At 38.3% G+C, this 64107-nt stretch overlaps 1 protein-coding gene and 3 long non-coding RNA genes across 5 annotated transcripts; 3 read left to right on the top strand and 1 right to left on the bottom strand.

Moving 5' to 3' along the window:
- Positions 1-8940: 8940 nt before the first annotated feature.
- Positions 8941-17113, top strand: LOC144639597 (uncharacterized). The gene is made up of 2 exons (XR_013568182.1): positions 8941-9102; positions 16712-17113. It is a non-coding gene; the product is annotated as an uncharacterized LOC144639597 (long non-coding RNA).
- A 2941-nt stretch (positions 17114-20054) lies between these two features.
- Positions 20055-27958, top strand: LOC144639596 (uncharacterized). The gene is made up of 3 exons (XR_013568181.1): positions 20055-21202; positions 24563-24625; positions 27780-27958. It is a non-coding gene; the product is annotated as an uncharacterized LOC144639596 (long non-coding RNA).
- Positions 27959-40819: 12861 nt separating this feature from the next.
- Positions 40820-41290, bottom strand: LOC144639602 (uncharacterized). The gene is made up of 3 exons (XR_013568185.1): positions 41230-41290; positions 41077-41114; positions 40820-40970 (listed from the first exon to the last, which is right to left on the bottom strand). It is a non-coding gene; the product is annotated as an uncharacterized LOC144639602 (long non-coding RNA).
- Positions 41291-52079: 10789 nt separating this feature from the next.
- Positions 52080-54918, top strand: LOC144639595 (caspase-3-like). 2 transcript variants are annotated; one of them, XM_078498882.1, is made up of 3 exons: positions 52080-52188; positions 52471-53060; positions 54027-54918. In XM_078498882.1, the coding sequence occupies exons 2-3, from the start codon at positions 52518-52520 to the stop codon at positions 54186-54188; spliced, it is 705 nt and encodes a 234-aa protein (XP_078355008.1). In that variant the 5' UTR covers positions 52080-52188; positions 52471-52517; the 3' UTR covers positions 54189-54918. The 2 variants fall into 2 exon arrangements, with proteins under 2 accessions (XP_078355008.1, XP_078355006.1); XM_078498880.1 differs by lacking the exon at positions 52080-52188 and having other exon boundaries at positions 52269-53060.
- Positions 54919-64107: the final 9189 nt, after the last annotated feature.

Genomic DNA, 64107 nt, shown 5'->3' with positions numbered 1-64107 from the left:
AACCAACTAACCAACCAACCAATTAACCAACCAACCAACCAATCAAGCAACCAACCAACCAACCAACCAACCAATCAATCAACCAAACAACCAACCAACCGGCCAACCCAACCAACTCATTAACCAATTAACCAACCATTTCGTATAAAATTAATTTCCCGAGTTCAATGGTTCACAGACACTTTGATTTGGATGCCGATTCCATTTGTCCTGTTTCATCCTTTGTAAAGTGTCGATCGACAGACGAAAGCTGAAATGTTTACTCTTATATTGCCAAAAAGAGTTGTTTTTTAGACGTTTACACAGCAATAGTCATTTGATATTTTTAGCTACTGATTGTAGAATAATTTTGATAAAAATGGACAATGAAGCCAGTGCAGTTTTATTCGATCTTAACAGCAATTTAAGGTCGCGGGGGATACCAACTGCATGAATAAATTCATGAAGCGAAATTTTACCTGACCTGCATCTTTCAAAACGCTTATATTTCGGTTGCTATGGGTGCGATTAAGCTGAAATTTCACAGAGACCTACAGAAATGATGAAAAATTATGAATGTCATTAGTGCAGAATGCACTATTGTGATGGTTTGGTGGGTTGGCGTTTGCTAAACCCCTCAGGCGCTAAAGCACTATGGTGTAAACTTTTAATCACCAAATAATTAATTAATATCAATTAATTAATTATTCCTTGTGGAGGGGGTGGGGGTGGGGAGCACCTGACCGTACCCCTAGGTAAAACCTGGAGCACATCTACGTTACTTTCATATGAAGATCTCAAACGTATATATTTGTTTCAGAAAACCCTTTGCTCTCCTTGTGGTACTACTCAACGTAATTTACACCAAACGCATGCGCAGATTAGTCTACGTTGTTTTCTGGAACTATCATGAACATCGCTTGTATTGCGTGTTTGCGGTAGGCTTCCTGCAGACTTCTTGGCGCCAAGTAAAAACCGCAAATTAATTAAATTAGATTTTGAGACTTTCACGGCGCTTTCGTAATTAGGTATGCAAAAACTTGCACCGGGATTTTCGGCGTGAACACCTGATAACCAGGAAACAAATATCCTAGCTGTACTGCGTTTTAAAAAACCTGTCGAAAAATATGTTTTTTGATTAGATTTGTTTCTTTAGTTTTTGAGAATCGTCTTTCGTGCAGTCTAAACCGTAACTTAATTAAATTAAACAAATGTCATCGATGCCGCCGTAAAACAAACAAAAAACAAAAGTTTCATGTTATCGCATTTTCAAGGAAGACAAAAGTATTTTGTTACAAACGAACAAAAGTGTCGTGTTACGTTTGCAAAGATTAGCGTAAGGAACACCTGGGAAAGAATACAAGTAGCCTGTGAACAGTTTTTCCGAAAGTAAAATAAAGCAAATAAACACGAACATATATAAAACAACATACTTTCAATTGTTCCATATTGCATTCTGCACTTACCAAATCATCGAGATTTTTTTTTATTTGGTAGATTGGACTTAACGGCGGTGATATAGCCTCGTAAGTGACGAATTTGGAGATACATGATTTGGTGGCAGAGTTTACAGATTGACTATAAGACAGCACACTGTGATCTTGTTAAAATATGATCAGTAAATATCTGTAGTGTGTCATAACAGAAGCGGATTTTTTAGTTTTAAGTTTGCCAGGGAGTTATGATGGTTTAAATGCAAAAATTTACATGTAATCCTTTCTCTCTCTTTTTAAAATCGCTCTTTTAAAATTCCGCTTCTGTTATGACACACTACAGTATTCCTAGTTTGCCTCTCTGGAGTGGCAGCTCATGAAGTTCTGTATCCGCGCTGTATTCTCTGCCACCAAATTGTCGGAAAAGTCCAAACTTTGAGCTTTCCGAAGGTGTTCCGACCAAAACACGAATGAAAGGAGATGTAATTATGGTAATTATGGTAATTAAATTCCACGCTTCAATGTTGAGGTCAGAAAAGGACAATGCGTTTTCAAAACAATACATGACTGCTTATGAATTTAAATGCATTTTACTGTTTTACAAAATTTAATGGCTTTCTTATCATCATAACGCATAAAAAGAAAAAAGTAAATTGACAGTAATCTCTTACTCGCGGGGAAAAACGGTTTTCGTCTAAGCTATCGATGATACAACATCAAATGTTTTCTTGCCCTTTCAGGAGCAGAACTGACGTTCTCGTTTTTGAAGGAAAAAAATTAAAAACAAAACAAAATCTCTTAGAACAGATTTTAAATTACAAACAAATGTTTGTCTACGACTTGTATTTTTTGCTCTTTTGTTGGCTGGGACCACTGGCTTTTCTCTTGCCATCGCGTACTTCCACTGTGACAGGCTCTCTAATACTCAGCCCTTGAGGATGCCTCGGTGAAGCGATTTCTGGCAGGAGGCAGTTGAAGTAGAACCACTTCAGGTTTGGAAACATCTTTTCCTGCCAAAAATCATTGTCGAAGGCAATACGCTCGATGTGAATTCCAGACGGCGTCCACACTACATAATCACACCACTCATATCCTGTGATGAACATTTGCCCTTGCACTTGATAATAATGGTCGTGATTTTTTTTAAGGGCTAACTTCCCGTTTGGCTTGATCTCTAGAGGAAAGTTTTTGATGTTTTTAGCTGCCTCCATTGGGGTGTATTTTACTCCTTTCCTTGTGGCTGAATAGGGGCATTTGACTTCGATCAGGCCTTTAACGAGGCTACCTTTAAGCACGACTATACCGTCCGGAGAGGCGCCAAGATAGCCATACTTCTGAGAAATAAAAAGTCCAGCAGGGTGGACCGTATTTCCTGTTGCTTTGCAGTATTCCTGTATTGCGGTTTTTTCATGTTCATTTCCCCATTTTAAGGCATCGTTAGAGAAGGTCTTCGGATAAAGCATATCCTTCACGATCCTCGAGCAAGGGGTGGACTTGCGACGCTTACTAATTTCTCCAAATTTCGACGCCGTTAGACGATTTTTGCGCATATCGTACCAAAGTTGACATTTGCTTTGGTCTCTTGTTTTATGCTCTATGGATTTGATTTGTTCTTGAGACAATTGCATTCTCTCTGCGTTTTCTTCGCAAAGTTTTTTTAGCTCTTGACTCTCAATATCTGCCTGTTGGGCGTTAACGCCATAATCGTTTGACTTGCTAGTGTTGCATTGGCCAGCCTGAGTGCTCTTAGATTTCCTGCGTGTTTCCTTTGATTGGGTAGATGCCTGTCTTACTCGATCCGCTGTCCTTTTCTTGTCAATATCAGCGCAATGTGCTTCCAATACTGGACCGGCCTTCTCTCCTATGCACTGCTCCCACACTTTCGAATGGAATCCTGCGCCGTGCTGAAAGCAAAGACCAGCTCCTGCGCATCAAAATGTAACATCAAAATACCACATTACACGAGAAAGATAAAAAGCAACAAAGGAAGGACGCTGATAATACACATGCACATTATCAATGGCGTTTAATATATATGATCACCTTATTTCAAACGATCCCCGTTGAATTCTGTTCACTTGTTTGCCTCCGTTAAATTTTGCGTTAATAGACATGTATGTCTCGGCAGAATTACTTGTTTTGTTGCTCACAAGCTGTGGTGCAAGGCTAACAATGCGGTCTCCTTTTTTTAATATTTGGCTCATTAATCCAGCCGGGAGCTTGTCGATTAGATAATGTCCACCCAAACGAGAATTTTCTTCATCCTCTTCACTAATGTCCTCATTCACCAAGTCAGCAATCTGATTACTGATTTCACAAAACGTGGACAAGTCATCATTTAAATCCATCGTCGGACTGGAGCTTTCGACGCTGGTTTCACTTTCTTCAGAATTTATATTCACCGAGAAAACGTCACAATCACCAGTTACAACAGCCTGCTTAGCTTTGCAAAATGAAACACTGCACTTCCTGTGGTCTCCAAAGACATGGTACGGCCCGTTTCGCAAATCGCGACGCAACGCCTCCACATCGCCAGTCTTAGAATGCATTTTTATTGCAGCCCTGGCACCAGCCGCAATTTTTTTAATTTTCATTTTTGAAAGACCATTTCTTCCCTTCCACTCAGGGTGAGCTTCCACTAAATCGTGTAACGACTTTCTGTAGCACCGAACAGCATGATTAGCACATTCGATTTTTCTCACACGACTGCCGTATGCCAGAACAGAATCGACAACAGCTTTGTGGACACTGCTGTCGCCATCTCCAATGAGCCCGATGTAGCGAACACCGTGCGTCGTCTCACTCTGCTTAAATCCTTCCACAAGAATGTCTTTTTCCATTGAAGAGGATGACTCATCCCAGTTCTTGTAACATTTGTGCGACTGTGGCGGTTTTTTGTTGCTGGCTGCAATCGCACAAATGCTACAATATTTGTTTCTCACCCCCAGATACAACAATTTTTTGGTGCGTTCTCCAATAATTACAGCCACGCCCGACTTGGCAGTGTACCGGTGCTGGTGACTTCTCATAGACCATCCTCCATCCACTACAACGTTGATCGCTGGGATTCCTTGATCCAAATTATTTGAAGCCACTGCCAGCCGTTTCTCTTCTTTTCCTGCCTCTATCATGTCGGCTGTTAAGGCCTCTTTCCATACTGCTCCAACATGCTCCTCAATTTTTGTGAAGGTCTTCTTATCCGGGGACGGAATGTTGAGGAGGGAAAGGATCTCTTCCATGTTAGAGTGCCCACCACCAGTAGCCATAAAGCCCCACACTGCTGAGATATTTATGCTGTATCTTGGCTGACCTCTTGGTCCTTTGGACTTCGGTTGAGTTTCAACACCCAAGGTAATACCGCACTCATCGCAACGAAACTGAATCACACAGGCTAAACCCTTCCGTTCAATTTCCTGCTCCATGTGTGGATTTCCATTACAGGGACAAACTGATGAGTGGTTAATAACCTTTTGTAAAGATTTACTAAAGTGGGTTAAATCCACGATCCTGTTTCCTTTTAAGTTTAACCGCGGAGCTGTTTTCTTCTTGTTCTTCTTTTGCTTCTCTGCTTCGACAGGAACGCTGTTAGTACTACTTTCTGAAACCAATTTCTTTTGTATTCGTTTAAGATCTAAAGCAGCTCTTGCAACAGAAGTTTGAGTTACTTTTTTACGATCTCCAGTTGTGCGATAGTGTTTCGCTCTTGCCGTCCTTGCCATTTTCTCACAGAAAAACCACGTGTACGGATGTTTTTGAGATTTGAATTGTGATTACTGTCAGTTTCAGAATTATTAAAATTTTTATTTATATTACATGTAATCCAATGGACTATAATTTACATTGTTTCAGAAGATTTTTTTAGTGGTAAATAAACGTACAAAGGTTTGTTGTATGGTATATATATTGTTTTAAATTTTTTTAAGAGTTTCCACATATTTCGTTGATTTAGAAAACAAAGAAACGAGGACGTTTTTTCAGAGCCCAATTATCACGCTGCTTTTGAGTAAACATTTTAATATTCACACTCTGTGCCACACGTGAACACTTCAAATCACGCGCTCATATTTTTGTCAGAAACCTGTTTATGTCAAGTCATGAATATTTCGTAAAGTTACGATGCTAGTCGTTGCTCTTCGTGCATACGCTTTAAATAAATGCATAATGATGAGCTAAGGTGTCCCCCGCGACCTTAAGTTCATCCTTGTTTTCGGGGAAAAATTTAATGAAACTTTTGCCTCGTAGATTTAGAGTTATTACTTTGATAAGGTTAAAATGGGCACATTTTGTCGTGATAGAGACTCAACTTGTGTACTGGAAAAATATTTATACCTATTCGTACCTTTTCTGGTTTTCAACACCTTCACTTAGTTCCTCTTCTGCCTTTTTTTCCACTCGTTTTTTAAGAGTTTTTAGCGAAAAATTGGAAATTCCGACTCCATTTTATCAGTCTGAATGTCTCAGTACTCGTCGGCAAACATCGCGCAATTGGCGAATGCGCTCAAGTTTAGTTTTGGCGGGAAGGTTTTTCTCTTTTTACGACCGCTAAAAATCTCTAAATTTAGATTACGAGATTCTGTTCTATTGTTAAAACCTTCTTTCAATTCATCGTAGAGTAACACTACTTCTACTTCAAAGTGACCGTGATATCGTGGCATAACATGTCAGTGACTTGATATCTTGATATCATAGGATATCAGGACAGTAGATCGCGCTTCTGATTTGGCTACTTGAGTATTTGGGTACGGTAACGTACTTAACTAGTACTGCACTGTTAATTCAAAAGATCTGTTTTAGCCCCAAAGTGCCAATTTAGCCCTAATAGGCCAAGGGCTAATTTGGCCCCTTTGAGGGCTATTTTGAAAATTTGGCGCAAAATGGCCCCTGCGAAATCTAATTCGTCCCCATATAAAACCAATTTAGCCTTCACTGAAAAACAATTCAGCCCTCAAGTCCATTACAGCCCTAGCCATCATAGCTGTTTTGGCCCTAACTATAAGAGTCACTTCTCTTATAAATCTGAGCTGCCCAGTTAAAGGGTCAATTTGGCACTGGCCCGGTACTGATTTAGACCTTATCTTTTGGGTCGTTTTGAGCATTTTAATTATGGACAGAGAAAGTCGAATTTTCACATGCTAGGTAGCTGTGGACATCACAATCTTTTAACAATACATTGCATAACAGTGAAAATTACGAAAAAAGGCATTTTGTCTGTATCATGTTGTTGTGATATCCCGACACAATAAGGCGCGATTTAAACAAGCCCAGTTCCAGTCGACTTATAATGTGTACAGATATCAGGGATGGACTCATGATTTTTGAATCGATCCCCCTTTTCAGCCTTTTATTAAAATATGATTGTGTCGAGGAATGTTTTGTTTTCTAATGATTTTCTGTTGTTTGATAGATTCCGTTGTTACGATTATGTTTTTCTTTGCGCGCGTTGCGTGCCTTTTTGCGCTGGCCGAGAGGCTCTGGAAGGAACATGCGCAATATAAGTTCTTCCCGGCGTCCCCTTCGGTACTTTTGACGGTTGAAAAGCAACGGTTTCGAAGGTCGCTCCTCATCACTGGAGTTAATTTTTACGCACGGAAAAGAACGTTTTACTCTCGTAAAGCGCAGTTCTAAGAGCTAAGCAGCTGTATGGAGCCTTCTTGCATCGGCTCTCAGATTTGTACGCCTTTTTTGACCGTTCTTGTTGACCAGGGTAAGCTCGATTGTGTCCATGTGCTGCCTGAAACGAGTGATATGTCAACTGTGAAGGTAAGAATTCCTCAAGTTTTGAGATGCTAAATGATATAATAATTATGAAGACACATCTTCGTAAATGAACATGTTAGTGAAGTCGTGAAAAAATGGTTCATTGTTTCTAGGCTGAAATGAAATTTACATGTTTCACTAACTGATATTAAATGTACCAGGGTCACTAGGAAGAACAGTTTTACTGATTATGTTCCCTGTGTAAATAATAAACCCTAAAGACTAATTGAATATATAGCAGATATCGTATGATCTACATTGAATATGGCTGTTTTTGTTTGCTAAGACATTGCATTGGCTGATACTATAATTATTTGGCAGAACTTTTCATTGGGTGCAATGCTGCTCTATGGTTAACAAATGGTAAACGTCACAGCGTGCACTATTGAGTTACAGATGCACGCGGGAGGTTGCTAAGCACGAGAGATGCGTAAGAGTCGCCCGAGGCGATAGCCGAGGGCGACTCTAGCTTCTTGTGCTTCTAGCTTCTTCTCTAGCTTCTAGCTTCTTTCTCTAGCTTCTTCTATGTGGTATATTTGACTTGAGAGATAAGAGTAGAAAGTTTACTCGAGATGATAAGAGTAAAGATGTGATGTTAGTAGTTGCGTAGAGTTGAGAAAACCTTTTATCATGTGGTAGGGTTCAATCAAGATAATGAGAAGAGTTTTGATGGTCTAATAGACTTTATTGTGGTTGAGAGTGAATCGAGTATAGTTGAGTACTTACAGATCAACCGGAATGTTACTAAAAGAGGACTAATAACGTACAGAATAACTTAATGTAAAGGAAGTCGAGCTAGTCGAGATACAGAAAAAACTCCACCAAAATTTTCTATCCAATTTCGTGCCAGGTATAAACTGGGTTATCAAAACTGTCTGATGCGGCCACATATATATATTTGAAGAGTTGACCAACCCTCAACCAAGTTAGTGGTTCCCATGGAAATTAATTAAATAATATCATGGGTGACAAATTACTCTTTAATTTTGGCGCGAAATTTTAACGTTAATTTATAATTTCACATGTGAAATTATAAAATTGCCATGGCAACGTAGTTAGCGGCAAGATGGCGTCCGGGATAAAAGATGTCTTAAAGCTTAAACTTTGTACATTTTCGCTTGAATTTCATCTTAGCCAGCTAGCCTTGGCCGTGTAATAAAACTTTTGACGATATTTCATATTTCAAAACGACTTCAAGACTTAAGCCAATTACATAAACGGCATCGAGCGGATTTTTGAGGGTTTTTAATAAACGGGCGCCATTTTCAGTTCATTCAAGACGAACTATGGACGGTTGACTCATCTTTGAAACTTTTTGTCAACAGCAAAGATGAATCTCTCTAGGGATTTCTTCAAAGACTAAAAAACTTGCGAAGCAGAATGTATGCTTTCAACTTTTCAAAGCTTGGAGTTCACGATGCACTATACCAGTGAAAAACCTACGATTGCAAGCGTAATTTGTCACCTATGATATTAAAATGTAATCAAATGTTATACTCGTAAAATTAGGAAATAATTTCACGCGCATTTTGTCAAAATTATTAGAATTTTGTCAAAATTATTAGAATTTTGACAAAATTGCGCGTGAAATTATTTCCTAATTTCACTCGTAACCATTTGATTACCCATACGAACAATGGATTTTTTAACCCAGTTAGGTAAATTCTAAACTACCTTTCTGGGTAGTTTTAACCAGGTTAGCGGTTTCTTATTAGATTCAACTATTGTTTTTCTCATCAATCATCACCTTGTGAGATGAGATTTCGTTTTCTGTCACACGCAAACATGGCATCTGGACACAATTCATGGCTTAATTCTATAATTTCCCTCACTACTAGAGAACACGAGAACTGGGGCAACAATTATTTGGCTCAGTCAGGGCTATTGTGGTATCCTCAGCAAGCTTGGCCTGCAGCTTTGCTATAACAGGCAAGTTTGCACGGTTCATTCATGCCTTGAAACACCACATTCCCCTCACTCATCAGAGGGTGGAGAAAGTTCAACCTGTTCAACATTTACTTCTGAACACCCTGGACAAATTATTGTAGTGGAGGAAATTGAAATAAATCTCAAAAGCAGAAAAAGAATCGGGCATATAATAACTAACATGATTAAGATAGCCAGCCATTTCACTTATTTACAAGTAGCTAAATCATGACAACACTTCAGTCTTGTCTGATCTTAATGCTGCCTCTAAAAAAGTTTAACCGAGTTAGTTATCATAACCATACTTTAACCGAGTTAAGTTTTGTGGAAATTTTTAACCGGGTTTCTAAAAAATTAACCCAGTCAACTCTCTAAGTGCGGCTGCAGCCAATAATTTCAAAATAAGCTCAATTTGTAGATGTACAGTGTACAGGCTTTTAATTTTTTGGTATTTTTTTGATACAATGTATCTGCATTGCTAAAACTGAGACATTGCCAGTTATCTGGTAATGTCTATTTATTTGTGCACTTGGGGGGAGAGACCCTGGGAACAAGGTTGGCCCCCCTCTCAGCATTCTCGTACCTCGAGTCTTCGTCCCTTCTGCGCAGGCTTGAAGAAACGAGCGACTCTCGAAACTTCCGCTGGAGGGCCGATGTTGATTGGTTTTCGAAAGACAATGGAAACCACCGGAAGTAAACCAGATTTCCAATATGGCGGAAAGAACTCGAGAGAAGTGGTGAACTCCAAATCTTGTCTGTAGATGGTGCAACGATTTAAGAAAACATTCGATTGATCTTAACAAAACAAAAACCAGTAACGAATCAGTTTTAATTCTACTGGAGAGGCTTAGGAGAAGGTAGATGAATCATAAATTATATTTCGTGCTTTGGAGCCGACAGGCCCAGGATCGCAGACTGCACGCGTGAGAGTTTATGTAATCTCTTCGACGGCGAGGCCGTTATAACCTGCTTCATCGGTTGCTGCAACCGAGCTGCTAGAAGAAGGAGTGCCCAAATTACTTGTCCTACCATGGGGAATATTAATCAACTGTAGCCGCAACCCAAAACCGTGGACTGAGATTTTGATTTGATCTTCACAAATTTATTATATATCCAGCGGTAGGTTTCCGTACCTGGCCGTAGTATTTATTTAAAGTTTTATGGACGTAATTTTATTTACAGAGCGAATGGAATAGAATATTGTTCAATGTTATTTTTAGCATTTGCTGTGTGAACGTACATTTTTCTCTACTACCTTGCAAATCACAATGAAAACTGAGTTTACATAATCAGTTATATAAAATTACTGGATTGGTCAGCCAGCTCGACACTGCCAGTCAGTTAAGTGACCCTCTTGGTAACACCTTTCATAAGGAAACATTAATTCGTTATTTTACCTTTCTTTAAGTTTTGATATTTTGACAGTCATTGAAAATGAAAGGACACTATGCCTGACAATCAGTATTTTTGTTTGTGTTGAATCCAAGGGACTAACTGCAGAAAATGTTTAAAAAAAAATACCTTTGTACCCTGGTGCTTATGACAATGTGATGTTGAAATTACCAGTACCCTATTTATGATGTTTAATTACCGGTAGGTTAAAGAACTATACCCTATTTGGGTGACACCCCTTGTTAGCTTTATGTGGGGGTATCAAGTATACCCCTCCACTCTGGATCCCCATAGGAGAATGCCTTTTTACTAACACTTCCAGTTTAGTTTCAGAGACCTGAGATACCATTCTTAAGCTACTTATGACTGAGGTCACATAATTTTAGTTTACTCCAAGTTCATGTTCGAATCAGTGGTGAGAGTGCTCATCCTCCACCAATGTTACCCAGGTTCGATTTCCACACCAAGCCTAATATGTGGGTTTGTTGTTGGTTCTGGTCCTTGCTAGCCTGCGAATACAGCCGCCTCTCACCCTCTGATCTGCTTGCTGCGTGAGAGGTGGCTGTATACGCAGGCTAGGTCCTTGCTCCATGGATTTTTCTCTGGGTTCTTGAGTATTCGTCCCTCCACAAAAAAAACCCCAACTTTTGCTGCGCTCCGAACGCAGCAAGCGGATCGGCGCGTGAGAGTCGGCTGTATTCACAGGCTACAACACTGCTAAATTCCACTTCAATCTGGAATCAGTGGGATTGGAAGAGCCACTATGTAGAAGATTTTTCATTTTCATGTTTTCATATTTAATATTTATTAATTCCATTCCAAAATTACAAAGATAAATATAAAGCAAAACAAGTAGAAAAAGAAAAATGGAAAAGGGCAAAATATAGCTAGCTAATTTGATGCCCTGGTTAAAATAACAATAGTAATTTACGAAAAAAAAAATTAACTTAACATAGGAGAGGAAGAGGTATGAATTAATTAATACTGAGCAAAATAATACTGGTAGAGTGCTTTTTTAAAATGTTTTCTGGTTGGCAAGTTATGTATAGATAAAGAAAGGTCATTTCAATAGTAACATCCAATAAAAGTGGGCCAAAATTCCCTTATATTTATTGTGGAGAAACCGAGATTTAAATATTGTATGGATGCACTTCAAGTGTCGTAAATTATTATGTTGCTCAGATACCAGGGATAAGGTGTAGAGGATTCCACTGTAAATTCCCATTTTACATGTATGTTGCCATTTGGCTTTTTAAAAATGCCTCCACAAGTATTTTTGGAGTGCACAATATTAACTCAATATTAACTCCTGGTTCAGGGACTGCTGATAAAATACTTCTTTCCATCCCCCCTGGCTCCCAGTCCTCACTGCCTGACACATATAAAAACAAACAGCCCAATATCTATAAAGTCCAATCTGATGCCAAAGGCCACACTGGATCTAGAGAAGGCCCCAGGTCCCCTATGGTTAAAAAAAAGCCCCAAAGGGCCCAAAATTTCCACCCCTCTTCCATTATGATCACCTGTGAATCTGCTGTATAAGGCAGATATTTATATAACAAGCTAAGGTTGCCACAGCTCAGGAGAGGTTCTCAGGATATGATATGGCTGGAAAAATAATGTCTTAGAAAAGTTGGGGAATTTTTATCAGAATTAGAGAAAACTGATATAATTTACAAAGAAAAGTCTGGGAAATTTATCCTTAGATAAAATCTACCGGTACATTTAAGCCTAGTGGCTGATCAGGCCAGAGCTTATCCCGGTTTCTGTAGCACAAAGCGACTAAGAATATTTCTTCTACCCCTCTGGATGGGATTCTAATCCATCGCAGGGTTACCTCCAGCAGTAAATTCGCTGGTACTCATTTATACACCCGGGTGGAGAGAGCTACTACAAGAGTAAAGTGCCTTGCCCAAGAATACAATGCAGTACCGTGGCCAGTGCTTGAACCTAGACCGCTCAATCTGGAGTCCAGCTCCTTAATTATTAGGCTACCCTGCCACCCTAAATTTATCCTTAGTCAACTTCAATTTTGACAGTTTGACTTGTCAACAACAAATGAAACAAAACAAAAGAGGAAAGAAAAGAAACAGGCTATCTTTGTGATAGGTGGAAAGGATGGCTGTAGGGGATGGTCAGAGGCTGCAATTTTACCTGATTTCTAAATTTTCTTGGTCAGGGAAATTAAGTCTTACCAGGGAATTTGCAAACTATGTCTAAGGTCAAAAGTAAACCCTTAGTCCGGCGGATAAGTGAAAGTATCGTGCACTTTATGATAAAAGCATGAAACTTGGCACACTAATACTATAAATCATGGGGAACATTTCAAAGATTATAGGCATCCCGGATCTGGCCTTTCTCAGGGGGGGGGGACTTTTTCAAAATGGCCGCCAGCGAGATCTTTTCTTACGACAATATGAAACAAAGCGACTTGGTACAACGTCAAATTGTCGTTTTCATGATATATACTTATTGATCTAACACCAAAGATAAGAAAAATGGCATCAAAATTTCTTTTAAAGTGTTTTACAGACTTTGAGTGGTCATTTCTAGGCTAAAATTACACAATATGCAAATTTATGATTTCATTACACTCATATCAAATAAACCCCGAGATTTGCTTTATGACCGTTCTAAAGTAAGCTCATAAGCGATACAATAATTTCAACCAACAAGTGTCCCTGACATTCGTGGCGCTGACAGCCACCACGGTTGCATTGGAACATACAGGGCAGATTTTCTTTTACACATCTACGCCGTCTTCTACAGTGTTTAGCACATCCACTCATTGTGGGAGGTGGCGACTGGCTTTCATGTTAAAAAAACACTTCAAGATCAGCATCACGCACTTGACTGGCAATACGTTATGTTAAAAACAAATGCCGGTCCCGTATCATGGTCAGTAGCTACGACTGCTGTGTCAGGGATTTTGCTTTATCAAGCGCCACTAGAAAACTCAAATTATTCTATCCTATTACAGAGTCGAATTGTGCGTTCTACTTTTCTGCTGTTAAAGAGCTCGTTGCACTGGTGTTTGCTAAGATCGTTTAAATGACGGACAGAATCGATGACTGCTGCATTCATTACCTACTGAGTACCAAGAACTAAGAGATCGTCCTTATTGTCCATTGTTTATTGGCCAATAATCCTGGCCATCTCTAGATCTGTTCCAGACACCATCCATCTCAGTTGTGCCAATGCAGTAAGCCCCACTTCTCCATTTGTTCTCACGAAGGCATAGTTCTGTTCATGGCCTTCATCTAAAGCTATACTAGAGAAGGGTCGCTGTTAACGATGAACTTCGCCTTCCAAAATGCTTTCAGTATTCTGTGGTACTTGTGTTTATCGAGAAGCATAACCATGTCACGCAGGTGAATGGCACTATCATTCAGTGGTCAAGAGAATTTTACAGCCACTGAAGTCTTTTTAAAGCCTCAACAATCAAAAGAAAATTGCCAGTACGACCAACACGATACTCAGCACATTGAGCTGCCAGAAATATAACTGTGGACTTTGAAGGGCTCTTTGTTCACACCATTCTTCAAACGATGTACCGCTACATTAATTCTGGCCACTCAACGTACGATGCCTGTCGAAGCCTATACAGAGCGCAAGCTATTATTTGGTGTGCAATGGCGGTTTCCTTGACATGCACCGCTTTCAGGAAAGAATTCGAAGTTCCTACTGTCGCTATTTCAGCTTTTACTAGTTCCGACATCCAGTTACTGCCATCAGAAAAATCTCCACGTGCTTTTAGCAATGCCATCTTGTTGTGTTGGCCACTCAGCATTTCTACAAATGACTTTTCCCATATGTTTCTGACTACATCTACTGGATTTGCTTTGTAATCGTGAACAGTATAAAGGTTGATCAAATGTGATCATAGGAGTTTTCCAAGGATTAAGAACAGCCACAGCCTCTTTCACCACATTCATGGAATGAGGAGTCATCACCATTATCGGGTCATTCGGGAAAAGAGGAAGAAGGGCGCAACTGCTGCAGGGCCATGACCTGGAGTGTCTGCTGGTTGTTGTCTTCTTAGAATGCAGCCCAAGATACATTCAATTCCTTATCACTGGCACTGTCCTAATTACCATCTATAATCTTGCTGAGGAGATCGGACCTGTCATTGTCTTCTGTTACAGCATTCGTTATTCATTAGACTGCAGCTGGACTGTTTAAGTCCACAAACTTCTGGAACAGGAGGCTTGTTCTTTTTGACAGTGGCAAACAGTGCAAGTGTGTAGCTGTAAGGTCTTGCCAGACCTGGAGATAGAAACGCATGATTGTTCTGTCAGTGCCAGGCTTTTCAGTGTCGGGATACTGAAACAGTTTTATGCCTGTCCCATGTAAGGATCCATGTGCACTAGTTGCTGTCGGATCATGGTCAATTTTTTCGACTGCTGATGTCGTGAACACACCAATGCTTAGTGTAGACTGGCAAACTGTTCCAACTGTCTCGAAGTGGCTAATGGCATAGTTACCAAGGTCTGCAGACAATCCCAGGACACGTTCATATGAAACAGATAATCCCAGCCTGTAAAGTGTATCCACTAGATCTTTTGATCTTGTTCTTGAGTGTACTAATGCACCTAGAAATAATGGCAGTGGCATCTCCCGTTGTTCGAAATGTCTGGTGTGAAGACAGTTGTTGACGCCAGCGCTCACAAAAGTTATACATTATGAATGGCGAATGAAGATACATAGCAAGTTGTGACAAGTAGCTTTGTCGTTAATGTTACTCCCACACATAATAATTGTAAAAATTGTAAAAAGCATAAGCAACGATTGAGATTTTCCGATGTTTTTATTGGCCACATACAGCAAATATCTTCTTTCATGTTATCCTTCAAATTGAGACAAATTAGTGGATTTTTTTTCAGTCTAGTAGAATGATCTACTGAGGAGTCCTGTCCAAGCTGATGAACTCTATCAGTGTAAGCGGCTTGTATATATGACAGTATTAAAAACCAGTTTAAATGCTTTATCAAGAAAGGCAAAAAAGGGAACAAGATACTATTATAAAATCAGTGTGAATAAATTCTATTAAAAAATCTAATTTGCATAAAGTCCAAAATGACAACAATTCTCCAAAAACATTTCAAAATTTCAATTTTTGTACAATTTTCTACATTCTTGACTTTCTTTAATAAATGACCAACCATTAAAATATCAATTAAACCTTTCAATAAGTAATTTGGCAATATGCTCTCATAATAAAGATTCTGGCTGGCGGCCATTTTGAAAAATACCCCTTCCTCCCCGGAAACGATCATATCCAGATTGCCTATAATCTTTAAAATATTCCTCATGATTTATAATATAAGTGTGCCAAGTTTTATGCTTTTATCATAAAGTGCACGATTTGTCCCTAAAATGACACTTATCCACTGGACTACCTCGTATGATTTAAAAACTTATTCTGCCGTTTTCAGGAGCTCTAAATAACAGATTTTGTTTCTGTACCAGGGTTTCGAGGTGAGCAAAGATGAGTTGAAAATTCTTCAGGTTCCCCAGTGGCTTTATAGTGTTATAGTGTTGATGAGTTAAAATTTTGTAGAAGTCTGCGAGTGACTGCGAACACAATCCATAAATCCGCAAAAGATGCGGTCATTTGGAAAACAAGAACTTGCCGAAAACGGCTGACAGGACAGGGAGAACATTTCTTTCCAACAGTAATGATCTAAAGGATCTCCAGTTGCTTGTCGTTCAGTAGAATCTCTCCTAAGGTTTTATCTTTCCTCCACTTCAGACGCCATCTTTCTTTTTAGCGGTCAGGCATGCGCAATTCAACCGGAAGTCCGATATTTTCGGACTTCCAATCGGAACATTCCAGGGTCGCTCGTTTCCTGACCGCGGGTCAAAGGGAACGAAGACCCTGGGTACGAGGATGCCCTCTCAGATACTGTATGCCCCTAATCCATCTTGAATTTTTTTTCGTGGTTAGCTTTAACTCGGGTTTGCTTGCAGTTACATGAAGCTTCCACTCTGGTTTGCTTGCGGTTATTTTTATTTGCTGGTTGGGGCAGTACTTCATATATAATTTACTACATTATATAGTTTAAAAATATTTGAATATCATAACAACAAGGACTTTTACATGTACAGTTTGACTTTATCTTTTAACTTGTTATTACATGTACTTTAGCGGTTTACATTTTAGTTTAATTTGGTCAACTGTATGTAGTAGGGGGACTTATCTCTTGTTTTTTTTCTGCAGAGAGCTGCTTCAGTTGATGATGACCTTGCCATTTTTGTGCAACCACAAATTGTTGCCATTGGAAGTTTTGACTTCGACAAAATTAATTCTTTGTTGTGTGCAAAGGAGTGGTGTTGTACAGTATTCTATACCAGAGCATTGTGTGATTAGAGCTTAAGCATATAAAAACAATATTGCATTTTTACAAAGAAACATATAGCATGCTGGCAGTAAGTAAAACCTTTCGCCAACTGTAATATCATGTAATAACAAGCACAAAGCTGCGATGATTGTGTGCAAGTAAAATACCACAATGACTCCTAAAAAATCATGTTACAATAACATTCACATGTATCTTGAAGACCTGTGCTAAGTACATGAGTGGTCACTGCAATTTATTAGACAGGAAAATAAAACCTTTAGGACTGATTTGGTCACAAAAAGTGTGCTATTTTTGTCCCTAGCTATCAGTTGGAATTGGCTACTGTAAGGGTTATTATGAGGACTGTAGTGGTCATTATGACAGTCATATAGCAAGCAGATAACCATGACTCTGATAACAAGTGCCATTGCAGCTATCCTGGTGTTGATTAAGTTCTGATTGGTAGATGTGTTTAAGCTAAGCATGAGCCAAAACTACTACAAAATGAGTGCCATTATTACTGCTTTAAGAGGGTTAGAAACAGCTCCTATGAGGGCTATTTAAGAATAGCAGTATTCGTTTCGGCCCCTTAGTTAGGGCCAATTCAGATCTTTTAAAATCCAAAATAGCACCACAGTTTTCCAAAATGGCCCTTCTTTTGGGTCATTTGAACTCCCCAAAAAGGGCCGCTTCAGCCCTTTGTAATTGGGCCAAAAAAGCTCTGTTACAAAAAGGTACCGTATTTTACTCACCGTTTCGGCCCCATTTTTGGGGCCAAAACAGATCTTTTGAATTAACAGTGTGCGGGCTTGAGGTTTCTATTGGCTGAGTTATTGAGGGGCGAGGTCCGAGTCAACTACTATAGTCGATGGAAAGTGAGAGCGAACAGTCTAATTGTTTGAGCATCACCCTGGTGGCTGATCTCTTGACTGATAAATTGACGTTTTTGATTATCATTTTCGGTCAAGATACACACAACAAAGGAGCCCGCGCTCCGAGGACTTTTAGTGACCGATATAGTAGAACACCCCTCTGTAACAGACCCATTGGAATCTTTATCTTCACCGGGTTTTCAGAAAACAGTCACTGGGTTGGTCAATTTCCCACTGGGTCGGCTTATTTGGGCTCGTTTTTGAAACAGGTTTATTCGACAAAAGTCACACCGCACAGTCACTGGGGAAGCATAAAAATAAGCAGAATAAGAATAAGGACTTTAATAGTAAACTCCCCCACAGGGCTTTTCAGTAACTATTTACAATAAAAAATAAAAATACTTAACTCTAATATTTATAAATAAAATTGAAATTAAATAAAGTAATGATTAAAAGTTTAAAAGAAGATGATTCCTAAGGTTTGTCAGTTAAAAGAGTACAGAGATTTAGCGTTTTTGTTCCATAGGTTTACGGCTCTGTAGGTGAATGTTCTTTGGCCTGCTGCGGTCCTGAACAGTGGGAAAAATCAAAATATCGTTGGGTACCGGGGAGACTAAAGTAGTAGAAGTCGTTGTAACCAATTAGACTGCGAGTTTGCCAATAGTCAGTCACTGGGTTATGCCAGTAAAACTTATCGTCAACGTAACTGGTGTGGCCATGATAGTAAGTACAGTTAATTAAACCCATATCTAACTTAAAAAAAGTTTAAAGGGACACTGTCACCAAGATTTAGTGCTACTTGAAAGTCCAGTGAAGGTGTTGCTATTAATTAGAAATTCACTAATAGAGACCTGGCCTTGCTAAATCACACTGGACTTGTCATGAAAATTGGAAAAAAAAGTAACGAAGCTATGGACCGATAGGAATGGAGTGGCAGTGTTAAAAAAGTCGGGCCGACTTTTTTAATTTTGACAGCGTTACTTTGAAAAAAATCACAGAAAACCATTGATTACGGTTTATTCACATCTTGTTGAGTGGATTCATGCCTTTCGTTAATTGTTCAAGGGTTATTCCGTTGAACAGTGAGTCCACCCTCACAGTTTTAGAATAGTATATACACAGAAACTTAGAAGGATTTTCGTGTCACTGTTCCTTAAACTTTGTTGTGTACGGATATTAGAAAGTAGTTACAGAGAAGCGCAATTATTGCGATAATAACGACTACACTGTGATGCTGGTACAGCAGAGTGTTTTCAGTAAAGTGTAAAAGAAAGTTGCCAATTCACTTAAGATAATGAGACAGAACAATGTGGTTCCGATTAGATCTAAAAGAAGTCTCTAAAACTTATCCGAGAGGGGGGGGGGGGGGGGTGAAATTTGCTTCGAAAAACAGAGAATTTAAATTCCTCAATATAGACTCGATTCTTGTTCTTCTTCCTGTGCGCTATAACAAGCGCTGAATAGCTTTTTATCTCTATTCTGTCACCTTCCCAACAATTAATTCGACGTTACAAGACCCCATTACACTGTATAAATACTTGAGGAAGAGAACGTGACGGAAACGGTTTAATCAAAGAATGTTGATCTTTAGTTCATTCGAGGGAGTTTTTTCATGACCTCAGGGTTGTCATGCGAGGATCACGAGGTATGATTTCCGAGAATAATTGAGTGCTTTACTGCCCTACTGAATAATAAGAAGGACCAGTTTACGAGAATACCTCTGTGTAATTGAAAATTCAGGAAACCGACGACTTGAGATTATTGCAACCGTAACAGACAGACTGGACAGACAGTATATGGCGATTGAAGCATGTTAGTTGAAATTTTAAAGTGCCTGCGTTTCACAAGGCTCTTTGATTTCTGCTTCATGTCGATGGTCGACTCTGACTTTGATATGCCATTCATGCAGGTCAGAATTTTACTCACTTTAAAAACGTCTTTGCTTTGCAGATCTGTCAAGTCACTCTAAGTCAAGTCTGTGAGCTGTAAGAAGCACTGAATTTCGGTATGTTATTTTTTTGTTTATTTTGTATTTAGCCACCGAGGATTTAATTTTGAGCGGAAGCTGTAATAGAGTAAGTATCACGGAAGGGAAATTGGCGTTTGCGTTCTAAGTGAAATAGTGTGCAAACCACCAATGGTAACCCCAAAAAAGTATATATTTTCTGAAAGCTTATTGAATACAAATTGTAATTTTGGATTTTGTTTTGATCATATAAATCATAATAAGCGACGTCAACATTTTGATTGCAATTCTGATATTGCGCAACATTAGGTTTATTTGAGAACACATTTACGCGAGTGGATGAACCAACTTCTTGGAGTTATTTAAGTGCCCACACGCCGTAAATTCGACAAGCCAGGACACATATTATTTGTATTTCTTTACATCCAAGTCGTTAAACGTTATAGATTGCGAGTAACACTTGAATATTATACATTGTTTTGGCTGAATTTGTTGACATGCAAATCAAATGCGCTGCAGTGAATTTAGGGTTTTTTTCCCTTGACCTTTGGCTTTTATTGCATCATTTTCTTAGAAATGCTAGCTTTTAGCTTTTACATATTAGCATATGCAGGCAAAACATAATTTTAAGCTGTTGAGATTAGCATAAATAGGCAAAACATGGCTGTAACCTGTTAAAATTTCTGTTTCAAACCTCATTAAAGAGCTATGACAGGTTTTTCATGTACAAAACTACGCTTAAAATATACGACTTGCCTTCCATTATGTCATGAAGGGTGAACATATGAAAATAGATAAAAAATTAACATAAAAACTATAAATGGTTACTCAAAACCTTTACGAGTCTTGTTTTGTCTAATTTGATAACATTTGAGCATGTATAAAGGTTGAGACGTAACCGTTATTCTACTGAAGACGAAATCCGTTTACCTTGCGGAGAAAGAATGTTGTTTCGGCGGAGATTTGATGAATTTTCCTAGCGTGACATTGGAAATATTAACAAAATCAATTGGAGCACATAAAATTGTAGCAATGTAATTTTCAAAAGATCTCAACTTTCGGTGAATTTGAAAAACAGTACCTTTATTTTGCATCCTTTAATTGTATACCTTGTTATACGAATATCGCGAAACTGTAGGAATAGAATTTTATTAGCTTTCTAAATATATGTTTATAATGTATATCATCATCAGTTTGGAAATAAAATAGCCTAACGTAATTTGAAATTCTGTGAATAAACTTCAAACCAAAAAAAATCAAAAGGCAAAAGAGTGAAATGTTTTGAAAAGTGCAAAACTCATTTCATTGGTGTTTCCACCAAAACGCTTGTGTTTTAAAAGTTTATCAATGAGAAGACATTGCAACGGATATGTGCAAACTATAACTTTCTGTATTCCTTTCTGCCTTCTTTAATTTTAGATATACGGTTCTAATTAAATCTTTTTGTCTATTTGTGCTTTGAGGTCTGAAAAGAAGTAACGTTTATCAAGGTACAGTGAGAGGTTTTGGCTCGTAGTCATCAAATTCAAGTGAACGGTAAGAAAAGAAATTAAAGGTGAGGGGTGTTAACCCTTAAACTACCAACAACGCATATTTGCGTAGAAAATACCAGCAGTGATTAAAAAATCTGCAGCCTTCGCATATCTGGGCACATGATAGTAATCATCCCTTGTTCTGGCAAAGTGATTATTTTCATAGTTTTTAAAGCCAACTAACTGACTACAGCTCTAGATTTCCGTTATATTTGGCTGTTTTTTCTGCAGCAAATCCGAAAATGCCCGTTTTTACTCCATAGAACAACAACAAAAAACATACCTCTTTGCCTCCAATTTTTTTTAATGAAAAAGTAATTCCGAATCCAAAAGTGTACATTTGCAGCAAACTTCAAGCCTATTTCTTTCTGTTCACCAAGAAAAATTCTCATCAATCTTTCAGCAGACTGAGCAATAACCATTCGATTAGAGCAATGCTTGCAAACCTGCAATTTCCTTATTGGTGACCGATAGGAATGCCTGGGTAAAACTGCCTTGTCGGCGAAATGCAAGTCCACCTACCTCTATTTCATAGGTTTTTTATAAGTGTCGAGCCACCCAATCCTACCGGCAAAATACTGCACCGACTGCATTCTTTGGAAGTCAAAAGTTGTCCAAATTGCCTTGGCAGGTCTCGAAATCCATCCACAGAACGGCCAGAGAGACAATTTCATTCATGGACTGCCATGTTCCGATACAAATGTTTTTGGCGTTCCAATCATCGTCAAATCATCTCTCACCTCTGGTTCCTTTCAGAAGTTTGCCTCTACCCACCATTCTAGCTTAATGATGCCAGCCTGGGGGCTTCTGCAGTGGAAAATGACTCGGAAAAACACTTATAAACGAAAATTTTGCCAGATTCGAGCCCTTGTGCTCGCTTATCAAAGAAGCGACGGCTGAATACTGACGTCACAATAAAAGTTTGAGCCCTCAGTGTTTTGAAACAGCACATATTAATTACTTAAGCTTCTTATATGCCATCATAAAAATTCAAAAGATTGCCTAAGCCCAGAAACGGCTGAAAAAATCCCAGAAGCGTGGTATTTTAAGGGTTAAAAACCACAAAGTTGTGGAATATTATAAGTCACCTATAAAAAGTTCCCGCCAAGGGAATTGGAAGTAATATATTCACATATTGGATCATTTAGGCGTGTTGTACCGAATTGTAAATTCATGCAAAGGTTAGTAATTGCTATAAATTTCGATGTATTTCTCTTTAAAGTAATGCGAATATAGTTCTCGTACATTGACAACAAAGACAGCAAAGAAATTCATTGCTATAATCCTTTTTGTTAACGTCATAAACCAGGTTATAATCTATTTTATAACCGTTTGTATTCAAAACCAGTTACATGACGAGCTTAGTCCTCAAAAAAAAATTATGCAAATTAGATCTCAATCCCCTTAGTGGAGAATATTTCTCCATTAAGGGGATTAAGATCGGTAACATAAGATCGTAGTTCGCACGTTGAACTGCCGCAATGTACAGTGAGGTGTCAGTCATAATAGCCGCGGCTTCTCTGTGGAGAAAGAAAAAGCAGATATTAGCCGGATTTGGGTTTTGATGTTCATGTCTTAAAACAGCTCAATAAAATTTCAATCGCGGATTGAAAAAAATAACACAAGATAAATATTGAACTAACCAACGAAGCAAGAAAGAAAAAATTAGCGTGAGGTTAATATTCTGCCTACAGATAACAAGAGCTCAGTAAAGAACTCAGCTCACTACCCCAGTAAGACAGAATAATTTAGCGCGAGGTTATATTCTGCCCACAGATAACAAGAGTTCAGTAAAGAACTCACTACCCCAGTAAGACAGAATAATTTAGCGCGAGGTTAATATTCTGCCCACAGATAACAAGAGCTCAGTAAAGAACTCAGCTCACTACCCCAGTAAGACAGAATAATTTAGCGCGAGGTTATATTCTGCCCACAGATAACAAGAGCTCAGTAAAGAACTCAGCTCACTACCCAAGTAAGGCAGAATAATTTAGCGCGAAGTTAATATTCTGCCCACAGATAACAAGAGCTCAGTAAAGAACTCACCACCAAAGTAAGACAGAAAAAATTAGCGCGAGGTTAGTAGAGCGAAATAAGTCAGCGCGCGATTAGCCAGGTTTTAAGCACCGCAAGCTGATTATTATTACAGCGCTTGACATAAGCGACCGTAGTGAAACTGAAAACCCAAGCTCAAGTTTATATTCCACAAATAAAAAAATACAACTTACCATTGTGCTGCGGTGTTTGTCTTGCTTCTATCTTGGATGAACGGCGGCGAGCCGCGCTGCTTGCGAATTGCGTTACCTCGTATTTCCCGCCAGAATAAATTAACCCGGCAACAGTAACCATTAGACGAAAATGTCGAATCCCTTTTCGTTTATTAGACGAAACCCTTGCACAATCTTGCATGGCTTTCCTGTTTCGCATTCACCCATACGAGTTTTGCAGTGTAGCGAGGAACATGTCACAAAAATGCAATAAAAACACTTTTAAAATGGGTAACAATGCTACTCAATTCATGTCGTGAAGACTACAACAATCGACTCCTTGAAAGCCCCAATCTTCATACATTCAACTTGCTCGCGGCAAAAATTACTGTTGATCTCGCTTTTACCGATATTATTTTCGTTGACTCGCTTTTACATTTGTAACTTACCACAGTCCACTTATACTTTCGGCTGTCCGTCGGATATCCAATGTCGTATAGCTGATACAAAAACACCAAAACGCCGACTCAAACTTGACCGTGTTGCCCGGAAAACTTATGAAACGTTTATCATCGATTTAAGGTCGCAAACGATGCCGATATCGACAATTTAGCAAATAATATTCTTAAAGAAGATTCACAGGCACGTTTCAAAACCGCGAAAGCAGAAACTGCGTGACACAAGAAACAGATCACGTACACATAACTAGGACCGGTTTCATTTCACATTTCCTGGCATGCGGTGACAAGTTATGTACAAGATTAAAAGACCTCCTGGACAGAATTTTTTTTGAGGGCTAAGCTCGTCATGAAGTCGGAGAAAAGTAAATCGAATTTTTTTTTCGCCATTCAGTGATAGGGTATTATCTCAGTTTTATTGTGATTATGTTTGATACGAAACGTATAGTGAAATAAGGTTTGTCTTTGAGTTGTCAAAACAGCCAAACATGGCGGGTAGCAAATATCTATTATTTTGTGAAAACAGATACATAGAGGTTAACAGAATAATCAGAGTAACGCAGTTTTTCACAATTCTACAAAATGTTTTAAAAAATAGGATTTACACAACCTAATTCGTAATGACCATTTGTGGCTGTAACTTAAAACAGTCCATAAAAATTTTACGTATGCTAATTGTAATACAATTTTTTATTTTAGGGAAGCACTGAGAATATTCACAGGACCCCAGACCAAGCACAATGTCCTGGTCATTGCGTAAAGGTAGGTTAAAATTTGGCTTTAAAAAGTCTTTCTGATCTTTTGTTTCTTCTATTCTAGAGTCCCCCCCCCTCCAAAAAAAGGAATGCTGAGAAACGTACATTGCGGTTGCAAGCTCACTACAAAATTTTTAAAAGAGTTTCTATGTATACGTATTTATGCCACGCAATTCGTGCGTGGCATAAATACGTATTTCCGTGCCCAGTTTAACAAGCGAAAATGTCGACTGGCTGCTTCGACATTTAGCTCGAAGAAAGGACGTCTTTCATCGTCATTCCAATCTTCAGTTCAGGGTTCCCGCCTCCTGTCAGGGCATCATAAGCAGCTCAATACCTAAGCTTTGCAGCTTAATCGAATGTCAAAACTTTGGCGAAGATAAAATAATATACGCCATTTGTTCTTGTGACCCCTCATAATCCTCCTGAAAAAGAAGTGAAAATATACGTTCAGTTTGTTAAATTAAACAATTTATTTCAACTTAATGTAAATGATGACACCTATTACTTGAGTGAGGATGTTTCAAACGTTTTTTGTTTAAACGCTGTTGGCATCAGTATGAAAGTCTACGTACTGATATAGTCAAAAATCTTCTATTGTCAAAGCAACATTATGGTAAAAGTGAATGTAAATGCAGAGAGATACTGTTTAAATGCTTTTTAGGTAAGAAGAGTGTACAGACATCGAGATTTGATGGTTCAACGACTTTAATTAGTTTCCTATCCCGTTGAGGGTAAATGTTGAGCCTCTGAAAATGTGGACTTGGTCCTGACCCCCCCCCTCCCCCCCCCCCCCACTTCCCGTCCTCCCTTCCTTTAAGGCCAATGTACTGGACCGGGCTGTTTAAAGCACGACAAAGCTAATCTGGGTTATATAGCGTGAATGTTAATTTCAGTTTAAAAACTTTTCAGTGAGGTTTTCCGTTTGACGTCGACTAATCTAAACCTCCACGAAACATGAGCAATAAAAATACTTTTATACAAAAGAAATTCAAACACCGATCAACTCTTAATCCTGAGGTTAGTATTAATCGGCTTTCGAACAACCCGGCCTGGCTAGTTAGCCACGCCCACGTAAGCAATTTGTGTGAGTTGTATAAGGAAATATGTGTTTTACGTTTGCCGGCCGGGGATGTTTGACAGGGACCTTGAAAAAAAATAGCGCTGTTTTCTCTTGGGAGTGAGAAACCGATGTAAAATTATAAGCAGGTAGAACAAATCTGTTTTAAAACTGTGTTTATTACTCAGGTGGCCATAACGGCTCCGGATGTTTTCTTACAATACAGATCTTTGGTTGTCCCTGCTAGATAGCTACACATCAGCTCTAAAGCAATACTTTAAGTTTATTTTCATCAGTATCACATTTCACATTTCATGTAGTTAACATTTTAAACCAAACTCCAGAATTCAAGTTTCAATGAAAATGCCGTAAATTTTCTCTCCTGTATGTCTAACAAGAAATGCAGCAAAACTGTAGGGTTTTGAGTGCAGAATCTCCTTACTCGTGACATAAATTTAAGTAGAGATCCATGTATAATGGGAGGTATAAATAAAAATCCAGCAAATTATCAGCCAAATTCTCAGGACAGTTTCAGACGGTCCAGATCCCAAGCTTAAGGTCGCACGCTCCAGGGAGTGAGGGCGAGCGACCGCGGTCCTTTTGAGAATCAGGCAAATCATCGATCTTTCCAAGAAGACCATTCACATACTTTGGTTCACAAATCTAGGAAAAGTAACGACTAATAACCTTGTTGTCCTTCTTTTTGTGATTACGTCAGTAACCGTACTATGCTAGAGGGTCTGTTAGCAAGTCCGTAAGATTTTTCATGGGGATAACTGCTGACCGTTACGTTGTCAGAACTCTTCTTTAGTGGAAGAAGAAGAAGTACTGAGCCCGAAACATATGGAAGATTAATTTTTTTTCGAAAGGGACTTAATACTCATTTAGAAAGAACCTTATTTTTATTTTTTAGTCTTACAAGTACCACGCAGTACGCGAATTTTTTTTTTTACCACGTTGTCAGAACGTATACGACAATGCAGGCTCGTTTTCCCATGTCCTTTTACACTCACTCATGGTTGACCAAACAAAGAGAATGGCGTCTGTTGTAGGCTCTTTCGAGGTAATGTTTTTTTTGTCCGTTAACGATTAAAAGACTTTTTTTTGAAGTCTAGAATTGAAGGAAATGAATCTGGAGAATGCTCAACGGCAGAAACAAGTGGACATCGAGGTCTTTAAGTCTTCGTTTCCGCGTCGTTTGTCAAGGGAGAAATTCGCAATCTGACACAGACGAAACTTAACCCAAACTACGAAAATAAGAAAAAAGAAAATGTTACACAGACAAAAAAAGGAAGGCGGTGGATTTGAACCCGGACTCGCACGCAGCAGGAGCAACTACGCTAACCGCTAGGCCATCAGTTCACTTCAATCAAACACCCTTTAATTTTAACTTAAGTTTGTGTTTCTCATACAAATTAAAAGAGCTGATAACAGTAAACAGGCTTACTTGAGTGCATTAAAGGTTAACCGAAATGAAGACCCGCAAAACGTATTTTTTAACGTTTTTTGACATATTTTCAATGTTTGTAACGTATTTTTTGTCCAAATCACGAAAATAAAACACCAGTAAATACTGTCTCGTCAAAATTGCGAAATTTAGCACCTGGAATTAAGTACCAATAAAGTACTCTCCAATAAACCTAAACATACAACTCCTCTCGCATCATTGTCGTTCTTATTTACTACAGAGACGTAACCACATGTCCTCTTAGAGGGCTTTTACTGTTATTTTTTTATTTATTGAAATGTCTGGCCTATCTAATTAGAAATTATTTACCAAAGTGCAGGTGAACAGTCGTGGGTATCGCGGCCCGGTAAATATCCACCACATTCATCGACACGGAGGTGACTAATTGTTTTAGTATAAAGTTGAATAACTAGCGGACCAAAACAAAGCGACACGTGCAGGTAGTTTTTTTCTCTTTAGCTGCTCGGAGGTGAACGGTACTTTGCTAATTACATCCGAGTTAACCAATCAGCGCGCGCGAAAAGCACTATTCACTTGTGTGGTATATACTAAATAGCATTACAGCGAGAGCAGACTGAAATTTTCATCAACAACATGATTATGCTAATTGTAATTTCATTTTTTCTCTTTCAGAGGAACATTGGAAATTTCAAGGTAAAATGATGGCAATCATCGATATGTATACCTGATAAAGCTACAAGTTAATGTCGGGCCTTTAGGTTTGCAAAAGTTCGCTGCTTCCTTCGTTCTATCTTGTTCATAACATGCTGTAAAACGTACAATGACACGAACGCAAACTCATTAAAAAATATCTATTCTATGTATTCATGCCACACAATGAAACGCAACAAATTATGGTTATTTCCACGGCTAATTTACAAGCGGATCGGAACTGTCGACAATTATATTAAATAGTAAACTTCTCGTATGAACTTGCTGCTCGAGTAAAGGAGGTCTTGTGTCCTATTCCAAGTTTTGGTTCAAGGATCCCGCGCCTCCCGTCATGGCATCATAATAGGAAGTCAATACCTGAGCCTTGCAGCTTTATCGAATGTTTTATCGAAGAAGAAATTAAGAGGGCGTCTTTCTTATAAACACCCACTCAATTTCGCGTAAAAATAATTTTGCCTGAAACTCTGTCAACTGAAAGACTTTACCGAGGTAAGAACTAAAACAGATTTGGTTTGATTTGAAATGATATTCTGGCCGCGTTAGAAGCCATAAAATATTTTCCCTTGTCAGCCCCCGTCACAACGTCTCGAAAATTGAAAAATAGGCACTTTTCGTAACACTGTAAAATATTTATTTCGCATCATCTAGCCGCAAATTTTATATCAACTTGCTCATAAACCTTTCTAGTATTCCAAGAAAGTCACAATTTGCCTCTCAATTCTCCTGAAAAGGCAAAATGGAGCGTAATATGACCACTACTAATCACCTTCGAGCGAAGGCTGTAAATTGGCTTCGATTTAGAGGCTATTTTTTAAATTTTGGGACCAACCTAATACTTCTAGCCTATACAGCCGACTAGAGTAGTCGTTTATCTGCAAATATGTGCAAAATCCCATGTACGTTTTCAATATTTCAAAAGTTGTGACCGTTTTTATCAGCACATGTACCAGCATTTTCGATTTTTTCGCCTATATTGAAATCGAACTCTCTCGAGCAGATTTTGACACACATGCAGCCTACCTGCTTCTCATCTCGGTTTATGTCCAACGTTAGATGGTTAACAATCCCAAAATTGCTAAATCCCATAATAACTCCAGCAAATTGGTAGGTATTGCCTTCAAAACTTGAGCACCACGGCATCTATCGAGTCCCTTGTTAGCGAGCGAAAGCCTGAATCCAAGGCTACATTTCGCACTAAATAGTACATTTAACACCGTTTCAGAGCCGTTTTTCTTCAAGAATCAGACAAAAGACACTCCGAGACTGGTAATCAGAGAACATAGCCGCGATTTGAGGTCTGAATTCCGAAGAAACATCACCATTTACAGCGTACATCTCGACAATATCGATACTGTGTGATGCTGCTTCCGCAGAGGTCCGCATAAATGGGGAGACCGCTGATCGCTTGTGTCAAGGCAATGTCACTATTTAAATCAAAATTTGGAAAGCATGCGCAATTTCGAGTTTTAAAGAAATCAATCCTATACAAACAGGATGGGCCCTAAGCAAACCGAGGAGCAACGTTAGAATTTCGCAGAAGGTTAGAGAATACCTTACGGCACGGTTTACACTAGGAGAAAGAACTGGGCGTAAGGCGGACCCTTCCCCATAGGCGTACAGGCCGGGGGAGCAGGGGGGGGGGGGGGGCTGCAGCCCCCTCAAATTTTGGGCAGCTCAGATTTTTTGGGCAGCAAGAGAAATTTGGGCAAAGCCAGTTTATTTTCAAAGAAGTTTTTTTTTCGAAGAGATGGATATTTTCTATTTTAAGGGGATCGTTTGTTGATATACATATTTGTAATTTTTTTACTGTTGGGCACTGTACTGCAAATATTTGTCACAGTTAAACACCTGATATAGAAAGCTTCTCTGCGTTACTAAATTTTATAAAATCGACGGAGACATTCTGGAAGCCGAGCAGAAAATGTGCGCGAGTTTTCGTCGTGTGCGCGGATTAGGCTACATGTCTGTTTCAGAAATGCAAGAGAATGATCTATTTGATAAGTTTTCAGAGTTTCCTTACGTTGTTCATATCCGTGAGTGATACCTGCTACATCGTGTTCTGCAGAACGATCATTCAGTGCGTTGCGCAGATTGAAAACTTACCTCCGCAGCATCTGATGGGGCGACAACGTGTCAGTAAGGCCAATTGAAACAAAAAACAAAACAAAAAAAAAAAAACAAGTGTTTCTCGATACCCGCTTGCTTCATTTTTTGGGGCCGCCTCTCTTTTTTTATGTTTACTTTCACTTTGTACGGAGTAAGACATGGCTTTTGTCTGCGTTTAATACAAACTAAGGCCCAAAACTTTAAATCCTTGTTACGCTAGGTTTGTACTGGATAGGTCAATTACCTTGCAGGATTTATTTTGGAAGTTCGCTTCTGGCCTGGAGAATTTGACGATGGAGGAAAAAACATTAGTGTCACCAATAGGTGTTTAAAGCGCTAGAACGATTGACACTTAAATCAAGTTTACTACTAATACATCAATATTCACATATTCGAACAACACAGGTATGGAATGCAACAAAATAATAAATAATTAAAAAATAAAAAAAATGCTCCCGGCCGCTCTCTTTTTTTTTTTATAGAAATAGGGACGAGAAACATTTGTTTTTTTACTTGGCCTAAATTATTACTTGCCATCGCACTTATTAGCATTTAATGGGCGTGTTCCAACTCTGGAGTCAACAAAGACATGGATTGTATTGTTGATATCTTCGGCCGTCGAAATGGTAGAGACAGCTATTTCTTTTAACGTGCTGTATGAGCTCATATGATAGATTCTTATATAGGAATTTTTCACTTCATTTGAAAGCCTATGTTAGTGCATCGTATTACCCTCGTTTCTTCTCGACTGTTTCGTAAAAATTTGGGCATGCAACTTGCGAGAATTTTTTTGGGCAAATGTCTCACCCCCCCCCACCCCCCCCTCCCAACTTGCAGTAGACATGCGAAATGCCAAAAATGAAGACAATGAACGTATGTTTACAAGAACAGAGTGGCTGACGAAGAGCCAAATCCAGAGGTTTTTCTCCCGACTAGCAGCAAAGCGTCGCAAGGATCAGGGTGTGGTCGGAATGTCGCCCGATGACGAGGACGATGTACAATGCCTCCAGGAAAATTCCGACAGACAAGTTCTGGTAGACGAGGTTAATAGAGAAATCAACGTCTCGCATCCCATCTGCTACGACGCGTATGACTTCTATGAGCGTTACCACAGCAACACGCTTCAAAAATTCGATGTGGTCATGCTGAAAGCCATCGGTAGCCACTTTGAGATTCCTGTAAAATCAAAAGAAAAAAAGCAACTTCTGATAGACAAGGGAACGGATATGATTCGTGAATGTGAATGTGTTTCTGACTAAACCATATTAAACATCCCGTAAGAGTAACAGACAGTCGTTGAGTAGTCTTGGCTCCATGCCTTGACATAGCTGTGCTTTTATTACGTTAAGTCCTCTCATCCCTCTCATCAAAAGGCAGGCAGGCTAAGAATACCTGTAACACCACATCCTATAAGTGGTTTTTACTGTCACGCCGCCAAAAATAAAACCAAAACTATTGAGTAAAAAAAGAATATTACAGGTTGTAGAAAACTGCTATATAAACTACCGTTACTTGTCTCAGATCTGTTCATTATTCTGTACTCTAGTTATCCGTCAAATTGTTTCACGCAAATTTGAAGAGCACAGACATGTGATCTGGCATTAAATTCTGCTACAAATCCGATCACCCTCACGAAAAAGTAAACATTCAAATAAACACTTCCCGCAAAACCTCAACGCTCAAGTGTCCAGAGTATTAAAAATGGTTAGATGAGGATTTTTTTTAAGAAAACGTGACAGCCTTCTTTCGGCCATCTTAGGTCTTGTGTGGAGTGAACTCCGAAATTCAAAATGCTATATCTTACAGTCTGCCGGACTCCAGATCGAACTGTCCGCGGTTCGATCCCTGGCCAGGGTTGCTGTATGGTGTTCTCTAGCAAGTCAATTTTCTCTCATAGCGCCTCTACCCACCCGGGTGTATAAATGGTTACCGGCGAAATAATTCGGGGGGGGGGGGGGGGGGACTGCGATGGACTAGCATTCCATCTAGAAGGGAGTAGAAATATTCTTAGCCGCTTAATGCTATCGAAACCGGGATAAGCTGTGACAGTATGGGCCATTTGGCTCGAGGCTTCGCTTTTAAAATATATTTATTTATAGGACTGATTTCTTTAAAACTCGAAATTGCGCATGCTTTCCAAATTTTGTTTTAAAAAAATATAGTGACATTGCCTTGTTGGCACAAGCGATCAGCGGTCTCCCCATTTATGCGGACCTCTGCGGAAGCAGCATCACACAGTATCGATATTGTCGAGGTGTACGCTGTAAATGGTGATGTTTCTTCGGAATTCAGACCTCAAATCGCGGCTATGTTCTCTGAATACCAGTCTCGGAGTGTCTTTTGACTGATTCTTGAAGAAAAACGGCTCTGAAATGGTGTTCAATGGGCTATTTAGTGCGAAATGTAGCCTTGGATTCAGGCTTTCGCTCGCCAACAAGGGACTCGATAGATGCCGTGGTGCTCAAGTTTTGAAGGCAATACCTACCAATTTGCTGGAGTTATTATGGGATTTAGCATTCTGGGGATTGTTAACCGTCTAACGTTGGACGTAAATCGAGATGAGAAGCAGGTAGGCTGCATGTGTGTCAAAATCTGCTCGAGAGAGTTCGATTTCAATATAGGCGAAAAAATCGAAAATGCTGGTACATGTGCTGATAAAAACGGTCACAACTTTTGAAATATTGAAAACGTACATGGGATTTTGCACATATTTGCAGATAAACGACTACTCTAGTCGGCTGTATAGGCTAGAAGTATTAGGTTGGTCCCAAAATTTAAAAAATAGCCTCTAAATCGAAGCCAATTTACAGCCTTCGCTCGAAGGTGGTTAGTAGTGGTCATATTACGCTCCATTTTGCCTTTTCAGGAGAATTGAGAGGCAAATTGTGACTTTCTTGGAATACTAGAAAGGTTTATGAGCAAGTTGATATAAAATTTGCGGCTAGATGATGCGAAATAAATATTTTACAGTATTACGAAAAGTGCCTATTTTTCAATTTTCGAGACGTTGTGACGGGGGCTGACAAGGGAAAATATTTTATGGCTCCTAACGCGGCCAGAATATCATTTCAAATCAAGCCAAATCTGTTTTAGTTCTTACCTCAGTAAAGTCTTTCAGTTGACAGAGTTTCAGGCAAAATTATTTTTTACGCGAAATTGAGTGGGTGTTTATAAGAAAGACGCCCTCTTAAATACGCTAAAAAGACTAAAAAGAAATGGAAAAAAATACTTTCAGTTTGTTAAATATACACTTCAGTTTTTATCAACTTAATGTAAATGATCACATCTATTTTTACTGACTTGACTGTAGGAAGATTCAAACGTTGTATTTAAACGCTGTTATAAATCACATATGTAAATTAGTGTGTAGAAAGTAAATGCAAATTAGGTTTAGGTTTTTTCAAATCAAGTTGATGTTGTTTAGTAATACTTTCTTGGCTTCAACGAGCAAAATCTCTCAGAGCTGTTGGCATCAGTATGAAGCAATGACAAAGCCAAAACTCTTCTATTGTCAAAGCAAATTTTTTTTGTTAAAAGTAAATGTAAATGCAGAGAGAAACTCTTTAAATGTTTTTTTAGGGTAAGATGAGTGTACAGAGATGGAGATTTGGCGGCTCAAAGTCTTAAATTAGTTTCCTATCCCGTTGAGGGTCAATGCTGAGTTTTAAAAATGTCGATTTTAATTTGTCCCCCCCCCCCCCTTCAAATAAAAAATAATCAAAGATCTCTTCGAGATATCGACTTTTTTGCATGAAGTTAGTATGAGTAGAAGGTTTATCCTGGGCATTGTTGTTCGAACATATCATGGAAGAATTCAAACGTCTTTCAGTTCAAGCATTTTTGAGTTATTTTTTCAAAATAGCTCTTCAAGAGCTATTTTGAAAAACAATCATAACATCAGAACGGCTCGTGACACTGCGCGCGCTCCGATCAAAACCACGCTTACGAAAAGGCCTCGGTCTCCAAATTCATTTTACTCAAAAGATTTCGGACGCTCCAGCAAAAACTAGAAAAAAGGTTTTGAACAGGATTCCTTTTACCTGCTTTTATGACTATGTCCAATTTTTTTTGGAAGATTTATACGCGCAAGAACTAAGCTTTCCCGCCTTTTCACTTGTTACCGCGCGGTCCAGCGGAGGTCAATTTTTCCTGAGGGTACACCGGTGACAATTAGTTTGAGGAGAGAAAAAATCCGCTGCCTACCCCCCCAGTGTAGCTTATTTGTTGTGCCGAAAATTTTCCGATCAGTCGCGAAGATTTTGGCATGACTTCGTTGAAATTCCCTTTGGGCTACCATGAACAAAAGGCCTATTGTTTTCAGCTTAATCCGAAAAGTTGAAACACAACAATAGAGCATTTCTTGATACGTAGTCACCGCGATGTCCCGTGAATCAGTCAGTGGATGGGTCAGTGGGTCAGGTATGTTTGTTTGACACATCAATCAGATTTCAGGTACTATCAGAGCCAATCAAATTGCAGTTTATAATCCTAAGCACTATAAAAACGACAACCATACATATATATCAAAGTCATCTTTATTGTTTGCCGGAACAAGCAAAGCCGCACCCAGGGGGAGGCAAGACCGAGGCCATTCCCCCCTGATGCGGCCCGCGGGTGGGAAAGGGTGGGTAAAAGACAAAGACGAGTTCTCAAGTCTAAGGCGAACTAAAAGTGATATTGCGGAATACAAAACTAGCGCACATGATCAGGGCATAGTTAATGTGTCACTAACGGATGCTACGTATTATACTGCCATTGGACAGTATCCAATGCCTCACATAATCCTAAGCACTATAAAAACGACAACCATACATATATATCAAAGTCATCTTTATTGTTTGCCGGAACAAGCAAAGCCGCACCCAGGGGGAGGCAAGACCGAGGCCATTCCCCCCTGATGCGGCCCGCCCAGTCAGTGGATGGGTCAGTGGGTCAGGTATGTTTGTTTGTCACACCAATCAGATTTCAGGTACTATCAGAGCCAATCAAATTGCAGTTTATAAAGGCGAAGTAATCTGACGAAGTTATGTGTCGCAGCCTGTCGCAGTTCGTTTTCGTTGAAAGATTAATTGGTGAGTTGTGAATTATCATGGATTTGAAACGTATTCGTAGTTTGCGAATCAAATTGTGAGCTTCGATACAAAGTTCCCAACTTCGGCCCGAATTTATTAAATCCTTCTGTAGTTATGTTATCAAAAAGGGCTTTGCTACGCTAAACTGTTGGAAACAAATGTCATAAAAATAAACTCAGAGACTCAAAGGACAGTGCAGAATGCGATGGAGCCGACAGTTGAAAGTATGATGTTTGATGTTCGTGTTTATTTGCTTTATTTTACTTTCGGAAAGCCTCAGAAAAGCCTGTTCGCAGACTACTTGTATTCCTTCCCGGGTATTCGTTGCGCTAATCTTTGTAACCGTAACACGACACTTCGTTTGAAACAAGATACTTTTGTTTTCCTTGAAAATGCTGTAACATGATACTTTTGTATTTTTGTTCTTTGTTTGTTTTACGGTGGCATCGATGGCATTTGTTTAATTTAATTAAGTTACGGTTTAAACTGCACGAAAGACGATTCTCAAAAAGTAAAGAACAAAACTGATCAAAAGACATCTTTTTTCGAAAGGTTTTTTAAAACGCAATACAGCTAGGATATTTGTTTCCTGGTTATCAGCAGTTTACGCCGAAAATCCCGGTGCAAGTTTTTTCATACCTAATTACGAAAGCGCTGTGAAAGTCTCAAAATCTAATTTAATTAATTTGCGGTTTTCACTCTGGTGTCACGGAGTCTGCAGGAATCCTACCGCAAACACGCAATACAAGCGATGTTCATGAGAGTTCCAAAAATAACGTAAATAAACTCTGCGCATGCGTTTGGCGCAAATTACGTTGCCCTAGAAAGAGTAGTACCACAAGGAGAGCAAAGGGTTTACTGAAAAAAATATATACCTTTGAGATCTTCATATAAAAGTAACGTATATATGCTCCAGGTTTTACCTGGGGGTACGGTCAGGTGCTCCCCACCCCCTACCCCCTTCACAGAAATAATTAATTAATTGATATTAATTAATTAATTGGTGATTAAAAGTTAAAACCATAGCGCCTTAGCGCGTTAGAGGTTTAGCAGACGACAACCCACCAAACCATCACAATAGTGCATTCTGCACTAAAAACTTCTATGTTCAGCGAGCCGTAAACATGTTGTCTCGAACAAATTAGTCTTCCCTGTCGCGTCGCGTCGCGTCGCGTCGGCTTCGATTAAAATCAATTTTACATATGGGTAAACCATCCAGTTTCATCCGGTTTACAAACGCAGAAGACTTGAAATTGAAGACAGTAAGATTATGCCTCAAAGAAATCGTTAAATATGTGTTTTCATACAAAAAAGTTAAAATTTGACCAAATTTCTACATGCATGAAATTTATTTATCGGCAAATCACTTGCGTGATCGCTGATGCGAAACGTTGTCTTGCACTTCAAGCTACTTTCCTTGACAAATTCTAAAATCTTCGAGTTCAGAAATCGCCATGACTTTCGAGCAACATGTCTTGTTTCTCCTCAACTACCAAACTTGGAAAGTTCAGTCGGGCCGAAGTCGGGAAATTTGTATCGATGTTTGCAATTTGATTCGCAAACTCGCACCGTAATTGGCAACTTCATAACAAAGTTTCCAATTTCCCAACAAACTTCGCAAAGCGGGCGGCCAAAGTAAACTGAAATCAACTGTAAAACATTTCGTTCAAACATTTAATGAACCGGTTCAAGTAACTTTACTGTTAAAAGCAACTACGATCGATAGCAAAAACAGAATAAGAGCGTGCCATTTCGTGACAACTTGATAACTCAATTAGTTCTTGTTTGTTGAATAGAATTTACGTTGTGAATGAACGAAAATCTTTGTTGAACAGTTTTGACAGGAAACAAATACTCCAGGTCTACTGCGCTTTAAAGAACTTTTCCGAAGAGAGTGGTTTTTTTTTATTTGATTCGTTTATTACTTCGTTTATTATAGTACTTTTCGTTCAATGTCTATATGGAGACGTGGCTTTTTCGAGAAAAACAAGGGTATCGTGTTACGTTCGTTTTAAAAAAAACAAAGGTATCATGTTACAGTATTTGGCAAAAAGCCAAAAGTATTCCGTAACAAACAAAAGTAACCCGTAACGGTGCTACAAAGCTAGCAACAAAATAACCGCTTTAAACAGAATAAGAACGTGCCATTTTGTGACATGTTGACAATTGAATTAGTTTTGTTTTTTAATTAAATGATGAAAATTTCCGTATTAAATAAAACAGTTCTGATGTATCAAAATGCATGTAAAAATTATTTTGTTTGCAAGCAAACTTTGTGCAAAAAAGTGACTCCGTGGGGCGCCATACACAAATAGCTCAACCCATGGCATAAACCATCCCAACAGGACAATCACCCAGTTTCACCCCAAGCCACCCCATAAATTGAAAAAATAACTCCTGCACGCTTAGCGTGCCTATGTTTTTTATTTTCGCGGAGGAAATGCTGTATTTGTCAGTCGCGACGGCTGGGCGCCTTGCGACTCATATACTTTGGCTTGGTTAAAAATGGTAAACTTTGACGCTTGCCTTTAATCGAAATAGTTTTTTCCTTTCGAGTTAGAAAGATTTCTACTCAGCTTAATGCAGGGTTCCCGATAAAGGTTACGCAAGACAGAGTTACCTTTTGTCTCGTCACGCAATCTTAACCCCACATTGAGAAGTAAATTTTCGTTGAGACTTACCAAAAGCCGCTTCTCCTCGCGTTATTCTTTACCTTACGGCTACACATGCCATTTCTAACGACTACATTTCCAGTAAAACAGTTCCTTTTTTTTTTTCTAATGGCGATGCATTAACTTCTGAACAGAAGCAAAAACTTTTAGTGTTTACTGCTTCCACCGGAAGTAATTTCACAACAGGCTACAAAAAAACTTGTAAATATCACTTCACACCTGCATTGAATGTTGCAATTCTAAATTGTGCAACTCAGCAGAAATAATCAATTGTCACGAAATGAGTTCTCTTTGGTTAACTATTAGCAACGTTTCAGTGTGTGAAAGACTTGTACCAGTACAAATTTGCGTTGTTAATCGTTTTAGGTTAAATTAATATTAGCGCCTAAAGACTTGTACCAGTACAAATTGCGTTCTTAATCGTTTTAAACTTCGCTGCCTTCGAGCGCTGAACCCCTCACATTCTTAATTGGTTATGTCACGTAAGATTTGGGCTACTAACGTTTTCAATTGTTATATAACATTTGTAAATTTGACAAGTCACGTTTTTTCTACAAGAACGGAAGTGCTGAAACACAACTATAGAGTGACACTTTACAAGTCACGCGCTTTGATCACCCACAGAGGAAAGTAATCCCTTGAGAAATTAAAATAGTCCCTTGAGAGTTAACAAGAATGTGGTTCGAGATTCCCCAACTTAACCGCTATTCTCCTTCCTTTTGCTTGTAAACAAGCAAAAAAGTCGAAAAAGGCACGACTAAGCTTATCCGGGTTTATATACCGTGAGTGTTAATTTCAATTAAATAACTTCTGAGTGAGGTTTTCCGTTTGACGTCGACTAATCTAAAAGTCCACGAAACATACGCAAAAAAAAAGATGTAAGAGAAATTGAAACCGCGATCAACTTTTAATCCTGAGGTTAATACTAATCGCCTTTCGAAAAACCCGGCAATCTATAGAAAACTGACTACATTTTTTGCGTAGCTTTCAGTACAGAGGCGGAGATGACTGACGGTAAGAAATTTGCACGTACAGAAGTGACAGCTCTACGCGTACGGTATGCAACTTATTTTGGGCTTTTGATTGAAAGGAAAACCGCACTTTGACCCCGTTTCCAATTTTCGTTATTTTCTGAAAAATAAAAAAATCGGTGGAACTTTTAAATATGATTTTTACAAATGCCTTACCAAAGGGCATCTTTTGGCAAAATATGAGCGATTCGCCAAATGGGTCGCTGACGGAAAGATCTCGGCCCTTACAGTCGGCCGTTCTTAATGTATTTGATTCATGTAGAACGAGGCAGTTTCCCAGGCACCTTGTGTTATAACAACAACAACAATACTTTATTTAACCACGCGACACGTAGGAGCGCAAGCGCTCGTTAAAATGTGTGCGTGAACGCAAAATTGTATAAACGAAAAAAAATAAATATAATTATCTATGTAAATATGTATTATATAATAGGCGCCTAAAAAGAGTTTCTTGCTACTATATATTTAAAAGCAAATAGGTTTTACAGGTTATTTGACTGTTGCTTAAAAAATGTATAAATTTTATCTTTATCAAGAGGGTCAATAAAAGTTGTTGTTGTTAAAATACTATACCAATACCACAGGCAGTTACCTACCATATTATCATTCTTTGCCCTCTTTGACTCGTGAGCATGGAAGCTGTGATTGAGAAGCTTTTCATCAGTCCAACAGGAAACATCACAAAATTGGCATTCCTTCTCTGGTTGCTTTTTTCTACTGGCCTTTACACTGTCACCAATTATTCAAATTAGTGTCGCATTAAAAATAATAATACCGGTAATAATAATTATTCAAATTAGTACTAACATGGCAATCACCACAAAGTTGACATTTCATACATATAACAATGATATAATGGTGATGGAATAAAATAATATTTACCTCGCTTCTGATCCACTCTACTGGTTTCATCAGGCCATCATCATCTTCATCACCACTGGCAAGAATTATGCACTGAGGCTGTGAGGAAAAAATATGTAATTTAATATTAAAAGTATTTGTTGGCCATCTACATTAAACTACTTGACATCTTAAAGCTGTAGATCATACAGGGTAACATGCATTACTTTCCCATGTTTTACCATGCTGTTTAAGGTACATGTGCCTATTGATCATGAAATGTAAAGGGTGGTTAAACCCACATCATCAACTATTGTGCAAATCAGTTATTTCTTGGAAGTTTTATAACTCACATATGTTTAAAATGTTTCTTTCTGTTCTGTATCTATGCACATTTTAAAAATAGTGAGAAAACCAGTTTACACATTTACCTTTTTATCACTGTAGTTCCTGGGTAACAATGGGGTTCCTGGGTTAAAGGACTCTTCTTCCCACCATTCAAACTCTCTATAGGTACATCTCTTTCTTTTTTCATGGAAGAGTACTTACTTACTTACTTACTTACTTACTTACTTACTTACTTACTTACTTACTTACTTACTTACTTACTTACTTACTTACTTACTTACTTACTTACTTCTTCTTCTTCTTCTTCTTCTTCTTACTTACTTACTTACTTACTTACTTACTTCTTACTTACTTACTTACTTACTCACTCACTTACTTACTTACTTACTTACTTACTTACTTACTTACTTACTTACTTACTTACTTACTTACTTACTCACTCACTCACTCACTCACTCACTACTCACTCACTTACTTACGCACTTACTTACTTCTTACTTACTTCTTCTACTTACTTACTTACTTACTTCTTACTTACTTACTCCTCTTCGTGCATAGATACACATAAGGCCTCAACCAAAAAGCGCCATTGGCTACTGTCGGCCGCTGCTCGTTCGAGGTGGCCCCATGTCCATTCGTTGTCCCTCATTTCTCTTTCCACTGTCCTTCTCCAAGTTTCTTTTGGGCGACCTCCCTTTCTACGGCCATCGGGGGTCCATCTAAGGGCGACTCTTGGTAGGTCTGTAGGCATCATACGAAGGACATGACCAATCCATCTCCATCTCCTTCGCTGCACTTGCTGTGTGATGGTTTCTGTTCTTGTAATTCTACGCAGCCAATAGTTTGAGATTGTGTTTGGCCAAAAGTTGGATAATAAGAGAAGAGTTATTACTAACCAAACGATGACGCAATTGAAAAACAACACAAACCTTGTTCCAGTTGTCCTACTGTATCGTGCGAGTGCACTCTGAACATGTGTTGTACTGCGAAAATGGCGCAGCAAGATCGTCATGGTTCTCGTCATCTGATGAATCGATTAAAACCACTATCTGCGGTTTAATTTTTGCTACATCGGCGTAAGTCCTAGATAATGAGAGACGAAAATATTGCAATGAAACACAGTGCAATAGCCGCTGAAAGCACTGCATGAAAATGGTTTGTTATTCAGAAAATATAGGTCTTAACATACCGAGTAACACATGCTTCTTCTTCGCCAATATCGCTGACCTAAATGAAACACCGCACATGAATATTAGCCGTGTTAGAAGTTAAACCATTCTCGAGACTAAATATCAGAAAATAAATAATAAGCGACAAGGTATTGTTATGTTAATTTTCTTACAATTGAAGATGAACTTTGCACGGGCGGGCTTTCCGTCATCTTGGATTGCAGACGAAAGCACATGTTTGCTCTGCATTACCGCTGACCAAAAGAATGATAATGATAATAATGATAATGTATTTATATAGCGCATTTTTCATATGTATATGTTCAAATGCGCTTTACACATACTGTTATTTTACTACACAATTGTAAAGGCCAGACCACAACACCGGGAGCTTCGTGCCCTACTCTTTGCGAATAGTGTGTGGGTTCTTTAACGTCCCCTGTTATAAGACTGAAGATACAGGAGACGGGACCTACGGTTTATCGTCCTTTTCCGAGAAGACTAGAATGTCTAACCATTTGCAGATGAAATTACAAAGGCAGCACATTCTCCTCAGTAATTTTAAGACCCTGAGTGTTGGTCCGGTCTGGGGTTCGAACCCACGACCTCCCGCACAGCAGTCCGGCGCTCTACCAACTGAGCTAACCAGGCGGCGGTGACTCGATCTTTTAACTCGAACTCGATATTTTAACTCGAACTCATGAAATGGATAGACCCATTACCGTGATCCGCTACTGCAATTGCGTAAAAACCGAAAACCCGTGTGAAAAGAAATGATTTTCTGCCACAGCGCGATGATTTCTTCACCGTAAACCGCTTCAAAATCGTGGACGTATCCGAAATGCGACCTCCACATTTGATCCACTAGTTCCGTTTAATGCCGCTGTACTGTAAATGTCATATAAAGGATCTGATGTGGGTTTAATAAATAACAGGACCTAGAGAAGGGTTTATGTGTGTTTATAATGTAACACAACAGGCATAAGCTACAATTGTGACACAGGAAAATGGAACTCCATTTATATTGAATAAGTTTTCTGACCAGTAACAAGTATGTTTTCATTAAAGAAGGAAGCCATTAAAAAACCTAAACAAATAACCTTTTCACCCAAACTTGAAAAAATGCTGGGTCTTTATTATATCATACCCTGTGTATGTGTGAGAGAGTCGATAGCATCATCACCAGGGCAGCGAAAAATGGACGACCTGAAAAGTCTCCTTCAAAGAACCACCAAAAATGTTTTAAAAAGAGCTTCCGGGCACGCAAGGAAAAAGCACACGTTTTCATTTAATGATCCAAGTTTCGTCACGGGTTTATCCCGAAAAACGCATGCTCATTCTAGGCAGGTCATTAATTAGTTATTACGAAAGAGCCACTGAATATAACGGCGGTGTGGGGCAACAGCAACAGGGTGTGGGATGGGAATTCAACTTAACGAATAAATTCTAAGAGTTATCAAAGATAAACACAAAGTTAATGAGACAGCTTAAAGGATCATCTATGTGTTTGAGTTTTAAAGAAAGTAAAAAAGAAATAAAACATTTCTTACACTTGGTAACAGCACTAACCGTCTATGAGATATATTGGATTGCAAATGGATTGCAAATGCTTGTTACAAAAATAAACTTCCTGTTGTTTTTTTTCCATTTGTACGGTAGATATTTGTGGAAAGCGTGTAATTTTTCATTAAATTAAAAAAAACGTAGAAAAATTGAATATCTTTCTTGTTCTTGATTTTATATACAATTTTTTTTTTTAAAAATCAGTTTTCACTGACTTGAGTGTAGCGTCTTGCAAACATCAATGTAATCACTGTTTGAAATGTTTGACACTTGACATCGGTTTAAAAGTCTACCAACTGACAGTTTCAGTACTCTCTTATTTTTTTCTTGCAGAGGAATGGAGCTCGAGTGATGATGACGATGAAGGTAATGTGATGGTGATAATTGTTGTTAGTCTGTATTCAAATTTATATTGGCCAAATTCTATTTTCTGTGTACATGAAGTAATAAATCAAAGATCTCTGCAAGATCTACCAACTATATTGCATGAAGCACGAGTATCAATCAATCAATCAATCAATCAATCAATCAATCAATCAACCAATCAATCAATTTATTAATGTCATGGCGCGGGATGAGGTTGCCCTCTATATCCGAGCCAGAGGCTCATGTTAAAAGCGCATGATAAGTGAAAAGCACATGATAAGCGCAAAATATAAGAAGACGTAAAAAGACGAAATAATTGTTGGTAATAACATATGCAAATTGTGAAAAAAAAAATTTCGTCAAACCAAGGATAACAACAACAACAACTGTTTTTGTACCCTAAATTAAATTAAACTTCGGTAATTTCTTGAAATTCTCTGTCTTTGTTATTCTTTGAACGCACGATTTTGGAGTTAAAATATTAAAAAGTATCTTTGTATCACTGCTATAAATTTTGCTGAAATCTCCGCCTCGTCAGGCATGTTCCGCCATCTTGGAATCCAAGATGGCGGAACATGCCTGACGAGGCTGAGATTTCAGCGAAATTTGTAGCAGTGATACAAAGATACTTTTTAATATTTTAACTCCAAAATCGTGCGTTCAAAGAATAACAAAGACAGAGAATGTCAAGAAATTACCGAAGTTTATCGAATTCTTTTATCGCTTCGACGAAAGAACTTTCTGAAGCAAATTAAATTAAATTAAAAAACTAGGAAGAATATAAAATAAAATGAGTACATGACTGCCCGAAATAACCACCATTGGCTAATGAGAAACTGGGCAGCCATCCTTGGTGTTTACATCAGTAAACACGCAGACAAAAACTAAGCTAAATTAAAAAGTTTAGAGAAAAAAAGCTGGTAAACTAAGTGTATACCGTAATGATTCGATTTAGCGCCCGGGGCGCTTATTAACTTTTGGCACCTCGAGGGAGGGCGCTTATTCGAGACAGGGCGCTTATTCGGGACAGGGCGCTTATTTAATTTCTTGAGAAACAACCAAATGTATCTAACAATAACAGAGACTTAAACAGTTAGAAATTGTTTGAAGTTCAGTTACTTTTTAAAGAATTGTTCATTTTAGCAGTAAATATATACAAGAACTGTACGGCGAACGGTCAGGAGTTTATCTAGTTGACGTCAATGACTTCGGTATGGGCAGTTATGCACAATAAGGGCACTTATTAGAATAGGGGTGCTTATGAGAACGGGGGCGCTAATTAGAATGGGGGCGCTTATTGGAATAGGGGCGCTTATTTACAAAAACACATTCGAAGAGGGGCGTTTATTCGGAAGGGGGCGCTTATTTGAAGGAGGGCGCTAAATCGAATCATTACGGTAGACAGATTAACTAACAGTAGAAAGGAATTGAAATTTACAGAGGTATAGATAGTTCAGTTAATAGCTTGCAATAATGCTTGATTTGAACTTTTTCTTAAATTGTTTAAGTGACAGAACCTTAATGTTAACACTTATAGCATTCCAGATCTTAGCACCCTAATATCTGATATTAAAGATTCCGTAGTTTATTCTGGTTTTGGGCAGAGCATAAGTCACTCTAGAGGAAAGTCTTGTGTAACGGTCAGCGGTCGGTGTACATGATGGCGGCGTTTTTGAACGTGGTCCAAAAATTTGTAGTTTTTCAACGTTAACTTCTATGTTATCACGTACTTTATTGATAATTCTGTCTTTTTGTATGTATTGATCGTTATGCCAAACTTTACAGCGGAAAAGTTGGAAGACATTCTTGAAGAGAAGCTACGGAAGGCGATACAACCTCTGAGTAAACAGATCGAAGATGCTATGCATATCAGTGAAAGCCCTCAACACTAAATACGACAAAATTGCTAAAACACTGAAAGGTCTCGACGAAGTTAAGAAAAAAACAAACGTGTAAACACTTGCGGTTTGATCACAGGGCCCCCAGACAAACTGTTTCTGTGCAGACTGTGCACATTTACATTTTTATAGAAAATGTATGGAATTTACCAAACGGTTTGTAGAATTGCGTATAATAGCGCAAATTCCGTAAAACATGAACAAATTCATGTATTATTACAACTCACTGCCTCGTAAAAATTAATTATAAGTTAATTATCTGCTTTCTAAGAACAGAAAATAGTTTCGTTTTGCTTTATACAAAACAGACGTCGAATATTTCGTAGACAAATATTGCCGTCTCACTTTTCTTGCCTGTATTTGTCTTGGGTTGCTCACGTATGCAAATTTAAAACTTATCCGAGATAAATCTGTGGTTATTTTTTTTTTCTTACCGTGTACACAGTTTAAAGGAATTTTAACGTATACTAAATGATCTCTGAAGGTTTTCAGTGTAAAAGTGAGCTTTACTCAAGCAAAAAAAAAAAAATCATATGAGTCAGCTGTATTCACACCTTCAACTCGGTGGGGTAAACATGATTGTCAGAACAAGTTCAGTTTAAATAAATTAATTTTACTCGAGCTTTCTACTTTGTCGTCTCTTATATTGTATGAATTTCTTCTGTCGAGAAAATTTGCCACTGAAAGTCGCACTAAACTCACAGAAATAGAAATTAATTCTCATGCATCTGACAGAACATCACGGCAAGGCCTCACGGAAAGGGAATAGAATTCGAATTTACACGACCAAAGAAAATAACGGCAATAGATGATCAATAAATCTATAGCAAAATAAAACCAACTCAGGGGAACAAAAAAAAAATGAGGTAACATGTAAGCATAAGCTTAAATGTATTAGAGCGACTGAAAGCGGCAAAGTATTTACGGATACATCTGAACCTTGCCGACCGAATCTAGATACTTCGTTCAGAAAGTAAGAACAACATGTAATTTTCTATGATAAAATTTGGCTCAGCAATTCATTACAGGTTGTTACCTTGCATCAGGGTCCTGTCTCTACTTTAGAGGACTTGATCCATGCAGTGGCTAGCTTCGTTTTAACACTATCATTTGCTAAAGTTATTGTATTCTTGATGATAACAGCGGTAGATTCAACGGCAAACAACAGAAACAAGCAAACTGGACTTGCACAAGGAATATCATTCGCAATTACCTCGGATCTCCTCGTAAATCGTTTTGGTTTTCCACAATTTCACGGAATATAGATGACTTTTGAAGACATCGTGCAAGAAATAGTTTTCTGTCGCCCCTCTTACTCGCGGATTCATTCAGCTACACAGTGAACACCGCGCAACAAAGTTTCCCGCGTTTTCATACCATCAGAGAACTTTGTTTAGATCTAACTGAAACGTCCACATAATTATGCTTGTCGATAGAAGATTAGGTCAAGTGCTCGTTTTATTGTTACGAAAAAAGCGACCAGAGACCATTAAAACTAAAATTTAACCGTGTAACGATCGAACGAGAACCACATTTTTTGCGTAAAGGCGCATCGAGGTTTCGATACACTCAAGAAAAACAAAATAGAGAAGTTGAATAATAAAGTGTGTAGTGCTTGCTGTGTAGTGTCGTTGAGTAATATTACCTGTTCTCTATATTTTGTCTTGCCCTGCGAGCATTATGCATTAGTTGCTGTTTGTAATTTCCTTACTTTTCTTTAGCCACGGGAACCGCCAGGGAACCTCGTCCCCAGGCCTAATCCGTGCGTACGGACGTACGTCCGTACGTACCTACCTACGTGACTCCTAAATTTTTCGGTTCCATGGATTCCCATTTGCTTGCCTATCAATGCTCCGCTCGCGTGCTCCTTCGGGAGCTCCGCTATAATTTTTTATGTGTCGAAGTAATTTTGAAATATTCATACTGACTAAAGAAACTAAAAGCTCTCCAGAGTTAACAGAATTTCTAACTCTTTTTTCACTTGTTCATCACAAAATGCGAGCAACAGAAATTCTTGTGAAACGAACTACAACAGCATAATCTCGAAAACAAAAAAAAACCGCCATGTTTTTGGCAAAGATCATGTATATGTTTAAGATAAGCAAAGAATACATGAACACTGCTTATTTTAAACGACCGTAACGCTTTCATGTTTCTCCCGATTAAGTGCTGCAAATCAGCTGATCCGCTGAAATGGCGCTGAAATGGCTAATTTACTAGAGGTTCTATAATTTTTTATCCTAGACTGTTACATTTCCTCATTTTGTTTTATTAATGGAATCAATTCACCAATGAACAACCTTTGTTCATGGTAATACCCGAATCCCTCTATAGCGCGCGCCTGCAGGGGAATCACGGTAGTTGTATTCATCAAACCATGCGCGAGACTCAGTAACGATGCACGTTATTGGCCATATTAAATTTTATGTGTACATGAAGTAATAATAATCAGACCGTAGATCTTACTTCGCCCAGTTTACAAGCAGAAATGCGGACCTCGATTATCCAGTGGTGGTGCAAGTGCTAGCTAGTGTTGTTTTGAACTCACTGTCTTGTTTATTCTGATTAATATAAAAAACATCTATAGTGACACAGTTCCAGACTTTTAGCTTAGTCTTGCCTTGTCCTGTCATGGCATTATGAGCAGTAACATTATAGCATTTCAGAATGCTATAAAAGTGTTTTGTGAACAAAACTAGTCTCTCGGAGATTTTCTTTAAGCTAAAAAACCTCGCTTTCTACTTCATCCAGCTTAACACCCACGATATTTTTGGACCGGAAGTTACACTTGAACTCAATTAGCCAATCAGGATAGAGTTTAATGTTCCCTTTTGTTTCCTGACCAATCAGAAAAAAGTCCAGATTCTGGACTTTTTACAGACGACTCGACATACCTTATTCTTACTAATTTTTGCGGGTACTTAATTTCGCGAAAATTCGAGAGCCTAATTTCGCGAGTATTAATTTTAGCGATTGCAAGAATAATTATATAGCTGTCAGTAAATCCTATATTGTCAGCGCAGCTATTTTTCCTTAATTTCTGAGAACTGTCCAATTTGGGATAAAATTTGGATAGTTTCGATTAGGACTTTCAGGTAAAATGCACAAACTGTCCAATTTAAGAAAAATTAGACAGTTCTGTCTCAGCCAATCAAATCGAAGGAAAAATAACATGTGACGGATATCAGCCAATTGGCATTAAGCATAGCGTCAGCCCGGTAAACTTGTCGCATTGTTAGTTGACAATGGCGGAATTTTTAAGGCAAGTTTGCTACGTTTTTCCATTCCTTTTGAGCTTTTCAGCAATAGTAACAACAAAGAGAAATTTTCTACGTTGTCAGAAGAGGAGCTAGCTACACTAAGAAGCAAAAACTAAGAGCAAAACACCTCTAATAGTACAAAACTTGGGTGAACGTAAGTGCAGCGAAGCGAAGCAAGAAATCTGTCAGATATTCATCGCCACGAGCTAGATGCAAGTCTTTGTCGTTTATGCTGAAATTCGAAATGAAAAGACGGCCATGAAGTATGAACGAAATAGTGGAAAGGAGTATGCCAGATTCAAGAAGTTGTAAAGCTCTTCGGACACTTTGTTTACAACTTTCATTGATTGATGCAGTGTTTCACTTTGTAGCAAGCTTCGCAAACTCAGGTGAATAAAATTGCCCTGTTTTGTTTAAGTTTTATTTGTGAAGACAATGCTTTGAGTGAGTTGCATGTGCTGTGTTATGCCTACTATTGTTGAATGTTTTTCCCGTTCTGGACATATAAAAAAGTTTATTGTTTACGCTGGATTGACTGACTACAAGCTATATAATTAATATGTAACCGGACTACATGCTTGTCCAATTTGGAAATAATAAGATTCAAAAAATTCCTCTGACAGCCAAATTGGACTCGGCCTAGGGCCTAGTCCAATTTTTGCTGCCCTCGGAATTTTTTTCATCAAATTATTTCCAAATTGGACAGCATGAAGTCCAATTACGTATACAAATTATAGAAAAAGTGTATCAAATTTCGCGATTTTTTCAGTGTTTTATGGACCAGTTGTCAAATAAGGAACCAATGGAAATACACAAAGGTCTGGCTCAAGGTAGCTACATGGAGGTAGCTACATGAAGCCTGCAAACGGAAACTTAAGTGACTGCACTGAAGAGGTTTGGAACCAAATTACAAGCTCGAAAACAGTAATCTGAGGAAGAGTGCTAGTCCAAAACAACACGAAAAGATATTTTTAAAAGAAAAAAGTTGCAGTTCCAAACATTTAAATTTTTTGTTGACTTAATGTGTAATATGGTATTAATACTCGCGTATTTAGTAAGAATAAGGTAGTATCAGGCGTTCATGTTTCCGCTGACCCTTTCGCCGCGAGAAAAATAACGCCTGATCGCAGGTTAAATTTTCAACGTCTCCGTAAAAAAGGAAGCTAAGTTCGACTAGTCAGAGAGTCCATAGCATCATCACCAGGGCAGAGTAAAATTGAAAAGTTGAAAAACTACTTCAATAAACTGCGAAAAAAAGTTAAAGAGCTCCCTGAAACGCATGGAAAACGGACATATCTTTATTCTCACGAGAAAAATGATCCAAATTCCGTAACCGGCTAAAGCCGAACAACGCATGCTCATTCTAGGCACGTAATAATTTATTGCGGTAGGGCAACTAAATATAAGGGTTGTATTCGAATTCAACTTAACGAATAAATACTAAGATTTATCCAAGATAAACACGAAGCCAACTGAGACATCTTAACGGATCGTTTATTGTGTTTGACTTTAAAAGAAAGTAAAGGAGATAGAAAACAAATTTTTACAATTGGTAACAACACTAACTGTCTATTAGATAAATATACATTTTCTATTGTTTGTTACAAATGTTTGTTACAGAAATAAATTAAATTAAATTTAATTTAATAACCTGTAGTTTTTTTTATTTCCACGGTAGATATTCGTTAAAAATTTTTTTATTTTATTCTGTATTAAATTTAAAAAAAAAAATGGCGACGAGAGGCAAATGTTGTCCTCGTCGTGTGGTAGTGGAAACAACATGATGCGCGAACAAAAGTAGCGTGCCCCTCTCCGTTGGGGATTAATCTGACTGGAGTCCAGTCTATTTTGGGCCATTTCGTTACTGTCGTGGGAGTCACGGACTATATGGCGGCGATTTTGAGCTGGTTTTGGAATTTCAAAAGCGGCTAGTTGCTGAGAATGACGAGGTAGGAGCAAGCACGTTTTAGAAACACATTCGCTTATCATCCTATCTTTGGTATTTGAAGTCAAAATATAAGTGGTAGCTTTTTTGTGTGCGAAATTCGAGCCAATTTGAACACATGTCGCACGCCAGTAGCGACCAAGGTTTCCTACCTTGTCATATTATTATGTACGATAAACATGTTACAGTAAATCGACGTAAAATAGCTCAAAATGGCTTGAAATTACGCTGTAACAAAAGTAAACGACACTATTTCATGTTCCGTCCACTTTATTTAGAATTTGCGCTTTTATTTATCGCTCAAAATTTTTCCGTTTAAAACCCATATAAACTCTTATATTTTTAAAGGCCGCCATTTTACTTTAATATATTCAAATTTCATGCTTGGGCTACCTGTGGTTGCACGGGCCGCGCAATAGCGAACATATCGCTGACGACACCTATTGTTATTTTGTTACCAGCTTGACTATTAAAACAAAGGGTTTTTTGTTTGATTTGTTGGATATTTAAATAACAAAAACAAAACTTATAAACAGTGTAGAAAGTGGTGAATCGCTTATATAGCTATAAAAACTCATTTGTTTGCTTGCGCTATGCCACAGTTTGCAAATTCCGAGGCCTCATTGTTTTGTTGTTGTTGTTTTTTTTTATCTGAGGCTCTCCACGTAATTATCTGATGGACGGGCTAATTCTAAACAACCTAGACGAGTCTATGAGGAAAACAACTTCGTGTGAGAAGGCGTCGTCAAAGCCGCTCTGCTGGTCATCCTCGCTGATTGGCCAGAAAAAACTGTTTTTCTGGCCAATCAGAAAGAAGGAGTTCAAACGCTTCTGGAACTGGTTCGGTAAAAGAAAGTGCCCAGGGGCTCTCCCGAGCTTGTTTTAAACTTTCGCCCGAAAATCCCGTCGTCCCGTCGTCCCGATGAGCTGCCCGTCTTTCCGACTAACTGCCCCCGGGTCTCCGAGGATGACCAGATCTTTGCTTTAAAGCAAACACAAAGTTTGACTTGCGCGCAAATTTGATCAAAGCTAAGCAAATGCGATATTTGCAACATATTTGCAACACATGTCAATCCAATTTCTCGTGTAGCAAATGTAACTATATACCTTACCTTGACTGCTACAGAAAAGCCTTTTCAAATGTACATTTTATTGCTACAGTATGTAAACATTGAGTAAATGCGTATTTACCATCTTTGCCTTGTGTGCAAATATAACGCAATCTTGACATTTGAATTTGAGGAAATGTAAGCAAGGTCGTTCAAATATGGTATTTTCTTCATATTTGCTACGATTTTGCTATGGTTGTAAATTCGTTTTTTCGTGCAGTGTAATCCGCTATTGAAAATGCGTAAAAACCGGAAAACGGACGACCTGGAAAGTCCAATAAACTACCAAAAAGGTTTACTGAAGGGCTTCTCCGAAATCGGCCAAAAGCTTGGACAGGTATACTGGAAAAACACATTTTTTCACAAAAAAATGATTCAAAATCCCACACGGGTGTAAGCACGTTTTAGGCACATCATCAGCTACTAGTAAAGTGCCAGAATATAAGGGATGTATAGCGAGTTAAACTTAACGAGTAAATTCTAAGTTTTATCAAAATAAGTTGGAAGCAAAATTACATTAAACGAGACAGTTCAGCGGGTCGTTATTTATGGTTTAGTTTTAAATATTTGAGAATAATAATTTATTTGTTTGTGGACTGTCGTCTGCTAACCCGCTGACCCACTCAATCGGCTCATCCGATAAAGCGCTATGGTGTTAACTTTGATAAGTTATTAATTTATTTATGCCAATTAATTCGTTATTCTAATGAAGGAGGTAGGGAGGTGCGGAGCACCTGACTGTGTCCACCAGGTAAAACGCGGAGTATATCTACGTTACTTTTATTTGTAGATAACTCAGTATAGTTCATTTTTGTTTCAAAAATGCTATGCCCTCTTTGTGGTACTATTTTTCTAGCACTACACTTTTGAGCTTATCACAAGCGCTGAAGGTTAGTCCCACGAATATTTTTTTTCCTGAATTTAACAGAACATGCATGGCAAGTGAACAAGCATGGGAACAATCTTAGCAGCAGCACTGACAAGCTTACAGGTTCGCCAGCTGAAGGTGGCTTTCATATTTACAATGGGAAAATTTGTTGTTGAAAGAATACTGAAGGAATTAAAATGCTTGGTGGTCATAGCTCCAAATAACGGTCATAGCTTGCAATAACGTTTGATCGAGAGCAAACAACACCATGTTATATTTCGCCAAAAAGGGTCTTAAAGCTTGGTGGTCATATCGTTAGCCTGCCCCAGAATTTACTCACAATGGAAAAATGTTTGTGACCGTATTGTACGACCTCAACAGTTGTTTGACTCTTCTTTCTTTTAGAAACATCTGCACTACCCTGCTACAAATTGAACAGTCGTCCGCGTGGTATGTGTGTTATAATCAACAATATAAACTTCCATGACAAGACATTGACTCGCGAGGGCGCTTACTTGGACCAATTAAGGCTTAGAAATCTTTTCAGTGAGCTCTATTTCACTGTGTTTGTACTAAACGATCTCAGACGTGATGAAATGCTGAAGGCAGCAGCCGACTTCGCAGCGAAGGATCATAGCCACTTTGACGCCTTTGTATTTGTTGTCATGTCCCACGGTGATGAACGAGATGTCATTTATGGTGTGGACGAAAGAAAGACAACAATTGAAGATTTGATGTCCGAGTTCAAGGCACCCAACTGCCCAACACTTAGAAACAAACCCAAGCTGTTTTTTATCCAAACATGTAGAGGGCCAAAGGAAGAAAGCAGTTCGGCAACCACTGGTAATTCTGACTGGTGCATGGAAGCATTTTCTCCCGACTCTACCCTCCCAAGAAGTGTGTGTCCACAAGAAGCAGACTTCTTGTTATCTTTTTCTACGGCGCCTGGTTACAAGGCTTGGAGGAATCCACAGAGTGGGTCCCAGTTCATTCAAGTAAGTTTGAATACTTTTTTATTTTAATACGGAAACATACTCTTTTAGCAGTTTTTGTTACCTTTTTGAGTACAGTTTAATTTACAAGAAAAGGGGCCCTAATGACTTATATAATACTGACGATTTAGATCTTTTCTAGCCGAATTCCAAAGATTGTATTTCTGTGTTGTTTTTATCTAAATAAGATAACTCAAGAGCGTACAATTTGCTAACCAAAAAACTTTAAAATCTCAGCAAAGACCTCGTTGGTGGAAAGCGAGGTGGCCTAATGGTAAGCGCTGGACTCTGGATCGATCAGTCCGGGTTCGAGCCCTGACCGTTCTTACTGTGTTGTGTTTTTTAGCAAGACACTTGTTGATCCTGCGATGGAGAAGCATCCCATCCAGGGGGGGGGGGAGGGGGGAGAAGGGAGAAAGACTACTCCTACAATTCCTAATTCCTGTCTGGTTATTGTATCACAGTGGTCAAAAGTCACGCGCGAGCGCAGTTCCTGTGCAATTTCCGACAAAATTATCCATACAAAGTCTTAAATTTTCCGAAGGATTTCGCTTAAATCCAAAAGTTAACGCCGTCCCTGGATAGTTAAGGTTTATGCACTGCTTATGGATGGGAAATTTGATAATTGATCTCCACTGAGTTTCTCAGCTTGAAAGTTTTTACAAAAGTTTGCACACTTTCGAGTCAAATTCTTAGAAAAGTTCAAGGCGCCGAAAAAAAGGAATGACGTCATTTTTTGCGTTTGACCGCTGTGAAGGTTATTGTAGTGTTTCACGAGCAGTGAAACCTGTGAAACTTCCGGATTGAACCAACGTACAACATAAAACAAACAGTTTTAACGTAATGCACAAAACCATGTGCTCCTCTTAATACCCATTATCCTTTTCGGCCCATCAGTAACATCATCCATACTACAACTGTTGGTCTAATAAGACGATTTAATTTTTTTCTTTTCTGTTCGAACATCAGACTTTGGTTGAGGTGATAAGAAAACGCCATTTTCATGATCACTTGCTCGACATGTTGACCGAAGTCAACAGGCTTGTAGTGGAAAGAGGCCAAACAGCAGCAGGTTCAGGAGTTCAAGTTCCGGCTCCTGTCCACACACTGCGTGCAAAGCTGTATCTGTGAGAACTCAGAGGAGAAACTCATGACGACATGCAGAATCAATCGAGATACCAGTGTATTTTTAAATGGGTATTTCGTGCCGTATTATACATTTTTTTGTAGGCTTGAATCTATACTACAGCGTTGCCAAAGAACTAAGAGTTTTAAGGAAATGGAGAAAAATGAGCGAAAGTTAGGACAGAAATGATTTTTTTGATAGGTTTGATATCAGTACTAGTATGGTACAAAACGAGGTTTAAAGCCAAAATGTGCTTTCAAGTCATAGGAAGCCCAAAATAATGTTCTGTAAAACAGCAAAACACTTCATTGTAGATTATAAAAGATTCTAAATTATCAAAATTATTCAAGATTCGCATACTTGACTAAGCTCCTTTAAAAGTCGAATTCTTGAGTTGTAATGTAACTATTAGATTGTAAGGAATTTTGCTGTTTTCTGTAGTGTTTTTCCCTAACTGCGTCATGCAGTAACAAAAAGGTATTATAATGACCATAGGATAACTGCTATGGTGGTTTGTAGTAAGTGGTTTCACCCGATGATAATACAGAGATTTTCAGTACACTTAGAATTTGAATTTAAATGCTAGAATAATAATTGAATAATGCTATGGTTTGTGGGAAATTTATTGTCTTTATTCTGTTTTTGAATATAAGAAGAGATTTTTTTCTTTTAACAAATTAATTTACAAAGTAAGACTCTACGAAAATAGTTGCTCCATTGTAAGTTCCATGTGTTTTAAAATAAAGATTGTAACTCCATAATTGGTTAAATTTTGTCTCCATGAACATTTATTCGTTTGTCTCACGATGTTGCCGCTTTGAGGTGTTAATCGCACCGTTTCGACTTCTAGTCTTCATTGTCTTCTTTGTCTGTATTGTTATTATAAGACTGCTGAAGTCACGTCGTTATTATTTATAAGACCTTTTGAAAATAGCTTACTTTGAAAAAGAGTGATATAGCCTGGGCCGAAAGTAACCACTGAGAAGGAAACAATAAACAGGTATAGCGGGACGGAACTCTGAGAGGAATGCTTAGTGTGAAACATTGAGCCAAATAGAGAACTAGACAAGTGTAACATGTAAACTTAAAAAGAAAGTCTGCATCGAGCCAAGTAGCCCATATTGCTGGAACTTATCCCTATTCTAGTCGGTTGCATGAAGACAATGAAGACAAGCTGTCCAAACGTCGCGATTAACACCTCACTGAACGACTAGGAGTCTTTCTACTCCCCCTAAAGGGATGCAAATCCATTGCAGGGGTCCTCCTACCATTAAATACGCCGGTACCCATTGATACACCTGGACGTCGAAAGGCACTATGAGAGTAAAGTATCTTGCCCAAGAACACAAGGCAATGACTACGGACCGCTCGCTCGATCCAAAATCCGGTGCGCTAACCATTTGGCCACCGAGACTCCCACGTAAAACTTTAGGGAGCAATTCTTCCTCGAGAACAGTCTAGAGTGCAAGACGACAGCTGCGAAGATTGCCTTCTAGTCCGTTATTTTCTCTCTATTTATAATTGCAGACAAACCGGATGTTCTTTTCGAAGCAAATTTGCAATGTATTGGTGCAGTGATGCTCAAGCAACTCAGTTGCAAGTGCAATTTTATTCATTTTTCATGTTTCCGAGGCTTTCAAAATAAAATGTGTCTTTTTCCATCGCCGTTTCCCTCTTGTGAAAACTGGCCAGTGACAAAATAAAATATTAGATGCACTTTCTCTCTGTTTTTCACAGCTTCTTCTTTTATTTTTGGCTTTTCTTTCATTTTTTTTTCTTTTTTTTTACTTGTAGATCTTGTTTTGTTTTGAAATTCAATGTAGCATCTAGGTCTCCAATTTTCTGGGCAACATTCTCTTGAATGCCGGTTGTTATAAAGGACGCTGGTAATGGAAGGCGAAGGGGACTGTACCTAAGATATCAGCCTTAAAAGGGTAGGGTAAGACGTTATTTCGGACTTTGAAGGGAGTTAAGTTAACTTTTAACTGCAAATGAAGCAAAACTTTCATCGCCATTTTTTCTTGAATCCAAATATGTCATAAGAAGTATTTTAACAATTAAGTCAATAACGTATCGAATACTTATTTTAAGTTGGGTCTCCTACTACCTCTCGGAACGAGTTAATGGAGTCGAGGCGTCGTTGGTTACGTTGTGCAAAGGAAAAACGTAGTGTAAAACTTTAGTGACGCTGGAAGGGTTTTCTTATATTTCTGACGTCTGAAGGCCATTGAATCTTCCCCTCGCGATAAGATTACACGGCCGGTCCCTTATTAGCAAAGAAAGTTTTTTTTTTTTGTGGTGGATTACGACGAAATGTTTTATTAGACATAAGGAAGCCAATGTGTACCTAATAAATATACAATTTTCCTTTTAATTTGCTAATAGATTTTTCAATTCTTTGTTTTTTATACACATTTAAGTCTTTGACATAGAGCGGTCATGTCGGTAAGCGGGAGTTTACCGTTACAATTTTTTCGACCAATTTGACCAATCAGAGCTCGCGTGCAGTATCTGAGTTATTTTATAATTGAAGTTAATTAAAGCGTCATTTTGAGCGGAAGCTGTAATAGAGTATTCTCAGTATTTGGATGAAAACACGTTTGCAGATGTTAAGGTGATTCCACTGAATTGCATTGCGCATCCTTGTTGCGCATAAGTTTTCGCGTCATTTAGCGCGCGTACGAGCGCGCGCGCACACAGAACACTGCGAGATTCCCTTCAGGCTAAGGTCGGTAGGGAAATAAATGGTCGTTTTTACTTAAACGAGCACGGTGACCCCCATTTTTTAATGCATTAATTTAAATGTCATACGGTTGTCTACAATATATCGTGATTTAAAGAAAAGTTTAAAATTCTACGTTGAGATATTTTAGTTTTAATGCCGTAAAAAGTACGTTTTTAGGTAGTGCCGTTGGCGTGCGCACGAAGCAAAATCTTTAATTTCTTTCATTATCTTAATTCCTGTACAATAAGAATAGTTTTTAATATATTATCAAAGTCTATTTTGTTGAGCTAGACTAATACTTTAATGCAATAATGATTTTTTTCTAGAAACAATAGTTCCCCATTCGGATTACTGGGGTTCCTAATATAAACCTTGCGGGTCGTATATTTACTATTATGCCCATCCATTTTACACAATAACTATTCAAAGTGGCTATGAGCCACTAAACTCGGAAAATTTATTATGAAACAAGAATCGAAAACAACAAACTGACAAATAGAGATTTGCTAAAACAAATGATGTTAGACTTTCCACAATTCAGATCACTTCACTTAGTTTCATTGTCATCAAGCTGCTCATCGAGAGCAGGTTGTTTGGAAGGTTGGCAAAATAATAATATCATCAGAAAAAATAAGTTTTGGTTTATTTCAAGAAAACTGACATTAATACAATATTTCGGCTGGTAGTTAAGCATGCATGTACCGTATTTATTCGGCTATAAGCCGAGACCCTAGACTTCTAGTTTTTGGAACCAGTTAGACTCTAACAAAAAATAAACCCAAATCACTCGGCTATAAGCCGAGACCCAATTTTTCCTTCAAACTATAAAACAATCCACGTACAGCGAATCAACATATTCGTTAAATCACAACTATGCAATTGAAAAACAACAAATCACTGATAAAGAATGAATTCATTAATTGAACCGTACACAATTAAGCGTGACAAAACATTCACCTGAGTTCAGAATCCCATCTCAAACAAACACGCATTCTTCTGAAGAATTAAGCAGTTATCGATCATCATGCCAAAAGCTACTGGTTTTCAAACAACTAAACCTTCAAATTGAAAGTTGTTGCCGAGGTAGAGACAGTTCAGAACAACTGCAAAATCGCCAGAGAATACGGGATGATTGCTGATGATTCAGTGAATCTTCAGTCCGTCGTAATTCGCCAGGTTGCTAGCAAAAAGATCAAGCAGATCAAGCGGGTGAACTTTAAATGTCATTAAAACGAAACATGTGCTGTTACCAGTATTTGGTTACATGCAACCGATTTCTGTCAGATCGTGTTACAATGTTTACCAAGCGCGTGGGAAAGACCGCTTCTGATTGGCCAGTTTCTGGTGTCGCGACAACAAGTCAAATAGATCGATTCCTTCTTGACCCTTCTTCTCTTGAAAAGTCACGTTAGCAGTGATTTTGCAAATTTAAAACTAAACTTAAAGGAAGGAACAGAAGGAAAGGAACAGAAACAGTCTCAGGCAGAAATAATTATTGTAGAAGAGATTGCGAGGAAATTGTTTAAGACATGCGGGATTTCGAATGCCCACGTCAGTTCAAAAGACGATCACGATCACGTACGCCGACAAAACAATAATATTCCAGAGCGAGCCGATGGAAGACGAGTTCCAGCCTAAATAGCGACGAAAAGACGAATAAAAACTTAATTCCTAACGTTGCGTCATTAAACCAAATGGCTTTTTAGGAGCCGCCGCTAAAATAAAAGGTAATGACCAAAAATAAATACAAACGTTTGTTAATTTTCGTTTGTTGATGACCGCTCGACTTATAAATGAATATTTCATTCAAATTGAACTTTTTTCTAGTACCATCTAATTTTTTTCGGAAATACTCGGCGATAAATCGAACCCCAAGTTTTGTTGAATTTTAACCAGTTCTCAGTAAGATTTGGTGAAAATATATAGTCTTTGTGTACTTCATATATGCGCATGCGTTCAGCACGAAATTCCGTGTGCTTGGGTCTACGCCTGGAAGAATGCATACCACAAGGACAACATTGGGTTTTCAGAAACAAATATATAGCCTTTGTGTACTTCATATAAAGTAACAAAGTAAAGCTCGCGTTTTAGCCAACCCCCCTACCCGCTTCACAAGATTAATTGATTAATTCAATTTGATATTAATTAATTAATTCAATTAAAATGTCTAACAGGAAACGAGTGAAGGAGTGAAGGAGTGAAATCGGCCCTCGCACCAAAACTCGGAATTTTCCGAGTTAAAAACTAGCCGGTGACGCCCGTTTTTTATTTCATTTTTGTAATGCTCATAACATAATTGTAACCTGGACCAAGTTTCAGAAAATTTTAAATACTCCTTCTATTTCAGTGGAATCACCTTAAGGTGAAGTAAAGTAAAGGCGCGCTGTGCGGTTCTTACATTGCGTTGGGAAGGTTCAAGGAGACTCAATTTTTCTAAAATTAGAGAGGTTAAGCATGACGTTTACGGCAAACGGCAAACGGCAAAAATCGAACTTTTGGTGTCTGATTTTAGCCGTTTGTACACTTTAGGGAAATTGTTTGCATTTACTGTGATTAAGGGATTTTTTTCCTATTTTTCGACTGGCTTTATTTAAGTGCTAAAGAAAAAGCGAGCAAAATCAGAATTATTTTTGCCGTTTGCCGTTTGCTGTAAACGTCATGCTTAACTTCTCTATTTATAAGCAAACGGGAGAGTGGCAAGATGAACAGTGGCTATTGTCTGCCAGAATGTTCTTGTGCATGCAAAATTAAAATTTCTCGACCTCATAGCTGGTTGTTTTGGAAACGATCTAAGAAGTTTTGCTGTCATGTTTACTATAAGTTCCTTTCAATCTGGCGTATAAATGGCTAATTTACACACTACTGGGAAACAGAATATGGCGGAAACATTTATAAATAAATTCATATTAACTTTAGTTCAACGAATATTCGAAGATCATGCAAAGAAATAAATCATCGAGAGAAACAATGTCCTTTTAAGGGGGTTTTCTCATGATCTTCGGGTCAATCTTTTGAATACTTTCTTTGTTTAAATTTTTCCTGTTTCCTCGTGTGATACGTGAGTCGCATAATAATAAAACACAAGATCACACAAAACAAAATGAGTTGATTCCGGCTTTTGTAGTAAAATAAAACATCTTGTATTCGTTCTTTCCTTATAGTGCAAGTAGGATAAGGAAAGTACTGGTATACGTTCCCAGACCATACCTTCAGTTAAAACGTCATTTACTCATCCATCTAAAATGGATGCTCAAACATCTGTAAGACTTCGCCAATCTGTATAAAACGTTTCGTCTAAAGAAAGTTAATTACACAGCAGCAAATACAGAGATGTCGGATTACGCATCAAGACTGAAGGGTGGAATGAATATAGTCCAGGAAAGTTAACGCGATTTGATACCGTAAGGTCAAAACGCTTGCAACAGAATTTTTATTGCTAGGGACGTTTTCGTCAAGGACTCTAGATAAACATATTAAAAGTCAACAAAAATCAAACCAGGCGAAATACGAAAAAATGAAAGTTTTTTACCTCTCTCATTTTGCCTTTAAGACGCCATGTTTTATGCAAATTAGCCTTATCACAGATAAGTTTTAAAAGAGTTTTTAAAAGTGTTTTTGAAGGGCAAAAAATGCTTTGGTTTGCTAATCGAAGATCCTCGCTACAAAATAATACTATCACTATTACAACTTTTATAACTACTACTGTTACGAAGTTTTAAAATCATTTTTTAGCTCTACAGGGCACTTTGATATTACATATTTGCAAAGTACAGTGTAAACTAAATGGCATAACTATAACCCGTTCAATCACGTTCTAAGGTAGGATAAAAACAAAAAATAAACAAATATTAATAAATGTTACTAGCATATACTTTATAATGTTAGCTCGCTCCAGTTTTGCGTTGAAGCTGACGATAGAGTATAAGGTTGACACTGGTTTCCTAGAAGATTAGTAGGGCAGAGTTTATGTATGACAGATCACGAGCAAGTCCCGCCGGTGCCTTCATCCACACTTCAGATAAAGTTATTTATTTCAAGTAATGCTTTTTGATAACGCCTGATAAAATTATTGAAGAAGGAAGAGTAAACTGAATATCACAGTACAATACAACTATCCCAAGTCTCCCAAGGTCAATCGGCCTTTAACTTATTATGACCTTAGCGCTTGAAAAGCAATTACTGCCAAAGATGAACCAAAAATACTGACAGACACCTTATGGAAAGTCTCTCCTTTTTTTAAAGTGGCCACGACCAGGTTGGTCAAATGGTACATAAGGGAAACCATCCAGGGAAAGCAACTGCAGTATTCCTGCCTATTATTGACTTAGATCCGTCCAACATGCCCTGTACGTATTCCACCCTATTCTTTGTATCTGATCAAGCAAGAAAACAGCACGTGTCATAACATTTGATCAGCCCTTGTGGTGAAAGGCTTGGACTTTCATTACAAATGAGCCAGTAAGCAGATATTTATTGTCTGCGGTGTTACGAATTAGTAGTCTAAACAGAGAAATGAGATACTTTGGCTGCATAGGTCAATTTATTTTTATTTTTTTATTTTTATTTTTTGCAATAAAAAGCTTTATTTGGTGTTAGGGCTTACAGTACAAGGAAACAATAAAAACTAACAGGAATAAAGAAAAAAAATAAGAAGAAATTATAAAGGTATTTACATGCGTTACAATTTGTTTTACATACAGTGCATACATTTATCGTTAAACTTAATTATACAAGGATACAAAGAAAACGTAGAAATAGTAGTATTGAAAAAAAGATTACGTACTTGTATTTATGAGAAAAAAAAGAAAAAAGAAAAAAAACTACAAAAGATTTTCATATATTTCTTTGAATTCAGGCAGTTTGTTATTTTGGATCGCGATTTCTCATAGGTCAATTTATGGAGAATATGCTAAGTGGAAAGGCACAAGCGAGAGCTCGCAGGGGTTAATTTTTTGGTTTGACGAAGCGCTCAATATTGTTCACATTGCAGACGCGCTTCAGGTTCGCTGCCCAAATTTCTCTATGCCACAAACTGACAATTTAGGAGTATATCTTGAGGAAGACCAGGATTCAGAACAGGAAGTGTTTAGTGTCTCCAGCATAGTCAATCAAATGTGGATTCTCGACAGTGGACACGCTGCGGCCCTAGGAAGCTGCACTGATAACGTGTCGCCTAGACCAGTGATTCAAGTAGTTTATTACACAAAACGAGAGACACATTAGACAAGCAGCTGTTTGATGTAAGAATCGATGAAGAGTCAAGAGCTTCATTAGAGGATGTTGATGTAAGACTCAAGAAAGAGATCGTGAAAAAAAGAAGTTTGGAGGCCTTGCGATATCGAAGTTTTTGCTTAAAGACGGATAGAAGTACAACCGCAGTTAAAGCGAAGTCCTTGCCTCCGACGTCGTCTGCAGCAACATTTCATTACCTTCGCGTGTACTACCAGCTGGTGCAATTTTGGACTGGAAATCAAGAGCTTCCACCGTGTGACTGGAGATGGAAAGAAACTGATGGTATTCTAATTCAGGTAATGACCGACATACCCCCTGCACTGGAAACTCTCCTCTGAGTTATCAGATGTAACTGCAAGATGAATTGTAACACTCCATGCGGTTCCAAAAAGCACGGACTTGACTGTTCGCCTACCTGTGGAGAGTGTCGTGGAAGTGCTTGTTTCCGACAGATCGAGCTAGTGATACAGAGGACATCGGGGAAGTAGTCGATGCCTTATGACTTAATTTTCGCAGCTGAGGCGGCAGAGCGGGGGGGGGGGGGGGGGGGGGCAGTTGAACACCAAGCCAGACGCCACCACCCAAGGGGATACATTTTTTAATTTTATTTTTATTTAAAAAAAAAACACGGGGAGCAGTTGCCCAGTCTCCCGAGCCAGAGGCTCATGATTAAAGTGTTTGAAAATATTAAGCTATAAAAATAAATGAATACGTGTTAAAAAAGATTTAAAAACTATATATTAAAATTACAATATTATTATATTATTGAAATCTTAAAAATACGCGTTAAAAATACAATATTAAAAAGCGATAAAAATACAAAATGTCTGTAAAAGAATTATTGAAAACAAGAACTGCATTGGCAGCCACCAAAGTTTGTTGCATTAAGATGGTTAATAAAAGTTGGAACGTTTGGTGCAGTTTTGGCTGCCGGCGGTAGCTGATTCCAAATTCTAGAGATAACATAAGAATACGAGGTGTGGAAGAATCTATTATTGTAAGGGCATTGCTCTACGTTTAGCCCGCTACTTCTAGGATTGTATGGGGTGACCCGGGGCTTGAATAAGTTGGTGATATAACATGGGCCATTTTCTTTAAAACACTTAAAAATATATTACATGTAACACCCCCAGGGTGCTGGGGTTCTACTGACCCACCTGCCCCCTCTGCTCCGCCGCTGTTACTGTACAGTTAGAAAGGTACTGATAGATAATCAGGTGATGGTATATGATAGTCCAGTTACTGACTAGCAAGGGTTGAGAAAATACCATTTTAATGAAATTAAAATTTTAGAAAATAGCACTTTTTTGTTGAATATTTGATGGAAAACGGTCCATGATAGAATTTAAATGTACACTGTACTTAACAGTCCTTGTTTTTACATGTTAAGTGAAACTAAAAGTGGTAGATGCCTTGACAGAACAGTTTACAATGGCTAATTAGCATAAAAACATGGCAGTCGTCAAAACGTGGATTTTTAGCGTATTTTCCATGAGTTGATTTTTGTTGACTTTTAGTATGTTAACATACATGCCTCAAAAGCAAACAATGTAAAAAGAAAAATTCTGTTGCAAGCATTTTGACCTCTTGGCATAACTTTACTGGGCTAATAGGACAAGATAAGCACGTGCTGAATAATGATGAAATAAACAACACGAGGAGCTTGATTTTTAAATTTTCCTTTTTATTTTTAACGGGCCACATTAAACGCACCGTTTATTACAAAAAAATTCCATGACCCTAAAGCCCACCAGAGTGAAAAATCATAAATAAGCGAACGATGTATTGAAGGCAGAAAGAAATAGTTCACGTGTGTAAAATCAAGCTTGTCGAGATGCAAAATTCTAATGAATATGTAGCGTACCCCCAGGGTATGATCGAAGGATATTTTTAAGTCGGAAAATTTGGCAAGTATTTTTTTGGATGGCTCGATTAAAGTAGGGATTTTTAGGGGGTATTAAAAGTAA

The sequence above is a fragment of the Oculina patagonica genome, unplaced genomic scaffold, assembly GCF_052425735.1.
Source record: "Oculina patagonica isolate OP01 unplaced genomic scaffold, crgOcupat unplaced11, whole genome shotgun sequence".
Lineage (NCBI taxonomy): Eukaryota > Metazoa > Cnidaria > Anthozoa > Scleractinia > Oculinidae > Oculina > Oculina patagonica.
The sequence above is the reverse complement of the archived record's forward strand: the minus strand, read 5'-3'. Positions and strand labels throughout refer to the sequence as shown.

Bases quoted from the DNA above. Each gene is read 5' to 3' on its own strand.
- LOC144639595 (XM_078498882.1), top strand. From the start codon at position 52,518: ATGTGTGTTATAATCAACAATATAAACTTCCATGACAAGACATTGACT. The intron at 53,061-54,026 runs GTAAGTTTGAAT...TTCGAACATCAG, and splicing joins GTGGGTCCCAGTTCATTCAA to ACTTTGGTTGAGGTGATAAG.